We start from the raw sequence: 72089 nt of genomic DNA on the forward strand, positions 1-72089 counted from the left end.
ATTCCAGGCTTTGGCGGCCAGAAGGGACAAAGAGCATGCCCCTAATCTGGCCCTAAAGACCCAGGGAACTAGTACTAAATTGGCCGTTGAGGATCAAAGATTGTGCGGTGGTGATTAAGGCTGTATCATAGTGCGCAAATATTTGGGGCCTTTCTGGAAGAGGGTTCTATGGCAGAAGCACATGGCTTTAAAACTGATTCTTTTCTCCAGCAGGAGCCAGTGGATGGCAGCAAGGGCCACCGATGCCCTTCTGGGGAGATTGAGGAACAGGTGGGCTGCCCCATTTTGGAGTATTTGGACTTTTTGTCAGACTATCTTTGGTTGCTCCCAGTTACAAAACGCTACAGTAATCTAACTGTGACGCTACCAGAGCATAAACAGTGGTTTTCCGTGACTCTATCGGGAGAACATCCAGGATTTTTCTTAAAGTTTTAATAATTGCAAAGCATTTCCCTGCTATGCTGCCAATCAGGTTTTCAAAGGTTAGTTTGGAATCAACCACACCCCTAAGTTCTCGACTTAGGGCTTGGGTTCAGAACTCTGGCCTACGGCATCAGGCAACCAGGCCCATGACCAGATGGATGGAGCGTTACCCACAATAAAGATCTCTGTTTTATTGGCGTTGAGTGCGAACAGCTGTTAGCCATCCATGAGGCCAGATCCACCAAGCAAGATTTAAATTTTTTCGCGGGCTCGTCCTCTGCCTGGGAGAGGGTCAGAATCAATTAAGTGAGTAACACCTCTTTTGTTCTAGTGTGGGTTAGACACTCTCGGGAGTGCTCATTTGTTTTTACTCAATGTACACAACTCTTTGGGGACACATTGGAGAGTCATTGGGAAGACATTGGAGATAGTGGATTGCTGTTGTTGGCACATTGCTGTTTTTGGAACATGCAGCAAAGCTCCCCTGAGCATGAAATAGGTCCTTAGGTCTTATGTACAAAGCCTTTGGAGGTTGCAAACAACCCGATTGCCAGAATAGGGGCCTTTGCAACCGCAAAACCACATTCTCCAATGTACAAAAGTTGAAATGCGATTCGGTAACTTGTTACCAAATAGCAATTTGGATTCGCGATTCTGTATTTAGATATGGTGTGTTTAGGGCATCCCTTCCAAATACTGACTTGCATTATTATGTATTAATCTTTTTTTACCAAATTACGGTTGCAAAACATACAGTTTTTACTGACTATTGAAACGTAGTGGTAATCAATCGCAAATGGAAAGGGTTGCCTATGGGACCCACTTCTCCTTTAAGAATGTAAAAACAAATATTTTTGGAGAGCAGGCAGTGGCCCCACAGACCAATGCCTACTTTACAAAAATTATATTTAAAGCCTATTTTTTTTTCTTTTGAAGACAGCCCGTTTTTTTGCATTTCAAATAAAACAGTCACAGTGATGGTGGGCTGCTGACCCCAGAATGACACAATCCCTGTGATGGCTATTATTCCTAGTTGGTCAGAAACTGTCACCTACCTCATTAATATTCATGGGGTAGGCCGATTTGCAACCAACTAGGGATCGCTAAATATAATTTAAAACGTTCATACATTAGGAATAGCAATTTCTTAATTGCGATTCACAAAAAACTGGAATTAGTTAATCACTATTCTTAATGTTAGTACATTTGGCCCCAGGTCTTTCCTTAATGCCAACTCTGTAAGATTTATGTGGCCGTAACAGTGAAGATGGCCACAGCTGAGCTATAGAGGGGCATAGCCTCTTCGCCTCCAAAGATGTGCCAAGGATCATGCAGGCCAGTCAGCTACATTTCGAAATTGCTCGGGATACCCAGCTGCAGCTAATAGCACTGTCAACATACAAGTTACTGCTCAAAAGTCAATGAAGCCAGAGCGCCTTGAGGACCCCACCTACTGATTTAGTGCCTAAATGGAGTTCCCCAACACTACGCCTGTCTTCCATTGTCAAAGTAGATGAGTGTCACCATCATGGCCACTTCTGCATGAGATCAACTGCTGCTTTACGGTCTGGAGACAAGCAGCTGAGCAAGCTCCCATGCGGGCTCCGGAAGACGTGTCCGAGGAAGAGGCATAGCAGCAAGCGTAGCAGTGCATAGCAGTAGGAATAGACTTGCACAGTAAGGCCTTCTAATCAAGAATTTGCCTAGTTGCATTGTGCCAGCCGTGGACATCATGCAACTGCACACAGGATCAAGTTGCAGAATTAGTTGCTTGTCTGATACTGTTTCTTCTAACTCCTCTTACCAGAATTTCAAAACCCGACTGCGATTTAATTAGAAAAATGTATTTTGATTTTTTATTCTTTAAACATTTTAACGCGATTATTTACAGTTTCCTTGCTTTTTTGAGATTCAAATTTTGCGTTGTGAAAACGTGCACTGATTAATGCTGATGCTATGAACACAAAAGTTGTTTTTATTAATAATTTGGTGATTGCAGCGGGGAGGGGGGCAATATTTATTAGGAGCACCAGAGTTCGATTTTAACTCTCAAGTGCTGTGAATTACAAAACATGTTGTAATGTTTTCATTGCGTATTTTCACAGCACGTCATGCATTGTGATGTCACTGAGGTCAACGCGAATGTGACATCAGTTCCTGCGATCACCTCCTGTCTTATCGTCATGGATGTCAAAGGTCACATGATAACACTTCCGTTCCCTCCGGCATTTTGCAGAACTAACGTCCATGACAAGAGCTTTATTGTACAAAGCGAGGAACACGATACAAACAGCGTTGTTTATTTTCTCATGAAGATGATGCCTTTTGAAAAGAGCAATTAAAATTACCGAATCTGTGATAGATTATATCACAAACAAATGTCTTCGGGTTCAGGAAACAGTCATTAGCCAGAGACATTAAAAACGAGACAATTCCTAAACACGAAATCCGGCTACTTAGGCAAAGAATATTCATGAGGCGTCTGGGCAAAGCAGGACTCATAGCTAGAACACGTAGATGTGTGCTTCCTCACAAAACCTGTGTCTGAATAATTATGGGCGAACACCTGGGCTGCGTTTAACGATGAATATTCATGCCGAAGCAATTTGTCTGAAATTTTTTAATGACGCGGAATGGCGTCCGCGGGTCACCCGGGCATGTTGCATAAGGCTACGATAAGCGATTGGTTTACTTTTCTTAATTCTCTGTAAAATTATCACATCAATTTGTTTCTGTATCTCAGAGCACCTGCACAAACAGCGTCATGATGGAATTACATGAACGCGGTTCATTTCGTCTCAGATTCCAACTGTTGGCAAATCTATCCTCGGTAATGAGTCAGGCCCATTTGCTATGAAAGGACCGATTGTATTACCACAAATGACAGGCCGTAGTCCACGGAACCAGGTTTAAGGGGTATTTGTGGTCCCCGATGGAACCTAGGGCTGTCGGTTAGAGCTGTATGATTCCATTGTAGCTGGGATGATCTTTGTATTCCCATGGTAATGATTTATGACCATGGCCAAAATTATGCCCAGGGGATTGCAAAATGAGTATGCATAATGGTAATAAAACTGCAACCAACAAGGACCACAAAAACTACAACTCGTGTTGGCTGTCTTTTGGTAATACATCTGTAAGAAAGTCTGCATGTCATCCTGGAGGGGGCACAGTGTGGGTGTTGTACTTATGTTAATTCTCAGCAAAATTATCACATCAATTTATTTCTGTATCTCAGAGCACCAGCACAAACAGCGTCATGATGGAATTACATGGACTCACTTCATTTCGTCTCAGATTCCAACTGTTGGCAAATCTATCCTCAGTAATGTAGCAGGACCATTTGCTATCACAGGTCTAAGGGATATTTGTAGTCACTAATGGAACCTAGGGCTGTTGGTTAGAGTCGAATAATTCCATTGTAGTTGGGATTTCATTGGTTGTGAGATTAGGAAAGGAGTGACAAAATGGGACCTGCGTGAAGATTCAAAAGTTTAAACTTTTAGCTAAAGCTTATTTTTAAAATAAGATTGTTATACAAGTGTATTTAAAGCGGAAATCTGTATCAAACAATTGCATATGTTCATGGTTTATAGGGAAAATGGAAATTTCTACATAAAAAATGATCTTTGTATTAATAAGCGCCGCTCGATGGAAATATTGAATCATATTACTTGGTCATCTTGATTGTACCCTCTCTCCCACTCTTTTGGGACAATCCAGTTGCAGATAGAACTCCAGACCAGCGACGTGCTTCATGCTGTGGTTGAAGAGACTGAAGAATAAATAACAACTTCAGAGAAACTACGGATTCTGAAGCATTTATTTAACTTGCTACATTTGGCGACGAGGATGGGATCTTCTTCTTCACCCACAGCTGACGATCCCATGCAGTCTGCTCTTCACGTCACAGCGTTGGAACTAGGTCTGGTACCACAAGGCTGACGGCTTGTGGACACACTGACACGGAAACATCAAGGCTGGGACTATACAGGGACCATCGGTGGGTTCCCGAATATACTCCATGTCCATGGAGGCTGATGGGAGTCCAAGGCTTCAAGCTACAGGTATCAAGAGTTCAAGATTCAGGCGTGATAGGCCTATGAGGGCCGTGCAATGAGTGGAGTCCTCGCACACTCTAGGTTAAGCCTCGCGCTTCTGTGCATGCTTTAGCTTAAGCAGCCCATTCAGGCGTTCACTTCACGTTCCGTGAACGCTCCAAGCGACAAGCACTGGCGCTGACTGGATGGTTCACACGCAGGCACGCGACTAGCCTGCAGGACCCTGGAGGCGCACATGCCCAGTCAATCATTGATTTGAGGGATTTGGGCACATGTAGAAGAGCGCACAGTCAAGACGCGTTCTCTCGCATTGTGCATCGGCGTGCTGGAAGCAACAACAGATAAGGTTATCGACTGTCAGAGGAGCAACAAAGTGGCACTCATCAACGGACAGGCTGCTGGCAATAAGTAAGGGACTTTGTTTTGCTTTGTCTTCTGCCAATTTTTATTGGATCTCTGCATTAGTGCTGACATTTTGTGGGGGTTGAGAAGAATTTTTGTTTTTGTGGCACGTGGATTATCATCTACTGGAATTAGTTTGTCAATATATAAAAGAAAAGAAATTCAACCCCGCATTAGATCACACAAATACCTCTGTTTCTGGGGAAACCTGGAAAACCTACAATGTTGCAGTCTTCCCCCGACACCTCCACCTGCGGGGCACTCAGGAGACAGACAGTGGAATATCTATATAGAAGCGATATCCAGTCCATTATCGCCTCAAACCGCAGGGGAGCCACAGGGGAGACAGCGGAGCCCGTGCGCTCGTCCCCTTCATGCCTCCGTTCTTGCCACTACCGACACTGCTGAGAGGTAGGTGACTGCATTTCCCAGCAAGCCCAGCGCCAGGAATTCCGCGCTGCAACCGGGATGCGCTAGGAGGCGCTTAAAGCCAGCTCAGGGCTCCAGAAGCGTGGGAGTCCATCATCGCCTCATACCGCACGGGAGCCACAGGGGAGACAGCGGAGCCCGTGTGCTCGTCCCCTTCACGCCGCAGTTCTTGCCACTACCGACGCTGCTGGGAGGTAGGTGACTACATCTCCCAGCAAGCCCAGCGCCAGGCACGCTACTCTGCAACCGGGACGCCCCAGGAGGCGCTTAAAGCCAGCTCAGGACTCCCGCAGCACGGGACGCGCGTGGGCATGCCCGGGCAAATCCCAGGCCAAGGGCGGGCCCATCTGCGCCCGTCTGCGCCAGACCGTGGCAGGGCAGGGCCACCCCATTTGGTTTTTCAAAATTGTGACTTGGCGGCCTAGGAATTGGATATTGGCTGGAACACTTAACAATCGTAGAGTGGACTGAACTCCTGCTGCACAATTTCTCCCAATAACTTTGAAGAGCAAATAGGCGGTGAGATAATTAGTGAAGGAGCATATCCCTCTTAATCTGGCAGTGCCACTCCTCCCTCTATAGACTATGTGATACTTAATGATTTTAATTTAAAACAAATCTGTAAGTAAGACAGCTAAAAGGTTTAGCTAGGGTTTGTGTAGTATATTATATATTCTATTTTTGTGTATCGAATGTTTACAAATATTTTTTTTTTCCAGCGATCAGCATCAATTAATGGGTCTTTTAACCTGATTTTATTGATTCTATCTTTTTTAGCTAACCTCCCTTGGTATATTGTTGTATTGTGCCTAGCCCTTTTTATTATACCCAGTTCTGTGTTACTTGTTGTTGGACTTGGCCCTTCTGGCAGGTTCACCCCTGAACTTTTTTGCTTTTTACCGATGACTTGGTGTGGTGATTTTTTGGTTTCCTGCGCACTTTCCCTGTGTCCCAGGGTAAAGTGCGTGCGTGCTCTGAGTGCATGTGGTGAGATAGGCCTGCCCTCCCATAGGAATGCATGGGGAATGTATGTGTCCCTAGTAGTTCCTGATGCGTGGGGTGTGCAGGCCCGAGTTTGGTATGTGCGGACTCGTGGGAGTGAATGCTGCGCGATGATGTGTGCGGCGTGCATGTACCTAGTGTGGAAGTGCCACTTCTAGAAGTGGGCACTTCTGTGTGCAGTGTGTCTGTCGCGTGATTGGCTGGTCATGTCATGTGACGGGCTAGGGATTCCCCCGAGTCAGGATGAGTCACCCAGTGGTGAATGGGGGGATCAGCAGCTAGATGGGTGGGAGGAGTACACCTGGGTCCTGAATAGGACAGGGTTTTCCACACACAATGCTGGCCCCGCCCCCTGTGGTGCGACTGACGACCCTAGCCCTGCCAATGAATAGAGTGAGGGGCTGAGCACATCAAGGGTGCTCCCCAACCAGCTGCGACTGGTTTTCCCCCTCACCCTGAACCCAGAACAAAGGGGTTTGCTGTATAAAAATGGGGCTGTGTCCCCACAGAAACTGTTCTCTTCCAGGATCCTACCTGAGGGGGCTGCTGCTGTCGCTGGGCCAGAGGACCGCCACTTGGACTACCTCCCTGCCTGGAGGCCCAGTGAGCTGGCTCTGGGCCCAGCCTGGCCCCTTGCCCACCTTCCTAAAACTTTGCTGGACTCTATTTCGCCCCTAGAGCGCCTGGAAGCGCTCTTGTTTCACTTATAGCGCTAGGAGCGCTTGGGTTGTGGCCCCAGCATTGAGAGGCGCTTTCCCTGAAAGAGCGCCGTCGTTTTGGCCCGTAGCGCGGCGCTACGATCAGCTGCGAGGGAACCCCGACATAGGGATTCCCCTGCTTTTGCCGGTTTTAAGGCGGGAGCCCACCCCGCATTATGTGCTCGTTGGCGGGTGCCTACCCCGCTTATTTGTTTGTTTAGCCGGCGGGTGCCCACCCCGCTTAGTGGTGGTGATTACGAGGGAGCCTACCCCTCTCACGGCCAGGGAATCACCGCCGCGGCCCCAGCAGCGCGTAGGATTCCCTCCGGGCCGCTGCCCAGCTCGACCCGGAAGGCAGGGACTCCGTGGGCGGGACTTCCGGATCGAGGGAAGCCCCGCGCCGAGTAGAGAAACGCCGCCGCCACCGGAGACGTCCAAGCAGCGTCAGTGCTGCCGGTCCCTGAACAGAGAGCGGAGAGCGGGCACGACGCGGGAGCCCCCAGAGCCACAGCCGGTGAGTTGAGCAGAGCTGGGGGGGGGCTCCATGCGCGTGCTAGAAGTGCCGGTCCGCTCCCACGACGGGGCACACTGGTACCGAGTCCCGAGGGATTCCCCCCACGAGGGCACCATTCTGGTGCTACGAGCGGCCCCGGCAGGCAGCGGGCCGCTCCAACGCGAGGGGGAGCATATTGGATCTAGAGCCGGAAGGCTCCACAAGAAAGGCACTGTGTTTTGAGCCACGAAGGCTCAGGGGGCATGAATGTTCAGAGCGCTCAGGGCGCTCCAACGACGGGGGCATTTCTCTCGTGATTGAGTGGCCCCAGATGGCAGCGGGCCACTCCCACCTTGCCCCACAGAGTTGTTTGGAGCCTGCGAGGCTCTAGGGGGCATTTTGCGTGGTTAGAGCCCAGGAGAGGCTCCAACCCCCCACCAGATTTGTTTAACAAGGCACAGTGGTGCCACCGCATCTCTCCAGTTGCCCAGCACTTAGTGGGCAACTGCAACGTTTAGGTTGTGGCCTCGGTGTTCTGGCTTGCGCAGCCTGCGCCGGCGCGCCCTGACTTTGTTGGACGCCGGGCGTCCTTGCCCCTTCAAGGCCAGTTGGCCCAGGGACTGCCACAGTAGTGGCTAATGTGAGTTTTGGCGCCATTGTACCTTTTCTGCACCTCTGAATGTGTTTATGCGTCATGTGCTTTGCTTTACACCTCTAAATGTATTTTATGCATCCTGTGTTTATGTGCTTAGACCCCTACAGGTAGAGTGATAATTAGGTGGTTGTTTTCTCCTTAGTACAGGTGGTACTAGTAAGGTCCTAGTTCCCTGCGTAATATTCCTAAAGGTGGTTAGGGTTGCGTAGGTGGTACTTTCTGGTTACCAGTAGTTACTGGTTGTGTGCTATATGTTCTATTTTTAGTGCTACAGTGATTTTATTCCTATGTTCTAAAGTATTATTCCTACGTTCTAAGTGCTATTTCTGCAAAGTGCTAATTCCTGACAGTGGTCCATGTGGCCCTGTCCCCTGTATATATAATCCCTTGTAAATTCTGCCCGTGCCTGTCGGCACATTGTAAAGTGTGTATTTTTATCTAATGTGTTGTGTATAATACAAAGGTTATTTTTATATAATACCTTGTGTGGAGTTTCCTTTGTGGTGGGCCTTGGGTGTTGTTGCTGGGTGCGCGCGCAAACGCTTTACACATCGCCTCAGGGATAAGCCTGTCTGCTCGTGCCAAGCTACCAAGGGGGTGAGCAGGGGTTATCTTTGGCGTGTAACTTCCTTGCCCTGACTAGAGTGGTGGTTTCTGCCTGACTTTGGCGCAAGCCTTAGCCAACCAGAAATCCCATTTCTAACATTGGTGATCAGCGGTGGGATTTGGACTTGCGTTTGCGCTGTACCGCAGCGGCAACTGGCCGCACTACAAAACTCTGCATTTAGATAAATCACATGGTATAGGGATTATTGTTTTAAAATTGTTTTTAAATTGTCATTTCTTTGGAAATGTGTTTTTGTGCACTGTGAGTTAGGTGTCCCTAGCTCGGGAGGGTAGATCATCCCCCTTAGTGCATTGTGTTTTCTGGATTCACCAGAGGGTGGGATCCAGTGGTGGCAGCGTAATAGTGTCCTGTACATTTGTCCCCCGCCCTGCGCCCAGAGTTGGTACCTGTGTCACGTGGTGGTCAGGTTGAGGAATCAGGGGTGGTAGAAACTGCCTTACCAGTCCGAGGGGAGGGTTGTGTGTGGATGAGTGGTGAGTGGCACTAGGCAAGTGAGTGTGAGTTCTCTGGGTTAGAGAGCTTGCTGAATCTTTTTGTGAATTGTGTACTCCTGTTAAACTCAGACCCCTAGGTTCCCTGTGTGATCTTTTCTCTAGAACGTCTGCCAGAATGGAGCCTGCTTTTGATCTCAGTGATCTAGTTTATTACAGTATGCAGGAGTTGGAAAGGTTCTGTAGAGAAAGAAACATAGGGGTGAGAGAGTCAGACACTGTGTACGAATTGAGGAACTACATGATTGGATGGCAAGCAGATGAATGGAAACGTGAGCGCAGTGAGGAAGAAAGGGCCCGGGCCTCACACCTGGAGGGTGGTGGGTCTGTGGGGAGCCCTGAAGACTCAGAAGAAGATGACAGTACCTGGACGCCAGTAGAGAGTGAGGACCCCGTAGGTAGGGAGTCCCTTGCTGGGTCCAGCGTAGAAGATAGCGCCTCACCCCTTTCCCTGTCCCCTGAGCGCAGTGGTAGTTTTCTGGATTCCCCAGTGAGGGTGGAGTCCAGGGGGGGCAGCAATATAAAGTGCAGTATAGAGAGTCCCAGTCCCAGTTCCCCGAGTGTGGTACCTTGTTCCCGAGAGGAGGAATGTAGGTTGAAGTTCAGGGGCAGTAAGAAGCTGTCTCACCAGTCTTGGGAGGAGGCTGTGGAGGAATGTCATGATGCCCTGGTGGACTGGTTGGTGTTTAACCCGGAGCAGGATTTGGATGGAGTACTAAATATGATTATCAAGGAGCAGATGCTCAGTAGTTGTTCTCCAGGGTTGCGCCAACACCTGTTGAGGTATAACTCTTTTTGTCCATTTGAACTTGCAGAGGAAGCAGACCGCTGGGAAAGGGCCAGAGGTTCTCTAGTGTCATTAGTGAGTGATTCCAACAATAGTGGGTCAGAGATCCTCCAGCCCAGCGTGGTGGAGGAGGCTCAGTGTAGCCCAGTTAGGTCCCAGGATAGCGAGGAGGTCCCACCTTGCCCCACAGAGTTGTTTGGAGCCTGCGAGGCTCTAGGGGGCATTTTGCGTGGTTAGAGCCCAGGAGAGGCTCCAACCCCCCACCAGATTTGTTTAACAAGGCACAGTGGTGCCACCGCATCTCTCCAGTTGCCCAGCACTTAGTGGGCAACTGCAACGTTTAGGTTGTGGCCTCGGTGTTCTGGCTTGCGCAGCCGGCGCGCCCTGACTTTGTTGGACGCCGGGCGTCCTTGCCCCTTCAAGGCCAGTTGGCCCAGGGACTGCCACAGTAGTGGCTAATGTGAGTTTTGGCGCCATTGTACCTTTTCTGCACCTCTGAATGTGTTTATGCGTCATGTGCTTTGCTTTACACCTCTAAATGTATTTTATGCATCCTGTGTTTATGTGCTTAGACCCCTACAGGTAGAGTGATAATTAGGTGGTTGTTTTCTCCTTAGTACAGGTGGTACTAGTAAGGTCCTAGTTCCCTGCGTGATATTCCTAAAGGTGGTTAGGGTTGCGTAGGTGGTACTTTCTGGTTACCAGTAGTTACTGGTTGTGTGCTATATGTTCTATTTTTAGTGCTACAGTGATTTTATTCCTATGTTCTAAAGTATTATTCCTACGTTCTAAGTGCTATTTCTACAAAGTGCTAATTCCTGACAGTGGTCCATGTGGCCCTGTCCCCTGTATATATAATCCCTTGTAAATTCTGCCCGTGCCTGTCGGCACATTGTAAAGTGTGTATTTTTATCTAATGTGTTGTGTATAATACAAAGGTTATTTTTATATAATACCTTGTGTGGAGTTTCCTTTGTGGTGGGCCTTGGGTGTTGTTGCTGGGTGCGCGCGCAAACGCTTTACACATCGCCTCAGGGATAAGCCTGTCTGCTCGTGCCAAGCTACCAAGGGGGTGAGCAGGGGTTATCTTTGGCGTGTAACTTCCTTGCCCTGACTAGAGTGGTGGTTTCTGCCTGACTTTGGCGCAAGCCTTAGCCAACCAGAAATCCCATTTCTAACACGTGTACTTTGCACCCTGCAGTTTTTGGGCACTTTTTGGGCTTTACATCTCTTGCACTTTGCAGTTTTGCACACTGCACGTCTTGTACTGCGCATCTTTTGCATCTTGTCCTGTGCACCTTTTATTCTAAGGACACGGTGACACTGTAGAAATTATTAGGATGTTGAAACGCAAACCACAAAAAACCCATAAACTTGCAGTTGACCCCTCATGCACCACCATGGATTCCTACTTAGTACGGGCGGCCAGCGCAATTAATGTTTCACTAGGTGCAGGCACGGTGATGGAAGAAATAGCTGGGATGGAATGTAGGATTCAACAGCATGAAGCAGAAATTGTTCCTTGTAATGAGCAAGAAGGTACCCCCCTGATAGTAGTGAGGACTGGGATCCTTGATACAGATTCACTTACATTATCTTCTGGCTTCAGTAATGCTGCATTATGCCGGCTATCCGTTTTAAAATTGCTTTTGTCTAATCGTATGTTAAATTGAGGGAAACTGTGGGGGCTGAATTTTTATTGTGTGAATTTGCTTTTGTGTAAATTTTGTGAAACGAGCCTCGTACATCAGGCTTTCGTCTGGGGGACGTTTTTTCTATCCTGCGGCCATCTTGAGGGCGACGCGCGTTTTTCGCGGTCATCTCTCTAGTTGTTGCACGCTGTTCCCCGGGCCCAGGCTAATCCTTTTAAGCTGGTCAGTCCGGCGGCGCGGCGCTTCAGTAAGGCTGCGTTATGCCGGCTATCCATTTTAAAATTGCTTTTGTCTAATCGTATGCTAAATTGAGGGAAACTGTGGGGGCTGAATTTTTATTGTGTGAATTTGCTTTTGTGTAAATTTTGTGAAACGAGCCTCGTACATCAGGCTTTCGTCTGGGGGACGTTTTTTCTATCCTGCGGCCATCTTGAGGGCGACGCGCATTTTTCGCGGTCAGCTCTCTAGTTGTTGCACGCTGTTCCCCAGGCCCAGCCACGCCCTTTAACTAGGATGCCTGACAGGAAGCGCAGCGGACGAGCGCAGCGGGCGTGCCGACAGCGCGCCGAAGGCGCGCCTAAGGCAAGCCCGTCTGCGCCCGTTAGCGCACTGTTAGGGCATAGGGCATGTCATTCTGCCCGTCCTACCTCTGTGCCCTTCGCCCCACTTATCCTGTCGGCTGAGCGGCTCAAATCTCTGCAGCCACCTCGGTGCCCTATCGATAAAGTCTGCCCCAACCTCCCTTTCTCAGACTTTGTTTGTGGTAGCTGTGCATTTCGTTTTTCGCCAGAGCTTACACCACGTGGCTCAGCTGATGTCTCTTTAAGATCTGTCACCATCAGCGCCTGTCTCATTACTGCGCGTTCCGTGAAAAAGCACTATGTGGATGTATTTGACTTGATCTTAGATAACAAACTGGAAATCTTGTTTGTGACTGAGACCTGGCTTGATGCTTCTTCTAATCCCTTAGTGACCATGGCTACACCCATGGGATTTAAAGTTCATTGGGTGGATCGCTCCTCAGGCAGAGGTGGTGGCTTGGCCATCTGGTGTAGGGACAAGTGGACTTTTTCGGAGTGAAATTTCTACCCTCTGGGGCGACTGTGAGGCCTTGCATTTTAACCTGCAACTGTCGGCCCAATTCACTCTTGGTGGCTCTCTAATTTATCGCCCCCCAGGTACAGCTGCGAACTTTTTAGCATCCTGTGGCGAAGCTTTAGCAGAGCGAGCTTTGAGATTTTCGAAGTGTGTTCTCCTTGGGGATGCTAACATCCACCTTGATTGCAGCGAGGAGACAGATTCGGTTGCCTTCCTAGACTCTTTACATCTTGTAAACCTATCTCAAATGGTCTTGTTCCCAACTCATCAGGGTGGTCATACCTTTGATGTGATTTGTTCTAATTTTCCTACCTCAGTTATGAAGCCGCGCCCTGTGGCATGGTCGGATCATTTTCCTATCTTTTTTTCTTGGGCGTTACAAGACTCTTGGAGTCCGTCCAACAGTAAACGCCAGCCCCTCTCCAAGAAGGTGGTTCCTACTCAGCTCAGCCTTGCGCTTGATGTCTCTCGGCCCACCTTTGGTACAGATATGGAGGTTAATGTCAACCAATTTGATGAGTGGATCACAGGCGCAGTGGCTTCCGTGTCAGCTGCTGGGCTGCCCAGGCTGAGAAGAGAGGCCCCCTCTAAGCCATGGTTTACTCCCTCGCTGCGAAGTCTTAAGCACATCTGCAAAGCCGCAGAGAGGTCCTGGCGTTCCGGTGGATACCAGCACTATGACAAAGTGCTTCTCAGATCTAAACAAAAACTCTATTATAGAGCGATTAGGGAGGCCAAGGGCCTGTACTATGCTGCCCATATTGAACGAGCAAATAACAACGCTAAAGAGATCTTCGCCATAGTGCAGAGCTTCCTAGCTCCTAGTGCTCAAGTAGCTGTGGCCCCTGTCTCGGACACCTGGTGTAATACGTTGGCATCTTTCTTTAAGGATAAGATTATTAGCATCCAACAGACATTTCGGCCTTCAATGAAGTCGGCCAGTCCTGAGCAGGTTCCCCCCTTATCTAGGGCTTTTCCGTTCTCCAGTTTCTCGGAGTTCTATCCGATTGACCTGCCCGGCACCCTTAGAATTCTTAAAGCCCTCAAGTCTGGCTCGCCAAACGATCCATGCGCTGCCAGATTACTCTCGGATGTGGCAGATACCATCAATTCTGAGGTCAATTACTTGGTTAACCATTCACTAAGGGAAGCACATGTGCCCATGGCATGGAAACATGCTTTAATTTTGCCACTTCTTAAAAAGCCATCCCTTGATCCTCTGCTCCCTGAAAATTATCGACCTATCTCGCTTCTACCTAGTTTGGCTAAAGTTTGCGAGAAGGCGGTCACGATCAAACTGACTAATTTTGTCGAGGATGCTGGGGTTCTCCATCAGGCGCAGTCTGGATTCCGTGCCTCCTACAGTACCGAGTCTGCCCTGTTGGAGGTTTCGGAGTCGATTCGGGAGTGTCTGGACGCCGGCGGGAAAGCGGCACTAATATTGCTTGATCTCTCGGCGGCGTGCGACACGGTGCCTCACGCCATGCTCCTTGACCGCCTCTCGGATATTGGAGTGTCGGGGAAAGCTTTGCTTTGGATCAGCTCCTTTCTTGAGGGAAGGATGCAGCAGGTTTGGCTTCCTCCTTGCGCCTCGGTCCCCTTGAGGGTTACTACAGGGGTACCGCAGGGGTCGTCACTTAGCCCTCTGCTTTTTAACATCTATGTGACTCCGCTGTTTTTTCTGGCGGAGTCTTTGGGGGCTAAAGTGATGGCCTACGCGGATGACACCCAACTGCTGTTCACTTGGAATAAAGAAGACGACTCGGTGGCCAGACCTCATCAGTGTTTGTCCTCCGTCTTTCAGTGGTTGGCCAATGCACAGCTGAAATGCAATGAGGCAAAGTCGGAAGTCCTGTTGTTCGGCTCTTTTTCCTCTGATTTTAGAACAAGACTTTGGCCTTCGGGCTTTCCCTGCCCCCCAGCGATAACTGGAGCCGTTAAAAATCTCGGCGTATGGTTTGATGAAAACCTGAACTTTGCTTCACATATAAAAAAACTTGCTGGCACATGCTTTGGGCTGTTGAGGAGTCTCAAGAAGTTTCTATCCCTGCTGCCAGACAGGGACAGAGAGACGGTGGTGTGTGCTCTGCTTCTCTCCCGATTAGACTACGCTAATGCCCTCTTGGTAGGATGCTCGGGCCACCTTGTAAGGAAATTGCAGGTGGTCCAAAATTCGGCTGCCAGACTTCTGGGCGGCTTGTCCACCTGGCATAGTGCTCGGGCTCAACTTCGGTCTCTTCATTGGCTTCCCGTGGAATCACGCCTTAAATTTAAAATGTTGTCTATCGTCCAGCGGGCCCTTTATGGTCTCGGCCCCAAGTATTTGCAGGACAGATTTTCCTTCTACATTCCCAGGAGACAGTTGTGGTCATCATCACTGCTGCTTATGCAGACCCCCAAATTCAAGCGTGAACGATTGGGGGTAACTCGTTCGCCCGCAGAGCCTGCCTTGCCTGGAACTCTCTTCCCCTGACTCTGAGGGCCATCTGTGATCCGCACCTGTTCAGAAAGTCCCTGAAGACATTGCTGTTTTGATGGATATCTGTGGCCTGGCCGCCTTTTCTGTTGTTAGCGCCGGGACACTTCCGAGTAGCTGTGCGCTTAATAAATTAAAATAACATAACATAACATAACATTATCTGATGCGCCACGACTGCATTCACCTAGTGGTTCACCTACACCAAAAACGGAAAAGGGGCTGTAAAAAAGTCAGGTGAAAATGGACCATTAGTTAAAGTAAAAAAGGCCCACTACCGAATACTATTGTCAACGCACCGGAAAAAACCCCTGACATAGGGCCTCTGCCGGATGTGCAAATTAATCATATCGTAGCCCTTTTAATCCAAAAGCTAGAAGCATCAATAAAACCACTCCACGATCAATTAGACAAACTTAACGGAGAAGTTGTTAAACGTATTGGTATATTAAAACTTATTAGTGAAAACCCAAGGGAGAATGTGAATGGGCCACTGGGGGGACCATATGAACAACTACAACAAGGAACAACTGCTGCTAACTCAGTAACTAGTACCCTAAGCACTAATAGTAGGGATAATAGGGACTGGGGGCCAAGGAAGCAAACTGGAAGCATCCAAAACAGGTGCCAACATGATTTCAACAGGCTCTAAACAGAAAGAGACCATGAGCAATCAATCCTGTCCCAGTAGAGGGGATAGTATTGAAAGGGCAGAGTTGATCCAGGCCCCTAACAAACTAAGGGAGAAGGGGGTACCTGAGGGAAGAACTGGTATGTCAATAAACCTACCTCCAGAATGCTGCCCATATGTCGCAGTTTTGGTTAATGCACCCCAACTTGACTCTGGCCAAAAGGAAATGGATTATACTCTAAAAAACAAAGTGATGCACTGGTTAAATAAGAACTGTGGCTATCCAGTGGGTCACGCTGACCAGATACTCTTAACCAGAAGAGTAAACTGGATTGGGCCCTTAAAAAAGACATTGCAAGGTGATTGTGTAATTATTAACTTTAGGAACACTAAATGAGCCAGGACCTCCCTGGAAAGAGTGGTTGCACCATCACACAATGATTCCAATGTATCACTACTACCTTTAAGCTTTTTCTATAGACACCTAAGGCCTACACCTAATAGTGAAGGAGATCAGGAGATATGTAGAACTAAACCGGCAGTGCTAGCACAGCCATATTATGCATTACCTACATCTAATAGATTTCAATCACTCAATCAATCAATCAATCAGAACATTTGTAAAGCGCACTACTCACCCGTGCGGGTCTCAAGGTGCGGGGGGGAGGGATGGTGCTACTGCTCGAATAGCCAGGTCTTGAGTAGTCTCCCGAAGATTAGTAGGTCCTGGGTCTGCCGTAGGAGGGTGGGGAGGGTGTTCCAAGTCTTGGCGGCGAGGTGGGAGAATGATCTGCCACCGGAGGTCGCTCTTCGGATGCGGGGGATGGTGGCAAGGGTGACGTGGGCGGAGCGGAGCTGGTGTTTGAGGGTGTAGAAGGTGAGTCGTCTGTTGAGGTATGCTGGTCCAGTGTTGTGGAGTGCCTTGTGTACGTGGGTGAGGAGCTTGAAGGTGATCCTTTTGTTGACGGGAAGCCAGTGCAGGTCTCTCAGGTGGGGTGTGATTTGGCTGCGGCGAGGGATGTCGAGGATCAAGCGTGCAGAGGCATTCTGTATGCGTTGTAGTCGTTTCAGGAGTTTGGCTGAGGCTCCTACATAGAGGGCGTTTCCGTAGTCCAACCTGCTGCTGACGAGGGCCTGGTTGACCGTTCTTCTTGTTTCGGTGGGGATCCACATGTAGATCTTGCGGAGCATGCGGAGGGTGTTGAAGCAGGATGACGAGACGGCGTTGACTTGCCTAGTCATGGAGAGTGTTGAGTCGAGGATAAACCCCAGGTTGCGTGCGTGGTCGGTGGGTGTTGGTGCTGCTCCTAGTGTGGACGGCCACCAGGAGTCGTCCCAGGCCGAGGGGGTGGAGCCGAGGATGGGGACTTCCGTCTTGTCCGAGTTCAGTTTCAGATGGCTGTTCTTCATCCATTCAGCGATGGCTTTCATTCCTTCGTGGAGGTTGGTTTTGGCGGTGAGGGGGTCCTTGGTGAGGGAGAGGATAAGCTGGGTGTCGTCGGCGTAAGAGATGATGTTGAGGTTGTGAAGTCGGGCGACATGGGCGAGCGGCGCCATGTAGATGTTGAACAGTGCCGGGCTGATGGATGATCCTTGGGGTATGCCGCAGATGATCTCGGTGGCTTCGGATCGGAAAGGAGGGAGGCGGATGCTCTGGGTTCTGCCGGAGAGGAAGGAGGTGGTCCATTCCAGCACCTTTTCTCAGATCCCTGTATCGTGGAGGTGTGTGTGTAGGGTACAGTGGCAGACCGTGTCGAAGGCGGCTAATAGGTCCAGAAGGATGAGGGCCGCGGTTTCACCGTTGTCAAGCAGGGCCCTGATGTCATCGGTGGCAGTGATGAGGGCAGTTTCGGTACTGTGGTTTCTGCGGAACCCAGACTGGGAAGGGTCCAGGATGCTGTTCTCCTCAAGGTACCAGGTCAGCTGTCTGTTGACGGTCTTTTCGATGACCTTCACCGGGAACGGGAACAGGGAGATGGGTCGAAAGTTCTTGAGGTCCTTCGGGTCAGCCTCGTCGTCGTTTAAGTTGGTCCAGGTGAGCAGGGGATCGATCTGGGTGGTGGTCGTGAGGTCGGAGGTCTCGGTGGCTGTCGGGGTGGTCAGGTTGTTGAAGCTTTCGTGGATGTCTGTGATCTTGCGATGGAAGAAGGTGGCAAGGGAGTCGCACAGGTCTTGCGATGGTGGGATGTCGTTGCTGTTGGAGCTGGGGTCGGAGAGTTCCTTCACGATGTTTAAGAGCTCTTTGCTGTTGTGTGCGTTATTGTCTAGGTAGTCTTTGAAGGAGGCCCTTTTGGCGGATCTGATGAGGTGATGGTGTCTGCGGATGTTCGCGGTGCCATTTCTTCTCTAGTTTTCTGAGGTTGCGGGCGGCATTGTTGGCGTCGGTGGGGTCGACGGGTGGGCTTCGGGCGAGGGTGGTGTTTAGCTGATTATTCGGTGACTTTGCTCCAGCAGCAGCGAGGGATCTTTTGTGGTGGGTTTCCGGAAGGTGAAGTGGATGCAGCGATGGTCGGTCCATTGGAGTTCGGTGGTGTGGCTGAAGGAGACGTGGGGGCTTGCCGAGAAGATGGGGTCAAGCGTGTGGCCGGCAGAGTGGATGGGTGTTGTGATGAGCTGAGTCCGAGGTTGGCGAGGTTGTCAATCAGGGTAGTGGAGTTGGTGTCGTTGTTGTTCTCGAGGTGGAAGTTCAGGTCCCCGAGGAGGATGCAGTCTGTGGAGGCAAGCGCGTGCGTACTGACTAAGTCGGCGATGGAGTCGCTGAACTGTGGCCGTGATCTGGGGGGTCTGTAGACGAGAGTTCCTCTGAATCACTCAGCACTCTTGAAGATAATGATTGACAGAGCACTGCCCGTCTACCCATGGGAGAGGTGGAATTCTATGGAGTCAGGTTGACGGGAGTAGGGCTAATAGGAGAAATTGTACTTAACATCGTTGAGCCTAATTTAATCACGCCTAAATTTCTACCTAAGGTTATAAATTCATTTGTTTCACACTCATTAAATAGGGAGAAAGACGTCAGTTCAGGGGTTCATTCAGACGGAAACAAAGGGAAATCTACGGAAATTGTTATAAACTCGCCTGTATTGAAACCCCGTATTAGCAAGGGAGACATTAGCATGAGTATAAGTGAAGAATTTGTTGATAATACAGGGAATTTCCCAGTTAACGGCTATACCATAGCTACTTGGAATATAGCCGGACTGTCAAGCAAAAAGGACACATTGGACTGGGCGGATTTTATTAATAAACATGACATAATTTGTCTACAAGAAACCTGGGGTACTGATCATGTCTATTTTGAAGGGTTTACCTCCTATGATTTATTAGCTTCAACCTCTACCGCTGGCAGAGCGAAGGGTGGGTTGTTAATCCTTCTGTCAAACAAATTGCCTTTGGTAGTCAAAAGGGTGATTAAAATAGGTAACCATTCTCAGATATTGTGGTTGCATCATAAAGACGGCTGGGATGTTTTATTGATTAATTTTTACAATAATATTTTTGACTCAACTCGCCACAATGTAGTTATTGAACTAGAGAAGGAAATAGGTAATCTGGTTTCAGCAGTGAATACAAACCTTGGTATTGGATGGGTCAGGGATTTTAACACTCCAATATGTACACTGTCTGTGACTAAAGTTTGTGGGTTTAGGAGTGATGAAGGGGATGCTTGTATACACTTCCCGCACAACATCTATGGAGATACCTTAAATACAGTTTTGGCGAAATATGACCTCGATTTAATGCAATTTGCACAGGATGGGTATGGTAGGGAGATACCAACTTTCACTGGAAGAAATGCCAATACCACGATTGACCATGTTTTAGTATCCGCAAATATTGTACATCTATGTTCAACCCCGTGGATTGCCGAAACAATTGTATTGTCATGCCAATGGTTGTATGGGGCAAGAAATCTGTAATACAACAAACGATTACTGGTAATATTGTCCCATGTAGACCAAACGGTTCCAGAATTAGGTGGAAAGGCACTAACTCAGTTAAAATGTTAAATAATATTGTTTAAGAATGTGGTAAGGAGATATATGATAGTCTTGAAGTGGAAGTTGAACCGGCTACGATATTAACTAATTCTAGTAAAATTAATGATACCATTGATAAGTTATTAACCGCACCACCATACACAAAATAGGGGTTGGTTTAACCGTAACTGTACCAACTCGCTGAACCAGTTAAAACAGGCACTCTGCAGCAGACCCAGGAATAAGGCATTAGTTCTAAATCTAAGATTAGATTACAAACTAGCCCTATAACAGAGGAAAAGGGAGCTTCAAGAGGAGGCGTGGGATAAACTTTCATTGGCTGCTGGTACGTCTAAAAACAAGTTGTTCTGGGAAACTGTTAACTCGACATTTCTTAAAAATTAATCTTATCCAGAATTTTTGTGCCATGTTAGCTGTGAGGAATGGGTGTTATATTTTTCTAACATTTTTAACCCGCATTATGAAGATATTGAGGTTTTTATAAATCCCAGCAAATGGCCCATTATCCCCCTAAATATCACCCTTGATGAGGTTGAGCTTGGAACTAGAGGTAATAAAGGGGGAAAAGCGCCGGGCCCCGATGGTGTACCCATTGATGTCTATAAAACGGTGCCAGATCTATGGTTGCCGATACTCACTAGAGTCTTTAACACTGCAGTTACAGAGGGAGTTCCCCTGACTTGGGGCCGATCAGTTATAATCCCCATTTATAAAAAGGGGAATAAATCAGAAGCCAAGAATTATCGGCCGATTTCCCTTTTAGACCCATCAGTAAAGGTGATGAGTAGAGTTTTATTAGTAAGGTTGGAAGAGTGGGCAGCAGAGAATGGGATTTTATCACAGGTTCAATATGGTTTTAGGAAGGGGCTGGGTACATTAGAACAGTGCATTAATTTAGAGCTTTTAATTGGAAAATATGCATGTGCTAAACAAGGGGGCATCTTTTTACGCTTTGCTGATCTTAGTAGCGCCTTTGATTTAGTGGACCATGCTATACTCTGGCCAGTTTTACTTAACCTTGGTGCCCCGTAACCCATTATTTACTTTCTTGCAAGGTTATACGAGAAATTATCAACAAGAGTCCGGTATGGTCAATGGGGCGAATGCACTCCCAATTTTAAGGTTAAATGTGGCATCCATCTAGGTGGCATCTTGGCACCATTGCTTTTCACTTTATTTATTAATGAAGTTGACGCAGTTCTTAAGCTGATACAGGCGGATGCTCCCCTAGCTGAGGGCCAGACTGTACCGGTTCTGCTTTATGCAGATGATGCTGTGCTTTTATCTAGAACATCGGTAGACCTATGGCGATTAATAGATGGGTTCGCAGATTTTATCAAAGGAAGGAAGTTGCTGATAAATAAGGCCAAAACATATACAATGGTTTGTGGTATAAAACCCAGGAAATGTAAACCTTTTTTTATAGACGGGGCAAGAGTGGAAACTGTCGACAACTTCTGTTACATGGGGCTAACCTTCTCTGGTAACGGTAAATGGTCACGCGAAATGTCTAATGTCCAGGTTAAGATGTCGAAAAGTGTGCATGGTGTTTTCCAGTTTGCTTCCAATCTAGGGGACCGCCGTATTAAGGACATGACATACATCTCTAAAGCTAGATGTACCTCTATTGCATTATATGGTGCAGGGGTATGGGGCTTCCATACCAGTCAGGAACTGCAATTAGAGAAAAAAATATATTTTTTAAAAGCTTCTATGCCTGCCTGCATCAGCATCCTCTGAGCTAATCCATTGTGAAGTGGGGCTAAACTACCTGTCAGATGTGACCGTACTGAGACCCCTAATGCTCTGGAGATCAATCTGGTCTAAAGAGGAGACAATATTCACTCAATCAATTATCAAGGATTGCCTGCGATTGGACAATTGTTTTAGGATCCCTTGGCTAAAATATATAGCAGATGTTAATAGAGATTTATTTAAGCTCATGATCCAAGAAAATCCAATTGACGTGATAGGCCTGTCAAAACAGGAGATAAAGAACACTTTTTTGTCCTTTTAGAAGGAGTGCAGGATGAGAATTGTGGGGAAACAAACCACATACCAGCTTTCCCAATCGTTTATAGATATCGATGTCTTTCAAAGCTATCTGTTACTAGTTACAAGACCCTCTCATCGTTTTGTATTAACAAGGTTGAGATTGGGTTTTGTTCATCATTTAGTTGCGCTCCCCGAAATGAAAAAGCTGCCAGTCACCCCATGCTGTTGTGATGAGCATTCTAAGCAGAGCACTATGCACTTTCTACTTTTATGTCATCTGTATCTGAACTATAGAGTTGTCTATCTAAAACCTTTGTTCAAGAAATATAATGTTATAACTACCAATGCTGCTATGAGCCTATTGTTTACACGAAGAGAGCCCGAGATATGTTTTTATGCTGCGACATTTATTTTAAAATCAATTAATGCGAGAAAAAGTATGTTTTTTTAAATCTTAACGTACTTATCAATTGAGATTATATTTTTTATAATTTTATTCAATTCACTGTATATGTATATTTGTTGCTTTTATGAATCTGTAATTGGATTTATTTGTCTGTATATGTATATTTGTTGCTTTTATGGTTGCTACACAATCCGAATAAAGCTTACTGAACCTGAAAACTTGAAGCGATATCCAGATTTAAAAAACAATTTTCCGACACACCAAACATAATGTTGGAGAGACCTAATTTTCACAAACGTAAACAGTTGGAGGAAGATAAAGTAGAAGAATACATTTTGGCTTTGAGGGTATTGGCAACCTCCTGTGGTTTTGGTCCATTATTGGATGACTATATGAGAGACCAGTTTGTTTTCAATTGCGCATCTCATGAAATCAAAGAAAGGTTACTAAGTTGTAAAAAATCCATCACTAGCGGAGGTATTCGACATAGCACTAAGTATTGAGAGGTCTGCCATTTCAACGAAGGCAATGCAATTGGGCTTGACATCCCAAATTAATTTGGTCTCTACTCAGGAGGAGGTTTTTGATGAGGGATTGTATGCGGTAGGCACTAAAGACAAGTTTCAAAAGCCGTTGCAAAAAAGGGGATAATTTTTTTTATAGGTGTGGCTCTAAATTTCATTTCAGTAACTCTCCAGGGTGTCCCGCTTTGGGTAAACATTGTACCAATTGCAAAAAGATTGGTCATTTCCAAAAAGTATGGAGAGATCAGAAAAAAACGACAAAAGTAGGCAGCGTGGACATGGAAGTGGATCTATGTTCAGATTCTTTAAAGAACGTGTTGTTAACTTTGCACTATGAGGTAAAGGCTATTGAGATAAAAGGTCCTTTGTGCTCAGCTGTCATTGATGGAGTTGAGCAGCAGGTTATGGTGGATTCGGGATGACCCATAACTATCCTATGGTATTCCACATTCTTCGAAATGTGGGGCAAATACATTCCCTTGTCCAAAACTGATGTAAACCCCAAAACCTTCGGAGAGAAGGACATTGACATAGTGAGGTTCTTTATGGGCAAGGTTCAAGTTATGGGGCAGAAATTTGCACTAAGGTGTATGTGGCCGTCAAAGGAAAGAACATAGTGAGATGTAAGCATTTAGCAAGAATGGGTCTGTATTTGGTACCAGGAGATGACAATCCAGTCAGGGTGAAGGAAATGTCAATGTGCAACGTGAATGAGTCTGGTATAGACAGTAAGGAGCTTTTATTTGAGTTCCATTTAGTGTTTAGTGATCAGGTGGGTCTGGTGAACGGAGTGAAACACAAAATTCAGTTGTTGTCAGGAGCACAACCGGTTGTACACAATGTAAGTCCTGTACCTTTGAGTGTGAGAGAGGAGTTGAGAACCATGTTGGAGGATTTATGTTCTCAGGGTATTATACAACCCACTGAGTCATCTCTATGGCTCACAACCATCGTGGTAGCTCGCAAGAAAACAGGAGAGATCAGGTTGTGTGCAGACCACAGGGGTCTAAACGTGATCATAGAAGTGGACTGCCATCCTCTTCCCAGGATTCACAAACTTTTGGCAAATTTGGGGGGGGGGGGCAGATGGTTCTCCTTAATCGATCTGAAATCAGCCTACCATCAGGTATCCTTGGCAAAGAAGTCTCAGGAACTTATGACATTTGAAACTGCTTTTGCGGTGTATACGTTCTTGGGACTTCCGTTTGGCCTGGCGTCGGCAGCCAGCATCTTTCAGAGGCTGATGGACATGTTATATAACAACACAAGGGGAGTGCAAGCTTACTTGTATGATATTTTGATTATTACAAAGAGATTTGAGGAGCATAATCAGCTATTGAGGAAGGTCTTGTCCATTTTGGGTGAAAGAGGTTTTATAGTGAGGGAGGATAAATGCAAGTTTGGAGTGAGAGCTGGAAACCTGGGTCACACAGTGTCGGAGGCTAGCATTAAACCCACATTAGACCAAAAAGAACCCAAATTTGTCAAGAAGAACCCTGCTACCTACAAATCATCAAATGAATATCTCACAAACTCCTTGAATCTAGCCGGAACTCTTCTAACCAGACCACCAAACTCAGCATTAGATAAGAACAAAGTCAAGGACCCCCGAACCTTCTCACTAACAGAGCATCCTGCCCCTTCCAAAATTGCAGCGTCTCCAGATTCTCCCTTTAACCAATGAGTCAACCGTGATCCTGCTCACTTATTGCATTTTTCTTGTATTTGATGATCCTAGCTTGCTCTTCTGTGAGCTTCACCAAGTACCTCTTGCTCCACTATCCTTTCCTATCCAATAAAGCTGCACCCTTACTTACACTGCTAGCTTGCACCGGGTCTGAAAATACAGAGTCCCCTTTTTTAACTTTGATAGTTTTTTTTTATCATCACCCAATCACCTATTGTTATGTCATGTTATGGTAAAATAGATTTATAGAGCGCACAGCTACTCAATAGAGTATCCCGGCGCTGAGACAGAAAAAATAGATGCAGGGAGAGTAAGAGAGAGAGAACCCGAAAAGAATACGCAGTTATATTGCTTGTTGGAACAGCCAGGTTTTCAATTGTTTCCTAAATGCAAGCAGGTTAGCGACTTGCCTAAGTGGAAGAGGCAGCTTGTTCCAAAGTCCAGCCACTTGCACTTGGAAAGAGCGACCGCCTTTGCGAGATCTGAGATACTTAGGGGTGACCATAAGATGTTGATGAGCAGATCTAAGGGATCTGCCAGGTACGTAAAAAGAGACTCTTCTGCGGATGTACTTCACTCCCATACCATTCAGAGCCTTGAAAGCCAGAACCAGAGCTTTGAAGCGAATTCTGCTGTGGACAGTTAGCCAGTGCAGATTCTTTAGATGGTGGGAGGTCCGGTCTCTGGGCCCGAGAGTCAGAACAGCCCTGGCTGCGGCGTTCTGCACCACCTGCAGTCTGTTGAGTAGAAACTCCGGGAGGCCCAGATAAAGGACGTTGGCATAGTCCAATCTGGAGATGATTAGGGCCTGAATGACTGTTCTTCTATGCAGGTTTATAGTAAAAATAAAAACCTCCGGAGCATCTTCAGGAGACTGAAACAAGTCCCAGCTACCGACTGAACCTGAGGTACCATAGAGAGGGCATCGTCCATTTTTACTCTTTTTTTCTATTTTTCTATTGTTATATCCTTACTCTCTGGATAACTCTTTCTATCAAAATTCTCCTTCATCCTTAACTGTTTTGCCCTGACTCTGTCCATGACCTCGTTAGCACTGACCTTTTTTTCTGACATATGAACTCTTTCCCCCAATGTTTTAAAGAATATTTTGTGCATGGAGTGCATGTCTGTGCTGTGTTCGATGTACAACAACAGTTGCAGATCAAACTCCAGACCAGTGATGCACTTTATGCTGTAGTTGAAGAGACTGAAGAATAAAGAACAACTTTAAAGAAACAACCGATTCTGAATCATTTATTTAACTTACCACATAAGTGCCGCTCGATGGAAATATTGAATCATATTAGTTGGTCATCTTGATTGTATCCTCTCTCTCACTCTTTTGGGACAATCCAATAACATATTTGCGTGGGCTCCCTTCACACATTGGCATGAATGGTTGTCCATCACATTTTGGTACCAGCCAACAGCATTGCAAAGATGTCTACATTTGTCTGATTGACATTTTACTTTGGTGAACAGGCTGAAAGTAGTTTGTTAGAGCAATGTGAATAAAGTGCCAGCACTCCTGCCCGCAGTGTACTTACAAGTCTTGCCACTACCCAGCCCCTCCTATTCCCCCTTTCCTACTCCATATCAGTGCTTAGATTTAATAGGGCTCCAGAGCCATAGACAATTGGTGATGCCCTGTCACAATTTTTCGTTTTGCATAACATTTATATCAATCAGTCAGTCATTTGTAAAGCGCAACACTGTCACCTCTAAGAGTATCTGGGTGCTGAGCTTGCTGTGTCTCAGTCGAAAAGCCAGGTCTTGAGTTTCTTCCTGTAGTCCACCAGAGAGGGTGTTGTCCAGAGGTGAAGGGGCAGGTTGTTCCAGGCCTTGCAGGCGATGTAGGCGAAGGAGTGGCCACCGGTGCTGCTGCTGTGTGTGTGTGTGTGTGTGTGCAAGGGAGTGTTAGGTGGAGTGCAGGTTCCTTGAGGACTGATGGAAGTTCAGTCAGTGGTTGAAGTAGGATGGTCCTTGGTCGTGCAGAGCTTTGTAGGCATGTGTGAGGATCTTGAACTGGCATCTCTTCTGGATGGGGAGCCAGTAGAGGTTACTGAGGTGTGGAGTAATGTGGGTCCATTTGGGGAGTTCTAGGATGAGTCTGGGTGTGGTGTTCTAAATGGTCTGGAGTCTTCTGAGGAGCTGACTTGGTATTCAGGCATAGAGAGCGTTGCCGTAGTTGAAGTGGCTGGTGAAGAGGGCTTGTGTGAACATTTTTCTGGTGTTGATTGGGATCCATCTCAAGATTCTGTGGAGCATACAGAGGGTTTGGAAGCAAGAGGAAGTGACTGCGTTGACTCGTTGTTTCATTGGCTGTCCAGGATGATGCTGAGGTTGCGTGCATGGTTGGTCAGGGTGGGGCCTAATCTTGCTGGCCACGAGTGCCACAAGATGAGTACTTCTGTTTTGTCAGAGGTGAGTTTGAGGCTGTCTCTCAATTGGATACGCTGGTCATGGCGTTGCAGAAGTTGATTTTGGCGTTGAAGGGGTCCTTGGTGAGTGACAGGATTAGCTGAGTGCAGTCTGCGTTATGTTGAGTCCATGGGCTTTGATGACGTCTGCGAAGGGGGTTGTTGAATAGGGTAGGGCTACAGGATGATCCTTGTGGCATGCCGTATATGATGTCCTTGGATGCGGAGGTGAAAGGGGGCAGTCGGATGCACTGTGTGCAACCTATAAGGAAGGATAAAATCCACTTGAGGGCTTTTTGCTGTATTATGATGTTTTAGAGTCTGTCAATGAAGGTGTGGTAGAAGACAGAGTTGAATGCCTCAGAGAGGTTGAGGAGTATCAGGGCCACAGTTTCTTCACAGTCGAGAAGAGTTTTGATGTCATCTGTGGCAGCGATCAGCATGGTCTTGGTGCTGTAGTTGGCATGGAATCCTGATTGTGAGGCATTGAGGAGGTGGTTGTGTTCAAGGTATTCAGTTAGCTGTTGATTGATGGCTTCCTTGAGTACTTTGGCTGGGTAGGGCGGCAGGGAGATGGGTCAGTACTTTTTGAGGTTGCTGGGGTCAGCAGAGAGCTTCTTCAGTAGGGGTCTGACCTCTGCGTGTTTCAATTTTTCTAGGAAGGTTGCTGTGGTAATGGAGGTGTTGATGCTGGTGCTCAGCAAGCTGATCAGGTTGGTTCCGAAGTTGAAAAGATGATGGGGGCAGAGGTCAGTGGTTGCCCCGGAGTGGATGGATGACATGAGGGCTGTGGTGGCCTGAGTGGTGAGTGGAGACTAGGTGGCGAAAATTTGTCTGATGTCTGTTGGGTGGTTGAGGTTGCTGTAGCTGAGAGAGGTGGGTAGGAAGTTGAAGTTGTTGTAGATGGTGACGATATTGCAGTGGAATTAGTCGGAGAGGGCGTTGCAGAGTTCTTGTATTACTGTATAGAAATTTGCACCACATACATGCATGTATGAAATGTGATGTTCACGTTTAGTTAGCCATAGTTAATGTAGGCCTCACTTTGAGTAATTGAGAGAAACTGAGTTGTTGGTTTGAGGGAATGAAACCCTAATCAAGCAACAGCCACAATCCTGGTCAGGTGAACCACAAATAGTAACTAAAGGAACTGGTTCTTAACCCTCTGGTAGCTTGGCACAAAATATCAGGCAGGCTTAACTTGACAATATGTGAAGTATTTATGCAGCAGTCATTAAGTAATAAAGCGAAAATACAACACAAGAAACATCCCACACCAATTTATAAAATTAGAATAATATTTAATAAATATTTGACACCTAAATGATACAAATCCAATCAGTAGAACCAGAGATATGCACTTTCAGATTTCAGGTGAGCGTAGCCCCTAAAAGCACAAAGCACCACTCGCAGTTATCTAATCGTGGGAGACTCGGTGAAAGTCAAAAGTTCATGCCAATCGTGATGGAGTGCGGGCCAGATATAGGGATAAATTTAGCTGTCACTGGCAGTTGCTGTAATTCGAAGAGATGGGTTCACAGGAGTTTTGCTATGGTGATCAGTCTCGGCAGCAAGATTTTGCCACACACTGGCTCGTTCCTGGTCATGAAGACCTCTGATGTTCAGGATTTCTTCTTTTGAGTCAGGGAAGTGCACTCTAATGTTGGCCAAGGGTCCAAGAGCTGGGGTAGCACCTCTTGAAGATCAGACACTCACTTTTGCAGAGGCAGCAGGCCTCAGATTGTTCCAGTTGCAGGTCCAGGCAGCAGGTCAGCTGGGTAGATGCAAGGAGGACTCTAGAGCTTGTTATATCCCTATAACTCTGAACAGGAGATCAGTCTGAGCACGTCCAGTGTCAGCAAGCAGGACAGGCTTCAGTCAGCAGGGCATCCTTCTTCTGTGGTATCCGCATGTTTGGGAGTGTGCAGGAGAATGGGTCTGATAGTCCCCTTTTTATATCTGGTGCCCACTTTGAAGTGGTGAAGCTTCTGGAGTTTCCCCCTACAGTGGAGTCTGGGATTTCTGCTTTCCCTGCCCTGGTCCCAGTTTGTCCGGGAGCACAATAGGCAAGTGTGAATTCCTTTGTGTATGTGCTGAAGCAACCCCTTTGAACTGCAAGTCTGGAATAGGACAGCTCCAACCCCATATCCTGCCAGAGATGGTTTATCCTGCCCACACCTAGCCTCCTTTGTAATACTGTCTGGGAGTAAATACACAAAGGCCAACTGCACCCAGTCATGTGACCCAGGAACAGGCTGCAGGCACCAAATAGTTAGGATGAGACAATGTCAACCTTCTATAAGTGGCATTTCAGAATTGTGACTTAGAATCTGACTTTAACATTAAAGAGGGGTTTAGTTTACACAATTCCTCAGACACCAAACATGACCTTCCTACTTGCTCCCAGACAAACGTTATCACATATTAAACATAATAGGATAACCCAGTATTCTCCTATGGCAGAGGTAGACAGCAATGTTGAAAAACACATTTTTGCACTACCAGGACATGTAAAGCTTAAATGCACATGTCTAATTTTTAAATACAATGCAACATCTCCTATGGGCTGTTTAGGGCCTACCCTAGGGGTGACTTATATTTATTAAAAAGTAAGGTTTAGGCCTGACAAAGATTTGTTTTCCCGGGACAAAATGGCAGTTAAAAACTGCACACACAGGCTGAAATGGCAGACCTGAGACATGAATAAAAAGACTACTTAGGTGGGTGGCACAACAAGTGCATTTAATTTACTGAGCCCTGGGTACATGTAGTACCACTTTACTAAGGACTTGAACGTAAATTAAATGTGCCAGTTGGGTGCAAGCCAACTGTACCATGTTTAAAGGAGAGAGCACAAACATGTGACACTAGTTAAAGGCCAGCAAAAACAGCTTCAGAAAATTTGTGAGGTGATGGCAAAACGTTTGGGGGTGACCCTGCAAAGAAGGCCAGTTCCAAAAACATTGCTAGTTTTAGGTAGGATTGAGGGACTTTCTGTATGTGAAGGGGCAATTACATCCTAAATCATACAAAAGATATGTACCTTTACTCCCACAAAAAAGAGTGGATCCAGGTTAGACACACACCATGCATGACGTGCCATTTTAACACTTCCTTCCTCCTTTGCTCCGTGCCACCACATCCATCCGGATCTTCAAAGCGGACCTCAAATCTCTTCTATTCCAAAGACACTTTCAGAACTAATTCCTTCATTCTCAGACCCCGCCAGGAAGTTCATTAGTCATTGTAAATTTGTTATATTTATTTATTTTTGTACATTCCTTGCTTGCTGTGTTTGATATTGTGTTCCTCTTGCCTGTTGTGTTTGATTCTGTGTTCTGCGATTTTTTGTACGTTCTGTTTTGCAACATTTCTCTCATGTAACGTAACTGCTTCTATTGTACAGCGCTCTGACACCTTCGGGTAAAGCCCGCGCTTTATAAAAATGCATAAATAATAATAATAATAATCCTCTCTAGTTTACTTCATCACCTGGCTGCTGTCCCGGTATCACGGTTTAGAGATGCATCTGTTGCCCTAGTACACGAGCATGAGACTCACCTGCAGCCACTGGCTTGCTGCAATCACCTGGCATCTGACACTCTAGTTGCAGTTTTGCAAGCATCTTATGGATTGTAGGGCCCCTGACAAGATATATTTTGGGGTTCCCAATTGGAATAACTTTGAATTTATTAACCCATTTTTACTTAGTCAAGTCCTCATGATGCCAGGCAAATAATGATGTGTTAAACATTCAGAAACAAGGGACCGCAAAAACATTTGAAAGCTTGAGCTGCCTGGTGTCTGCCAGCCACAAAGTACCAAAATAATGCTTGAACAAGCATTAATAAAGCCATTTCTTTTTGAGTTTGGATTTATATGTTTTTTACTTGCAACAAAAGAGAATATTATAGCGGTAGTGGGAAGTAGAAAGAGATGGTGGTAGATATATAAATGATAAAGAAAGATATGCGAGGAATGGAAGTGGGGTAGCCAGAAGGAAAGATAAAGAGAGGTAGCAAGAGGAAATTGTAGGTAGAGAGATAGAGAAAAATGAAAAGTTTTAGAGTGAGGTAGAGACGTAGAGAAAGATGAAGGTAGGGAGAAAGAAATGTAGAGAAAACTAGAGGAGTACAGTACTGCAAGTGGTGAGGTAGAGAGGTTATGTAGGAAAATAGGTGAAATAAAGAGAAGTAAAGGCAGTAAAAGGAAGAGGTAGCCGGATGGAGAGGCTTGAGTAAAAAACATATACAATGTAGAGAAATACCAAAATGAGCAGAGGCATAGAAAAATAGGTCAGGTAAAGAGTAGAGGGAAGCAAGAGAAATGGAGAAAGTGGAGAAAGGGGTGAAGGGAAACAAGACAAATGTAAATAGAAAGTTGAGAGACACCAGTAAAATAGAGGTGTTGTAGTTGTGATGAGATTGATGAAGAGATAGACAGAGTTGTGTGACAGAGTAAGAAGGGGAGACAGTGAGATCGAGATAGCTATAAAGAAGTATGTAGAGAAAGATAGTAGAGGCAATGAGTTGAAATGGAAAAATAGGTCCAGAGAGAGATATGTGTTAGTGTGTGTGTGTGAGAGACAGCAATGAGTTGATGATAGAGAAAAGGTAGATGTAAAGGAATAGAGGTAGCCAGAAAGATAACAAGTTCTGTAAATTCACCGAGAAGGGTGTCTTTGTGCTGAATGACAGAGGGTTGTTGTTACCCAATGGTACTCATTTTGTTGACCTCAGAAGGTTGAAAGGCTAAGTGGACCCGCCAGGATTTTAACCTGTGACCATGACAAATGCATTAGTCCACTGAGCCACCAGACTCAGCTTTATTTAAAGATGCTAAGGAAAGGGAACAGAGGAAATATTAGATGAAGGAATGTGAAGGTATTGAGAAGTTACGTAGTCAGAGATAGTGCTCTTGGGTGATAAACGTGTGGTAGTGAGGAAGGTGTGAGGTTGAGAGAGAAGATACATAGAGAGGTGAAGGGGGAGTACTGAGGTAGATTAAGAGCTGAGAAAGATGCAGAGAGAGGAATGGTAGTAGAAATATGGAGAGAATGAGACAGAGAGGTGAGGCAAAGATAGAGATGGGGTTGTGTGAAAAGTGAACTAGACAGAGGAGAGATACAAGGAGATCAGATGGAAAATGAGCAGTGAGGTACAGAGGAACGGATGAGGTGCAGCGAGAGTTGAGGTCAAGAGAAGGGATGAAGAGTGATAGCTAGAGAGATTGGCATAGGGACTTAGTGAGAGGCAAAGTTGCGAGTGAGTGGTGAAGAGAGATTAAATTGAGTGAGGTATAGTAGATGTATTGAGAGAGAAGTGAGGTAGAAAAATGTGATTTAAAGACAGCTGAGATCGAGAAAGAGGGTGTAGGTACATAGAGCTGTAGATAAAGAGAGAGTGCTTAAGAGAAAGGGGTATGGAAGAAGAGGTGAGGTGAAATAAGGCGAGAGAGAAATTACACAGACAAATCATTTTCAGTGTATTTACTAACAAATTCCTGACGGTGTGAGGGTTAAGGGTGAGCAGGCCAGGCAAGCATGCTAAGGGACAGATTTATCAACACTTTGCAGGTGAAAAGTAATCAAAAGTGATGCTAAGTGGTGCACAGTGACGACTTTTTACTTGCTTTCCAGAGTAAAACCTGTTTTGCACTCAAAAATTGCCTAAAGTAGCATAATGCACTGCTTTGCATTACTTTGTGTCAAGACGGCGTCCGATGGTTGGGTGCATGCTTATTCTTATGCTGCCACCCTTTTTCACCCAAACCCAATATAGCAACATTTGGGAACAGGGCTTATTGCTAAAATTGAATCCTAAAGGCAGGCACAAACTAGAAGAAAATGTTTTTATATCAAATTTCATGTGACCTCCACAGTACAGCACACATATAAAGTGGGTAAAGTTTTAAAGTTAGTCTAACATAGTGTTTTGTCCTGGAAGGCTGCCCTTCCAGATCAAAACCTATACCAGACACTCACACATTTTTGCACAATGGTACGTACACAGGTGTGTTCATCATGCAAGGTAACCACATTATGTGATAGCGCTTGGGAAGAGAGTATCAGCATCATATCTTAGTATATGGCCCTGTCCTGCTATCTCCCTTTCATTTAGCACAGTAACCAAAGGTACGTAAAATAAATAGTAATTTGGCCCCATGTTTCTGATAAGAATGTTCAACTGAACAAGAGGTTTTATCAGCACTGGTATTATGGTAGGATTTTTGACTCTCCAACTCCATTTACCAGTGGGGCCTTAGAAGATGGGGTTCTGGGCAATTGCCCACTTTGCCCGTGCCTTAAAATGTCTCTGTGCGCAAGGATTCTCTTGGTCTCTCTCATCTAGGAATGCTGCTAACACTCATTGATGACATGCTCTTCTTTTGGGTATTGTTGGGGTGGGATGCCTGATTGCGCTCCACTCCAAGGACCTGCAGCTAGAGGTTCTGATGTTGCTTAATAACATGCCTTAAAAAAGAAGTCTGATAGCTAAAGACAATTTCGGTCCGAGTGGAAGCTGGTGTCTCACTCTATCTTAGGGCTATGGTACATGTGGTTACATCGTCTAGGATGGCTCTTGGCTTGCAGAACTATCTCTCACAGAAACACACTCATGTCTTCCTTTGTCCTTCTGCTGGTCCTGTTGCTGGTCATTAATGGGTTTGTTCTTCCATTTGTACAATTTTTCTAAGAAGTGGACCCACTCTTGTCACCTGTGCTAGGGTTCTCGTCAGGAGGCCACTGCAGCTTGCATCACATGTTGTCCCTGGCAGCGCTGCCAATGATAGTAACAAAAGAGAATGGACAGGGGAACCCTACTCACTAACAGAACCAGGGTAATGGTTATATAAGGGGAAACAACGGTCCCTGTGCACTCATAAAAAATGATTCAAGCAATATAATTTGCACAATCGCAATAAAAAGAGAGTAGAATAATGTCAGAGGGCAAGGAAACACCAACACATTTGTACAATTATGATTTGTTTTATAAACACAACAGACTTATTATATACATTGTTTACATGTTCAATAGAACAGATATTTGTGCACTGTGTCCCAAAGTGAAAAATGGAACCTAATCGTAAGTGACAGGGTGTATATTTATATACAAGGTTTCCATAAATCTTAAAAGGTGACAATTCTTGTATAATTTCTTTGTAAACAGCAACTGTATATAATAATACGCGCTGGGCAATGGTTCGCTCTTTCAGCTTGTCGACGGCGTTTCGACCCTCTATCAATACGGGGTCTCCTCAGGACTAGTGATGCAGGGACATCTGGATTGCTTAATGCGCAGCCTTGTAAACTAGTGATGTGCCACAAGTGAGAAGTGAAAGGGTAGTACTCACAAGAGGACCCGTCCGGGTACTCAGTGTGAGGAAAGGCTGGCAGTCAGGGGTATGGTTTGGCCGACCGGCTTCTTTTCTTTTGATATTCTGTGAGTCAGCTTCAAGGACGGTACAATGACCACCAGGTCATTGTACCGTCCTTGAAGCTGACTCACGCAGCTTGGGAATACAGATGCTGTGATTCTTTGCGCACAGAATATCATCCAGACCTACACAGTGCATTGTCACTGTTTCCAGAACTTACCAGGTATTAACCATACCGCTATGGCTAAAGCGAGTTGATGAAAAGAGCCGGTCGGCCAAACCGTACCCCTGACTGCCAGCCTTTCCTCACACTGAGTACCCGGACGAAAGAATCCAAAGTACACTAATAGTGAGTTGGAAGTGATGGTCGAGCCCCAGTTATTTGGTGCATTAGTCAAACAGATCCCCCTGTCCCAGAAAATTAAGATGTGGGAGAGGGACAAGGTGAACGCACAAGCAGCTTGCCTGCGCACAATGGACGACATCAGGAATAGGTGGTACGACATACGCAGGAGGGTCAAGAAGCTCATTGGCAAAGACCATGCCCTGAGCCAGCGTACTGGCGGTGACCCTCCTGCCAAACTTGTGCATTTCACTTCCTGGGAGGAGAAGGTGCTGGCCATCCTCCCACCGGTGGGCATTCATGGATTATCCGGAATACCAGAGCCTGGTGAGTACACAAGCAACTAATCTAAATTGTGAGGCAATATCAATCCACATCCACAGACATTAATGTCCAGGGGACAGTGAAACCGTTCACTGTCATCAAGCCACATCAACCCAAAGCAAAATATCCTGTGATGTGTATGCCAGTTAGATCAACACAATAGCTGCAATGTCTCAGTAACATGTAACTATGCCAATACATGTACAAACGTACTTACAAACACAGCAAGGATTTGGCTCTAAACAGCAACACACACTGTCAGCCATTTTCCTAGCACAGTTACACTCACTCCCAGGGAAGCAGAGTCCCAGGAACTAAGTTTGTTTTTTCTGTGAAGGTGGGTGTAGCCAAAAGCATGATGGGAGTCATAGTCGCAGCCAAGAGTCCTCATTCCACATGGTCCAGGAATACCCCCATGCACCATGCTCATCTCACAGGGAGTGCAAAAGTATTGGCATGATGGCTGACACTGGCCTCTGGTGTAGGGAGCACAAGGCCCTGCTAGGGCTTGGGCTCCAACAAACAACAGGACACCATTGTCAGACAACTTGAACATGAACTTTGACTCACTGTCATGGAAGCAGGGAGGAGGAGTGTTACCTCAGACTACATCTACCAGCAGGCCCTGTCACACACACCCCTCCCACCAACCCCAAACACCACAACTGGGACTAAGCCCAACCTGAGAGTCAACGTAAATCGACTTCTAAAATGCCTGACGCTGGACCCTGGGGTGAGGAGCACCAATCCATGGTGGTATCTGGGGTTAAAATAAGACCGTGAGCACTCCAGTGAAAGCCTAGCATCTCACCTCCGCTGCACAAGCTTACACCCGCGGCATAAACGCTTCCACGCACGTTGTTCCGTTGTTTATTCATTTTCGCTGGCGCTTTCTTAGAGAGCGCTTTAACTGCACGCGTTTCACATCCTTACGCGGTTGGCACTCCCACGGTTTATTTCCCCCACTAATTTTGGCCACACATACCTCTTGGTTTTCCTAAACGGCACCTCACGTTTTCCCTCATCTTTTTTCGAGCTTCGCCGAAAGTCAGTCATAATTGTGACTGAACACCCCTAATGGGGATTCAATACACTGCTGTACACAGAGATTAACCTCTCTCTACTCACCTCATTGAAAACTGCTTGTCACCATGGAATTAAGTGTAGTGATTAATTTTTCTCTGGCATTTTTCCTTACACCTCGTTCTCACTTTGGATACCACCGTATTAACCCACTAGTCACACCATACAATGTTTTTCATTGACGTGCTCCCTCATTTTTCACACCAGTTCATTTTCATTTTTTAGATTCCCCTGATGAAGGCCCCCCAGTGAGCCCGAAATGCATTGGGATCTCATTGAAAAGAAACTCAACTACATCAGGATGATGCTACGCATTGTTTAACTGGATGAATTCAATAAAGTTTTTTTTACAAACTATGGATCAAGATTGATCTTACCTTCATTGAATCTCGCACAAAACCCAAATCTCGCTAATGCGACAAATGCACGTAGCGCCCAGAGGGACGTTGCCTAATGGTAGACAACGCTGGATCGATTGTAAAATCAGATTGTAAAGTAACAGGAAATCTCACCATTCACAAATGTCACGAAACTCAGCACAAACTCACAGCAAGGCAATGGGATCCAAACAACAGTCACATGCAGCAGGCATCTTGTTTGCCCAAATTCACTACCAGGAAAGCTGAGTCACAGAAAGGCAGCTTGGGTTTGATGGGAAGGTGGGTGTAGCCAAAAGCATGATGGGAGTCGTAGTCAGCTAACAATGCTGATGATACACAGCTGATGGTGACTATGAACGAAGGGCCTGAGATAACTTAAAAAAAAGCTACATGACTGCCTCTCCGAGATGGCCCAATGGATGCACAACCATTGTTTAAAATTAAACGCCGGCAAATCTGAGATCCTCCTGTTCGGTGGAGCCAAACGTGTGTGGGATGCCACATGGTGGCCACCTTCACTGGGATTGGCCCCCATTCCCAAACAACACGCCAGAAATCTGGGAATCATTATGGACGATGCCCTGTCCAAACTCCTCGCAAGGATGTTTCCTCGGATACCCCTGGACTGTAGACGCTCAGTCACACAGGCACTATAGGTCAGCCGCCTGGACTAAGGCAACGCACTATTCGAAGGGATGAATGAACAACTATTCTCCCGTCTACAGGTCTTGCAAAATCAAGCTGCCAAACTGGTCTGTAATAAAGGCAAACGAGACTCGGCACCGGAATGCCTAAAGAAACTCCACTGGCTTCCGATGCGTCAGAGGTCTGCCTTTAAACTGCTTAGCCATGCGCATAGAGCTTTATATAAAACTGGCCCTACAATTCTTCAAGGGAAAATCGAGTTCTATGTTCCCAATAGGAATCTACGGTCGAGCCATTCAGCCCTGGCCAAACCCAAACGAATCTATAAAGTCAGAACAGGCGGTCGCGCTTTTTCCTACCTGGCGGCCAAAAGGTGGAATGATCTACCTACCGACCTAAGACACACCATAAACTACTTCCAGTTCCGGAACAAACTGAAAACACATCTTTTCCCCAAAACGTAACCTTCCAGCATATGCCTTCAGTAGTCTCTCTTTGTTCACAGCGCCGTGATATCCCTTGGGATGAGTGTCGCGCTCTACAAATACCGCAAATAAATAAATAAACAATCCTCCACCCACATGGTCCATCAAGCACACCTTAAACTATGCCCATCTCACAGGGATTGGAAAAGTACTGGCAAAATGGCTGTCACTGGGCTCTGCTGTGGGGAACACAAGGCCATGTTGGGACTTGTGTACATACAAACACCAGGACACCATTGTCAGCCATCTTGCCAGCACTGCATCACTCACTCCCAGGGAAGCAGAGTCCCAGGAAGGAAGCTTGGGTTTGATGGGAAGGTGGGTGTAGCCTAAAGCATGATGGGAGTTTAAGTCACAGCCAATAGTCCTCATCCGACATGGCCCAGAAATACCCCCATGCACCATGCTCACCTCACAGGGATTGGAAAAGTACTGGCAAGATGGCTGACACTGGGCTGTGCTGTTGGGAGCACAAGGCCCTGTTGGGACTTGTGTGCACACAAACACCAGGACACCACTGTCAGCCATCTTGCCAGCACTGCATCACTCACTCCCAGGGAAGCAGAGTCACAGGAAGGAAGCTTGGGTTTGCTGGGAAGGTGGGTGTAGCCTAAACATGATGGGAGTTGAAGTTACAGCCAATAGTCCTCATCCGCCATGGCCCAGGAATACCCCATGCACCATGCTCACATCACAGTTATTGGAAAATTACTAGCATGATGGCTGACACTGGGCTCTGCTGTGGGGAGCACAAGGCCCTGTTGGGACTTGAGTGCACACAAACACCAGGATACCACTGTCAGCCATCTTGCCAGCACTGCATCACTCACTCCCAGGGAAGCAGAGTCACAGGAAGGAAGCTTGGGTTTGCTTGGAATGTGGGTGTAGCCTAAAGCATGATGGGAGTTAAAGTCACAGCCAATAGTCCTCATCCCACATGGCCCAGGAATACCCCCATGCACCATGCTCACCTCACAGGGAGTGGAAAAGTACTGGCAAGATGACTGACAGTGGCCTCTGCTGTGGGGAGCACAAGGCCCTCCTCGGGCTTGGGCTCCAACAAACAACAGGACACCACTGTCAAACAACTTTAACACGAACTTTGACTCACTGTCATGGAAGCATGGGCCATGGTGGCCTATCTGGTCCAGGGGGGAGGAAGAGTGCTACCTTAGACTACATCTACCAGGAGGCCCTGTCACACACACCCCTCCCACCAACACCAAACAGCACAGCTGTGTCAGGCACGGGAGTGCACTTGTGTCGCAATGGCCATGTAAAACAAGTAAGCAATACATGAGTCGTTCATGCACACCGCTCTAGGTGCACACAAAAACATCTCAGGCTTTAATGACAATGTTCTAAACCAACATTGGCATCAGTCTGTGACAATTGAGGACAATGCAATGCACATACATTCATCATGAAGCACAGTAGCAACTTTAATGTGTGTGATCTGTTGATGTGTGCTGAACCACAACATACCTAGTGTGTCTCTTCCACCCACAGGGGCAGCAGGTGAAACTGCAGGTACAGAAGAAGAAGAATCCCAGTCCCAGACTCTGGTTGACCCCGAGCTTTCCGGTGTGTTTGCCTCTCAGTCCTCTTCGGATGACGACGAACGAACTGGCCACTCTGGTGTGGATCAGTGTGCAGCACCAGCAGTTGTTACATCAGCACCCCCTGCCACCACTCCTGCTACATCTGTGAACAGCCAGATGACCCCTACCAACATGGACACACCAACTCAACATAACACCGAGGGCACAGCATCACAGGGCACCCTGGAGGTGGTGGACAATACCACCAGGGCCAACACAGAAGGAGGCCCAGTGTCATCTTAGCCTACAACGGCAGATCGTGGTCATGTGGGTAGGGGTGGTGGGAGTGGGGGCAGGCTGAGGCCACGGCCTGAACATGGTGCTGCACCGCAAGATGATCCACAGTTGGGACACATCATACAAGCCTATCAGGAAAGCACCGGAGACTTTGGCCAGGTAGTGGGGATCCTCAGGGACATTAAACAACAGCAGGCTGAACATCATGCCAGATTAGACTCCCACATGTCCCGGCTGGAGACACACATGTCCCGCATGGAGTCCAAAATGGACAAATTGGATGAAGTCACGGAGGTGCATAGGGACATACTGACATGCCTCCACCACATTGCAACCAACATGTCCACACCTCCCAGTGTGCCCACTACATCTCTTGCCACAACATCTGCAACTGCCACAGGGAGGGATCAGGACTCTGGCGGAGAGTCCACAGAACCGCCGCAGCCTGCACCTGAGTGTCCCCCTAAAAAGAAGAAAAGGGGTCGTCCAAAGAAGGACAAGTGAGAGCCAGCTGGCCATGCACATCCCCCAGGAAGTGAACACCAGCTCCTGATATCACCCATTGTGTGCAAACCTTTCACCCTGTTGACTGTCACCCAACTCTCCCACATGTGATGGAGGGGCTAAGTTAGAACAATGAATCAAATAACTGTGGACTGCACTCAGGATAAATCATCTACCAACACTGCCAACTCCTCTGTGAACTTTGGATTTCCATTGCAGTGTACAGCACTTTCTACCACGTATACCATTCATTCACATGTATATAAATACATTTTTAATCACAGAATACTTGCCTCTGTTGTAAACTAAACTGGGTTTGTCACATAGTGATGACGCAATGCTAAAGAAAGACTGTGCATGGAAACTACTACAGCAATGTGAACACAATCATGTGAGTCATGTTGATGTGAGACATATGAGAGATAGACACTAATAGGTCAACACAACACTAATTCACTATGCCCATCATACTCATCGCCTCCAACATTGTGATCTGAAAATACACAGAAATACAGAGTGTGTGGAAATCAGGCCACAGGTATAGTATGCCAAAGATTGTCAGATGTGTGGATACAGAAGAAGCACATCACAAAGTGGTGCACACCTTTATTACACATACACAAGTGAACTGAGTAACAGATGCAAGGTATCCTCACATGACAGTGAGCACAAAGTAACCCAGAGGGCCAGACATGCCAGTACAGGGGTGTGTGGAACGATGCATCTGGGTTCCAGGAAAGGTTGAACTCTGTAACCGGATTGTGTTTTTTGGAGGTCACATGTCACCAGACAAGAGCCAAAGGACCCTGTGAAGGACAGTCATACAACAGTATTGAAATCACAAAATAACTGCATACATCTACAATACACATTACATACACAATTCCCAAGAGTTGTGAAAACAACCTGTGAATCATGTCTACACTGTTTGGGAGAACATACTAACTCGAAGGACATATTAATGCCATGATAATGGCAATTAGCATCCAGCCACAGGTATGCACCCACATTGCACAACAAAAACACATATCAGGGAAGGGGAAAACGTACACAACTCATCACTGCATTCTCACAATCATGAGAAAAAGTTGTTGATGAGCTGAGTCCGGACATCTCGCTCACCCTCATCGTCACTCGCAAAATGACCCAGGCCTGGATCCTCCCCTGCTGGCGGTTGATGGCCGTCATCTTCGATGAGCGGCAACCCCTCTCTCACTGCCATGTTGTGTAGCATGCAACACACAATAAATATCTTGCACACCTTTTCAGGTGCATATTGGAGGGCCCCTCCTGTCCGATCCAGGCATAGGAATCAGCTTTTCAGGAGCCCAAATGTCCGCTCTATCACTCGCCTGGTCTGCCCATGTGCTTCATTGTAATGTAGCTGCGCTGGTGTGACTGGGATTCTAAGAGGTGTCAGCAACCACGGCATGTTGGGGTATCCAAAGTCACCTACAGACAAACACACAAACAAACATGTCATGGTTCAGGAAAGAGCGTCAAATGACAAAATACAACAAAATCACAAGGTAAACTGAGATTACACACCGACAAGTCAGGCACGCTGGCTCTGCAGCTGTGACATCATCTGTGGGATCCTGCTATTCCTCATGATGTAGGCGTCGTGTGCAGAACCAGGGGAAACTGGCCCTGACATGTGATATTGTCATGTCCGGAAAACATACCACCAGGGCATTAATGGAGTGGAAATGTTTCCTGTTTCTGTATGTCGGCTCATGTGCGTGTGGTGCTACCAAAGCCACATGTGTACCATCAATTGAGCCTATGACATTTGGCATCCTTCCCAGTGTATATAAGTCACCCTTTATGGCAGGCATTTGTTGTGGATTTGGAAACTTGACGTATCTGTTCAGATGACACAACATCGCCTTCAAAACATCACTTAGCACACGGCTGAACATGGTCTGTGAGATCCCACCAGCACCAGCCACAGTGTATTGGAAGGTTCCCGTGGCAAAGAAATGTAAGGCTGCCATCACCTTCACCTTGGGGGTCGGCGCAGTAGGATACGCCCGTCCAGGTTGTAAATGTGGGGCCAACAGCTCTGCCAAATCCTCAATCAGGGGCCCTGTGAAGCGGTAACGTCGGATGCAGTCACGTTCAGCCATGGTTGCAAGGTGTGGGAAGGGTCTGTGGACATTTACCCTCCTGCAGTATATAGGGAATCAAAGAAAGATTGTCAGTTCCCGTACATATGTGGTAATGACCATGCTAAATGGCACATGCTACATCATATCAAGACACAGCTGAGTAAGGTGTGTGCTATTCAGCATGGACATATATGCCAGCTATGTGTCCCTCACCTAACATTTCAGCTCCACATGGTGATAAAACAAGTGCTATGCTATGTTGCCCGCAATCTATGGGCTCTGTCACAGCACATCTGAACTAATGTCACATACCAAACACACACCTCAGTGACTTGTGAGGAAAATGTGTTGTCAAAATGACAGGTGTTTGTAAGTCACACACACAGGGATCATGTATTGCCACATGGACACAGTCATTAAGTAACATCTGATGTACATGTACCAACACAACCATTAAACACCCATGATTTGCTAACAGGCTTGTTTGCAGGGCAGACATGGATGTCTGTGACACACAGACACAACAGCAATTCACATGCCCAAATCAGATGGATGTTGGAGAGGATTCAAATCTCCCAAATACAATTAGGTCCATGTGCGTAGCACTATACACAAATACTCAGGATGTACCTCACACTGCTAGCTCAGGAACACCCTGTAACACACAGTACATATCATGTGCTAGTTAGGGTGTATGTAACATGTTATGAGACTATGAGCTCCTGTAACTGTGCCAGGCCACGTATGTTGATCAGCAAAGTACTTACTGACAGTAGTGAGGTGCATCAGACAGAATGCCTTTTTGTCACCATGTAACATGGCACCACCTGCTAGTGTGTGCTACAATGTGCAACATAACATATGACATGTTTAGACATGTACCCACACATGTAATGAATCCTGAAATGTGATTACATGTACAGTGTGACAGGCGGTCAGTGTGTTGTAGAGCACCAGAGTCCCGGCCAAAATATTTTGGTTGGCATCCTTTGGCCATTGACTGGAATGGTGACATACGCGGGTGTGATTTTAAAAGACACCTCGGACACTGAGGGACCAAGGCGTATGCACGCATTGTACATTGAATGTAATGGAGACATACGCGGGTGTGATTTCAAAAGACGCGCCGGACACTTAGGGACCAAGGCATATGCATGCATTGTACATTGAATGTAATGGAGACATACTCGAGGTGATTTCAAACGATGCGTCGGACACTTAGAAACCAAGGCGTTTGCACGCATTGTACATTGAATGTAATGGTGACATACGTGGGTATGATTTCAAAAGACGCGTCGGACACTTAGGGACCAAGGTGTAAGCACGCATTGTACATTGAATGTAATGGTGACATACTCGAGTGTGAGTTCAAAAGACGCGTTGGACACTTAGGGACCAAGGCGTATGCACGCATTATACATTGAATGTAATGGTGACATACGCGGGTGTGATTTTAAAAGACGCGTCGGACACTTAGGGACCAAGGTGTAAGCACGCATTGAATGTAATGGTGACATACTCGGTGTGATTTCAAAAGATGCGGACAGACTTAAAAACCAAGGCGTATGCATGCATTGTACATTGAATGTAATGGTGACATATGTGGGTGTGATTTCAAACGACGCGTCGGACACTTAGGGACCCAGCCGTACAAACGCATTGTACATTGAATGTAATGGAGACATACTCGAGTGTGATTTCAAACGATGCGTCGGACATATAGGGACCAAGGCGTAAGCACCCATTGGCAATTGACTGTCAATGAGACGGACACATGTTTGGTACGTTTACGACTCATGTGCACACAGATTCCGTTGGCTCACTGCAAGAATGTTTCAAAGTCAAAGGTGTCATGATGCAGAATATTTGAACAACGTGGAAGGCGTGTCCGATGCGTTCAAAGGCATGGATTGGGCTATTTCGGATAATGCGAACAACTCTGAACTATCTCTTTGGCCGCATCTAACAGATTCTGCCTCAGCAGCACAGATATAAGGTTGTCTGTCCCCCAGAGACTTCACTTGCCCGCACTATATGCTACAGGATTTGATCTCAAAACACCAATGCTGCTGTCTCTGCATCCTCTGTGTCCTGCAATGGCACGTACTGTGGAGATAGCACCATCATTCAAAGAGGAGGAGAACCAGGCCCTGCTGTACAGCCTCCTGCCACAGTACTGCAAGCTGTATGGGAAGCCAGGGGAGCAGGTGAGTGTAGAGTCCAGTGCCTTTTCAATTGTACATGTTATCTGACTGGCACTACTAGCATTGTTTGTGATCACCAAGGGCAAGCATGCACACTGAGTAAGTTTAAGTCTCCGAGTGTGTAGATGCATGTACTGTACAGTGAAGATAATGTATATTTTTGCATGCTTGGGTTTTCCAGTCACTGTTTTATGTTGTTAATGCAGATTTGCACATAGGACAACTGACCATGACCATAGTTTCACTACCTGTATAAATCATATGCGCTGCTAATTACAACATGTATGTCCAACTGTCTGTTTGAGAAGCCTGGTGCATGTGTAGTAATGGTGTCTCACTTTGTCATCACAGGTTTTTGCCCATCAGAAAAATTTAATTTGTCAGCCCATCGTCCGGGCAGTAAGATAGGTGGGGGTCTTCAAACGCCGCATCTGCCACTGCCAGAAGAGGTAGTAGGACCTTCGTGGCTGGACCCGGAGGATTGCAAGAGTCCAGCTGAAGTTGTCGCCTCCTCGCAGGAGGGGGGGGAACGTTGGACCCTGACTCCCCACATGCTCTAGATTCTGGCGGTGGTCTTCCCAGACCTGGATTGGCAGTTGAAGGCCAGACAGCAGCAAGGAGGGGGTAAGTCCATGCCTTTTTGGTGTATTGTGTATAACCTAAAGTTTGCACTCCTTCAGCCTGGTTACACTCCCACAGTTTGTCTGTCTGCTCAGACAAGTACCATGTGGCTAAATTTTGTGATGCCCCTTTCTCATCTGATGACCAGGTGTGTCCCTTCCCCTCTTTGACATGTGTCACCTGGGTTGTGTGTATTTGCTGTTGTCCAAGGTAATGTTGAGAGCCACATCTGCAACAGGGGCATTGAATTGAGCATCATGGGTAAGGCTACTGTTTTACATGTGTCAGTACATTCACTGATAAATGACCTGTGCTCTGTGTGTGATCCACATATATGCACTAATTGCTGTTATGGGTCAGCATAGGAGTGTGTGGTATTGACTACACACCCATGCAGCAGGCATGACCAATGTTGAGGATGTGTATGAGTGTAACAAATGCATAGTCACCTGCACAGTGCTCCTGGTAATCCCATGTATCACATGGCCCATGGACAGGTATGCCTACTCCATCATCTGAGACACTCTGGCCTCCTAATCTTGGGTGTGAGCCAACACTTTGCCCACTGTGAACGTATTTATCATGTGTCTGACTCTGTGTCATGGTGGACTGGCATAGCTTTATTTAGTTCAGAAGTCTGCTATATGTTTGTCATGGACAGACATCTAACATGTGGCTAGTGGATCTGCACACAGGGCAAAACATATGTGTGTAGACACTCGACTGTGCAAAATGGTTGGTTGAACAGATATGTTTAAGCAGCCTTACTATGTTCCTGTGAGGCCCTTATGTGTTCAGGTATCTAGAGTTGTTGACTTGCATACTGAAATGTGTCATTTTTATTACGTGGCATTATCAGATTCCCTCAAATATGTGTAGCATGTGGTGACCATGTATACATGACCACTACCAAAGTTCCATTCACAGTGCGAACATGAGTGTGGCACAGTGCTGACTGTGGAGTCGGCATGCACTGCCCCTGGGACAGGAGTCAGTACTGACTGATCAGACAGGCCTGTGGCCTTGTGTTTCACACTAAAATCTGGAGCATGTAATATTGTAACTTGTCTGTTGTCCTGCAGCCACACTGTTGTAGCTTTGTGATTCAAGACATGAGGCCATCATGGTGTCTGGAAACTGAAGTATGTTCATCATTTCAACAATGAGTTCGACCACACAAATGCTGTCCAAAATGCAGAGTCAGTGGCCTGAGATAAGACATGTGTAAAAACATGACAGTAACGATCATTGCAGATCAGACAACTGGGTAATCAGGGAATGCCTGCCCATGTGATGACTGACATCATACATACTATGGAGTGATGGGTCCATTGCCAGCATGTGTATGCGAAGCATGGTTTACTGGCAGACTGATAAGTGCCAGGTTCACATATGTGTTGTCAATTTAGCGGTGGCTTTTAAATGATGCCAGGGCTTGCACAGTGATGTTTTGCATTTAAGGTCATGTCATGTGTCCAGTGAATACAGGTGACTGATGTGATTCTATTTCTCCTCCTTGTTCACAGCATCATCGACAGATACTGTAGGGGACAGCTCCACGGACCGAGAGGAGGAGCAGAGCCAGACTGGTTCCAATGTGGAGGAGTCAGAGGGACCCAGTGGCACGGAGGGTGAGGGGAGCCACGCTGAGGGCCAGTCAGCATCAAGTACCTCAGCTGAAGACCACTCCAGATCCAGTGAGGACTCCCTTGTGGAGACGGGTGTGACAACACCACAGAGCACAGATAGCGAGTCTGTCCCTGCCACCACCACCATCTCTACCCTCCGAGTTGCTCCCATCCCTTATGTCTGTGGAGCCTCCCGTGTTAGGGAGCATGTCTCCTTCAGTCCAGGCACTGCACCCCCTGCCCCTGTCTCCCCTGCTGCACGGAAGGTGGAGTCTGTCGACTTGCTGAAGCAAATCCATGTGGGGCTGACATCTATGCTCAGTGTCCTCTGTTGTGGAAATATACCTTTTTAGGGGTGCACTGGTACAGGTTCACCCTTTTGTCCACAGGTTCAAAAACCAACAAAGTAGAGATCAGCACTTGAGTAGGAATAATTAATAAGTTTAATAATCACTCATGAGTGGGACCACGTCCACACAGCCCTCTCAAGTGCTGCAGGAGGTAGCACACTAGCCTCACAAACTAGTGCCCTTTTATACAGGTTTTGTGCAGTGTACGCACGTGAACAGAAATAGAAGGACCACGTTTTGGAAATAGTTTTCAGCAAACAAGGGCAGATGAATAACCAGTTGGTCAGCAAAGTGGGAGGGGGAGCAGGAGTGCTTATGGCAGCAGTAAATGATTGACAGTTAACAGGTGTACTGGCAACTACAAACTGTCAGCACGTACATTGCTTTTAGCTGAGTCAGGAAGTCAACAAAAATAGATAACACAAGCAGAGTGAAAAGACGAAAGAATTACGAAGGGAACTTAAATGGACACCACAGCCAAAATGGCTGCAGCTTATGCCAAGTAAAATATTACACGTTTTCCACAGCATGCTCACACTGGTCTATTGACACAATTGGTGTCATTCATGGAGCACATCTCAGCAACCATGTCTGCCCAACAGCAGATCAGTCAGTCCATGGCCTCCTCACTGATGGCAGCAGTGTCCCTCCTCCAACAATCCCTCACCCCACCTACCTCGGCCCCATCCACAATCCCCACTACCCTACCGGACCAACGCACACTCACACAGGCACTTGCACGCACAACAATGGACACAAGCAGCACATGGCAAGGTCAACCAAAGCAAAAATGCACAAGCACGCACACTCAGGGGACTGATGGCACACACAAGGGGGTAAGGTACAGACACACAGACAGGCATCCACAACCACTCCGCAGTCCTCAGATACTTCTCTCTCCAAAACCCCTTCCCTTGACTCACCTGCAACCCCCACTTCACAGAAGCTCTTCCTCTGTGAGCTTGGCCTCTTCCCCACAGATATATCAGGTCCAACTCACAAGGGGAAGAGGAAGCCAACACAGCCAGAGGGTAGACCCACTCGCCCCCGTACACCCTCTCCCAAGAGCCGGAACACAGAGGCCCCCACCCACAAATCCCCCAGGAAAAGCAAGACCCCACCACAATCCTGCAATCCCACCACACAGTCTCCGTCATCTAGCACCCAGGCCACCACTCCTTGGGTTCCCACGCCACACCCTGCCCCAGGTTCACCCACACACAGGTACAACATCCCCAAATTGAGTAGGCCACCCCACCTCAACCCCACCCCCTCAGCCTGTTCCTATGACTGCTGTGGAGACCATGTTCCCCCATTTGACCCTCACACTTCATCTGAGACCCTGAAAACACCTATGGACATTGGCACTGCAGTGAGAACACGTCCACTCCGTCTGACTTGGGCACTGCAGTGGTGACGGTGCCCACTGTATCACACACATCCACTGCAGTTGCCACTGACACTCCTACACCCACCACACCTACCCTGCCCCCTACTGCAATCCCCTGATCCTGTCCCTGTGGCGCCTGGACTGCCCCTATGTATGCCCCTCCAGGGGAGATCTCCCCTGGCTGTAGCAGTGCAGGCAAGCAATGTGTGACGAGTGTCACACAAAACCAGACAATTGCAATGGACTGGCCATTGGCCTTTAGATTGATCATCGTATCAAACTTAATTTTTTGACAGCTGAATAAAGCTACAGTTTGTTTTTTGCTAGTTTTGAATTTCATGTACATTGTGTGGCTGATGAGTGTCATTAAGTTGCTGTTGCTATTGTGTTTTTTGAAAATAAGTGATTTGGTGATGGGATGGACTGCATGTGGTCCATGGTATATGTGTCCCATTACAATATGTAGCCATGTGATCCTTTGCTGCAAATTGAGATAGTCATTGTGAGAAGTTGGCCTGGCATATGCTGGTCACTAGTTATAGTGGCCACCTTGCACCAGTCCAATTCGACTCTTATGGTAGATAGGTTTAAGACAACCTTTTAAAGAAAGCTATCCTAGTGGTAGCTGTGGAGAGCAGCCTTCAGGCTAAGTCTCAGAGGAATGTAAAGCAGCTTGTTTTACCTTATCATCTCTTGAATTTCCAAATGAAAGGACACCACACAGGTATATATATCAAATATATATGTATTTATTACTAGACACACTCTACTAATCTCTTTATGAGATTAGAAGTCAGGAACATATGCAAATATCAACGTTTCACAATAAGTTAAGCACAATTATGGCTGGGGCCCTAGGGGCGCACCAGACCATATACTAAAAAAGAGGTTAAGGAATGTCGACTTGCAAGGGGACAAGGCCTAGGGCATGTAGAATTGCCGGGGCCTCCCTAATCTACCCAAGGCAGGTAAGTAAAGGACCCACGGGAGACGCGTGCAGTGTGAGAACACAGCCGCCGGTTCCCTATTGATTTCAATGGAGCAAGTCGCGGTTGGATTTTTAAAGTTTAAGGGTACTTCTAGAGTGTCTACAAGCAAGCCACTTACAAGGTAAGTAGTTCGTGGGCCAACACCCACAGGAGCACCGGAGTGCACGAGTTACCTCACCCAGGGAAGCCGGGTGCATAGGTGTCTTTTGGTGTCGGGTCGCCTCGTCATTTTCAATGGAAGCCAAAGACGTTTTGCTGCTTGTGAAGACTGGAGAAGTGTCTGGTGTAATCCAAGGCTGGATTCAGGATGAAGAAGACCTGAAAGCATAAGGGACAGTGTTCACAGTCACTTGCCAGTGACCCGGGCCAGGAAGATGGATGTCCACGGAAGTCGGGTGATTTCAGGTGATCAAGGGTGTTTTGACTCTTCAGCCACGAGGTCCAGGAGGTGTCGACGATAAACAGGAGCTGGATTCGGAGTGTCCCACAAAGTTTGCAGCTTACTGAGGTGTTGGCAAAGGTAGTGGAACATCGAAGGGCCAGGATTCTTCTTGTAGAGCGTCGTCCAGGGATATCTGATTTGCAATGGCAAGGTTTCCCTATCTTATACTAAAGGAAAGGGAGGGACTAGATCTATAACCACTCCTATGGGAGGGTCAGGGGAGTGGGTGCTTACACCCACTTCCCTTTGTCCAGTTTCACACCAGAGCAGGGGCAGGTAGCCCCTGAACCGGTTTGAGCTGGCATATACACAGAGGAGCCTACTGCTCCCCCAGTGCAGGACTTCAAAGCACTCCAGGAGTGCACCTACCCAGCCCCAATACACTAAATCCTGTCTGGAAGGTGGTTACACCTCCCTGTGACAGGATGCCTATTGTTGGGACTTCTCCACTGCGAGTTTCAGTCAGCAGCAGGAGGGCAGCCCAGTGTCTGTGCTGGTGGCATCCATTTTGTGATGCAAGGACTCTTTCCGATTTCTACCGTGTTTCCACAGTAGGTACATGTCTTCCCCTCTAGAAGGGTGGGATCATACTCCCACACCAGTTACTGGTGTGGGGGTATGATTCCAAGTTGTTTGACACCAAACACAACATGTTTTGATGCAGTCTTTCCAAAGTTAGCATTTACCGGTAGGTTATAATGCACTTAAGAGTATATGGTTTAACCGCATCCACAAACAGCCACAGAGAATAGACTCTGCCAGCTGCAGAGGAGCCCTGCTCAGGCAGAGGGACCCCCTCACATTGTAAACCAAGCACCCTGCCCTCAGGATTGATTGGGCCTGCCTTAGGGGTGACTGATAGGTTTATATGTGTGTGTATGGTGAGATATAGGGAACCTATACCTCAGTGAGGAGTGCTAACACTACCTCGCCCAGGCTGCAGTAGCAACCTGTGGTGTCAGATTTAGTCTGCTTCCCAGGGGTGGCATAATACATGCTTCAGCCCCTGGTAGGCCTGTTAAGTACGTATGCCCTTGGTACCTAAGGTACCATATACTGGGGGCTCATAAGGTACCACAGTATCCAATCACTAGTGCATCTAATATGCACTCCAAGTTATTTAGAGATCAGGGGCCCTAATTAGCAAGGACTCAGCCAGACTATAGCCAGAAACCAGTGTTAACATCAGAAAAAAAGTGGGGGCAACATAAGTGCAGATCCTACTCAACCCCCCCCCCAAACGCAGGGACACTAAACTAACCTTGACCAGTTGAGTCTTTGTGTTCTAAGTGGAAATACCTTGAGAGTCCATCTGCTTTGGCATGTTGGGTCCCAGGTCTATGTTCCACTGTATAGTTCATCCCCTGTAGAGCAGTTTTGGGTTTTCACCTTTCATCTGTTTAAGCCATAGGAGGGGCTTGTGGTCAGTCTGAACTATGAAGTGAGTGCCAAACAAGTATGGCCTCAGCTTCTTCAGGACCCACACCACAGCAAAGGCCTCCCTCTCTATAGCTGACCAATGTTTCTATCTAGGGGTCACATTCTGCTTTTAAAAGCTACTGGCTGGTCTTGACCTTCATAATTCAGTTGAAACATTACAGCTCCCACACCTAGCTCAGGAGCATCTGTTTGAACAATGAACTTTTTTGTGTAGTCTGGACTCTGTAAGATGGGGCAGTGCACATTGCCTGCTTTAGGTCTTCAAATGCCTTTTGACAGCTAGCTGTCTACTGAACCTTTTTGGCATCTTCTTTGAGGTAAGATCATTTAAGGGGGTAACTATAGATCCATATCCCTTAACAAACCTCCTATAGTACCCAGTCAGGCCTAAAAAGGCTCTCACCTGTGTCTGGGTGGTTGGAGCTACCCATTCCATTATGGTCTGGATTTTGCTCTGCAATGGTTGAACCTGGCCTCCACCTACAAGGTGGCCCAGGTACACAACCTGACTCTGCCCTATCTGGCACTTAGTGGCCTTGATAGTGAGGCCTGCTTTTTGCAGGACCTCCAAAACATTTCTGAGGTGGACCAGGTGATCCTGCCAGGTGGAACTAAAGACAGCAATATCATCTAGATAAGCTGAGCAATACGTTTCCATACCTGTCAGAACTTTGTTCACCAACCTCTGAAAAGTGGCAGGTGCATTTTTCAAACCAAAGGACATCACCACAAAGTGGTAGTGCCCACCAGGGGTTGAAAATGCTGTTTTGGCCTTGACATCATCAGCTAACTTGATTTGCCAGTAGCCAGCTGTTAGGTCAAATGTACTCAGATATTTGGCTGAGGCCAACGTATCAATGAGCTCATCTGCCCTGGGAATTGGATAGGCATCAGTCCTGGTGACTGCATTGAGGCATCTGTAGTCTACACAAAACCTCATTTCTTTCTTACCACCCTGGGTATGAGGTTTAGGCACAAGGACTACTGGAGTAGCCCAAGGGCTATCTGAAGGCTCAATTACACCTAGTTCCAACATTTTCTGAACTTCAGTCCTGATACAGTCCCTGACATGGTCAGGTTGCCTGTAGATTTTACTCTTGACAGGCAGACTTTCTCCAGTGTCCCTCCTCATGGGTGCACCAGGAAGTCTGACTAGGGGTCAGGCTAAACATATGTCTGAACTGCTGCAGAACTTGTCTGCATTCAGTTTGCTGATGGTCAGTGAGGCTGCTTGCCAAAGCAACACCATCTACTAACCCATCATCGGGTTCTGTGAGAGCAGGTCAGGGAGAGGGTCACTCTCCTCCTCCTGTTCCTCATCAGTTGCCATGAGCAAGCCCATGTCAGCCTTGTCAACATACGGTTTAAATCTGTTGACATGGAGCACCCTAAGGGGGCTCCGGGGAGTTCCAAGATTCACCAAGTCGGTGACCGCTCCATTTTGCTCAACAATTGTATGGGGGCCACTCCACTTGTCTTGGAGAGCTGCTGGGGCCACAGGCTCCAACACCCACACCTTCTGTCCTGGCTGGTATACAGTCAGCACACCCTTTTGGTCATGCCAAGTTTTTTTTAGCTCTTGGCTTGCCTCCAGGTTTTTAGTTGCCTTCTTCGTGCATTCAGCCATCCTGGAGCGGAGACCAAGTACATAGTCCATCACATCCCGTTTGAGAGGTTTGAGAGGTAACTCCCAGCCCTCCTTCACCAAACATAATTGACCTCTTACAGGATACACAAACAGAAGTTCAAAAGGGCTGTAGCCAACCCCCTTCTGTGGGACCTCACTGTATGCAAACAGAAGGCTGGGAAGTAAAAGGTCCCATTTTCGCCTAAGCTTTTCTGGGAGGCCTTTAATCATTCCCTTTAGTGTTTTATTGAACCTTTTAACTAACCCATTGCATTGTGAGTATTGAACTTGTAGTTTACACCACACTCCTTCCACAGATATAACCTCCTTAGGGAAACCCACTCTGGAGAAAACTCCAATGAGGGCTCTTGCCACCACAGGGGCTGTGGTGGTCCTGAGGGGAATTGCTTTTGGGTACCTGGTGGCATGATCCACTACCACCAGGATAAACCTGTGCCCAGATGCTGTTGGAGGCTCAAGGGGACCAACAATGTCAATCCCTACCCTTTCAAAGGGTACCCCCACCACAGATAGTGGTATCAGGGGGACCTCTGTTGTGCCACCTGACTTGCCACTGGCTTGGCAAGTGACACAGGAGCGACAAAACTCCTTGGTGTCCTCTGACATGTGTGGCCAATGGAAATGTGGAACAAGCCTGTCCCAGGTCTTGTTTTGGCCCAAGTGTCCTGCTAAAGGGATGTCATGTGCTAGGGTCAAGAGGAACCCCCTAAACGTCTGAGGTATTACCAACCTCCTGGTGGCTCCAGGGGTAGGATCTCTAGCCTCAGAATATAGGAGTCCCTCATCCCAATAAACTTTATGGGACCCACCAGCACTCCCAGAAGCCTCAGCAGCAGCCTGCTGTCTGAGGGGTGCAAGAGAGGGGCAGCACTGTTGCACCTTACTCAGATCTTCCTTGGAAGTTCCCCTGCCCCCAAGAACTCAACCTGATCAGGCTTAAGTCCCTCTGGGGCAGTTCCTTCTTCAGGATCTGCTTCTCCTCCCTCAGGAGGGGAATCTGAGATCTGAGACAGAGGGTAAGGCACTGCCTTAACCCTACTGCTCCTCCTCTTGGGTAGCACCTGGTCCATACTTTCAGGATCCAGAGCTGGTTCAGTTTGATGCATTTTGGCTTGTGACCTGGTCACAGCAAATACCTCTGCAGGTATGCCCAACATCTCAGCATGAGTCCATAACTCTACTTCAGACCAGGCTGAAGTCTCTAGATCATTGCCCAATAGACATTTGACAGGGAGGTCTGCACTGACTACTACCTTCTTGAGGCCAGTTACCCCTCCCCAGGAGAAATTCACAACTGCCAGACTATGGTTGCCAGACTATGGTTGGTCCTGACATTGCTTGCATTGGTAACCTGGTACATTTCACCCAGGATGATCTGCCCAGGGTCCACAAGATCCTCTGCCACCATGGTGACACTAGCACCTGTGTCCCTGAATGCCAAAGCCTGTTTGATATTTATTACAGGCTGCTGTTTGTATTTGCCCAGATTACTGGGGCTCACTAGGAAGGACATATCAATGTCTCCATCACAAATCAGCAATGCCTGAGTGGGTACTCTGACTAGGCCAGAGTCCATTACAGAACCCAGGGTCAACCCTACTACACCCTTATTCTGATTACTACCTCCACCAGTAGCTGCACTAGGGGGAACAGTTGCCTTAGGGGCAGGAGTGGTGGTGGTTTGGTCTTTGGACTTTGGTACAATCAGAAGCCCAGTGCCCTTTCTGTTTACAGAATTTGCACCAGGGCTTCTTTTGGCCTTTTCCCTTTGTAGGCTGTGACTCCCCACCAGATGCAGATGTTTGGGGCCCTTGTGAAGACTTCTGGTCTTTTTACTTATCCCCACCTTTCTCATAGCCTTTAGGATCCTGCTTCTTAGTGTCACCCCCTTGGTTCTGGGTTTTCTGCCTCACCCTGGTTCTGATCCATTTGTGTGCCTTCTTTCCCAATTCTTGGAGAGAGGTCAGATCAGGGTCCACCAAGTATTGATGCAACAACTGGTTTTGGCAATTATTAAGGATCTGTTCTCTCATCATAAGATTATACAATCCCTTAAAATCAGTAACTTTACTACCAACCAGCCAACCCTCCAGAGCCTTGGTTGCACAATCTACAAAGTATGTCCAGTCCTGATTCTGTGCCTTCTGGGTGTCTCTGAACTTCAACCTGTCCTGCTCAGTGGTTAAGCCAAACCCATCTATTAATGCACTTTTCAGGACTTCATAGTCATCAGCATCCTCTTCTCTAACAGTGAGGAGCTTCTCTCTACCTTTATCTGAAAAGGAGAGCCACAAGATTGCTGCCCACTGTTTCTGGGGGACCTGTTGCACTCTACAGGCCCTCTCCATAGCAGTTATCCATTTGTGGATATCATCCCCACTCTGGTAGGGAGGAACAACCTTGGACAGGTTCCTATGGTCTGGAATGTAATCTCTGACTCTAGGGACACTGTTGCTGCCACCAGGGGGTTATAACACCTCTTTTCTAGAAGCTCTCTGGAACTCAAAGGCTTTGTTATCTAATGCCAACAGCTTGGCCTTAAGGGCAAACCTTGCGTCCTCATACTGCAGCAGTTTGTACATTCTTTCAGTGGAGGTCTCTCTTCTATTAAAGTATGAGCTCCTCTGATGGACAGATTCTCTGCCAGAGTGATATGAGTGGTTAGAGTCCCTAGAAAGGGACCTAGGCCTCTCCTCCACTCTGTCAGTTCTCTTAGGGAGAATTCCTCTGTCCTTTTCAGACCCATGTGGGTCTGGCCCTTCAACCACAGAGTCCTGGTCATCTTGATTTTCATCATCTGACCCAGACACTGTAATTGACCCACTCCTGATTCAGATCTGTTAGCTCCTAGAGCCAACCTTAGATCATCTGCTGTCAGCAGATCTATCAGGCCTAGTGTGGAGGGAATCTGTCCTAGCTTCAGGTGTCTTGCAACACACATGGCCTGCAAGTCAAAGAAGGTCATGTCCTTATACTGAGGCTGGGTGGACCCACTGGCTCCATCCCTTGAGGACATTCTAGTGTTGTGCAATGTTGTACTACCTACACTCGTTTGTGGCCTACTGATGCTAGCTTGAGCTGTAGCAAGGGTGTGCTATCCCTTCACAAACAGCTCTAAGTTCAGTACAACTTATTGATACTAAGCTTGACTTTATATGTACCTTGAGTACCTTTAGTGGTTTTCAGTTAGTAATTCAAACAGAGCTTTTCTGGTAAAACAATGGCAAGCTGGAATCCCACACGCTGCCCACCAATGTGAGAAGTTGGCCAGGCATATGTTGGTCACAAGTTATAGTGGCCACCTTGCACCAGTCCAATTCGACTCTTATGGTAGATAGGTTTAAGACAACCTTTTATAGAAAGATATCCTAGTGGTAGCTGTGGAGATCAGCCTTCAGGCTAAGTCTCAGACAAATGTAAAGCTGCTTGTTTTACCTTATAATCTCTTGAATTACCAAATGAAAGGACACCACACAAGTATATATATCAAATATATATGTATTTATTACTAGACACACTCTACTAATCTCTTTATGAGATTAGAAGTCAGGAAGATATGCAAATATCAACATTTCACAATAAGTTAAGCACAATTATGACTGGGGCCCTAGGGGCGTACCAGAAAATATACTAAAAAAGAGGTTTAGGAATGTCAACTTGCAAGGGGCCAAGGCCTGTAGAATCGATAGAGCCTCACTAATCCACCCTAGGAAGGTAAGTGAAGGACCCACGGGAGACGCGTGCAGTGTGAGAACACAGCCGCCGGTTCCCTATTGATTTCAATGGAGCAAGTCGCGGTTGGATTTTTAAAGTTTAAGGGTACTTCTAGAAAGTCTACAAGCAAGCCACTTACAAGGTAAGAACTTCGAGGGCCAACACCCACAGGAGCACTGGAGTGCATGAATTACCTCACCCAGGGAAGCCGGGTGCATAGGTGTCTTTTGGTGTTGGGTCGCGTCGTCGTTCTCGATGGAAGCCGAAGAAGTTTTGCTGCTTGTGAAGACTTGAGAAGTGTCCGGTGGAATCCAAGGCTGGATTCAGGATGAAGAAGACCTGAAAGCAGAAGGGACAGTGTTCACAGTCACTTGCCAGTGACCCGGGGCCAGGAAGATGGATGCCCACGGAAGTCAGTGATTTCCGGTGATCAAGGGTGTTTTGACTCTTCAACCACGAGGTCCAGGAGGCGTTGACGACAACCAGGAGCTGGATTCGGAGTATCCTACAAAGTCTGCAGCTTACTGAGGTGTTGGCAACCAGATTGGAGCCAACAAGCCTTGGCAACAGCAAGTCTCATGGAAAGTGAAGAAAGTCAGCGGTGCAGACCAGCAAGGTCTGTGGGACTCCCCCAGCAAAGGTAAGTCAGGGCAGGCCTGGAGCAACCAGGGGAACTCTTTGGTTTGATGAGAAAGTCTTCAGGGGACCCACAAGCCAGCCGGTTAGGGATCGCAAAGATGCCTCATGAGGATTCGCTTCACAGGAGCCCACGGTCACTTGGGATGAGGTAGGCCTCTGATTTTCAAAGTAAATCCTGCTGGAGGCTTGGACCACATGTGGTCCAATGCACAAGGTTGTAGAACGTCGTGAAGGGGTTGCACTTGACAATAGTGAACTGTAGCCGGGTATTGCTGTTTCTCATCGCTCGTGGGGTCCACTTGCCTCAGGTTTGCTGGGGACTCACAATGGCCGTCGAAAAGTCAAGAAATCTACTTCTGGGGCTGAAGGGACTTTGGACTCCGGTGGGAGCAGGAAAGTTTGCGACTGTTGGTTCAAGTTTTTGGTGCCTGCCAAGCAGGGAGTCACTCCTTGATTCCAAGGGAGATTCTTCAGTCTTCCAAAGGTAGTGGAACATCGAAGGGCCAGGATTCTTCTTGTAGAGCATCGTCCAGGGATATCTGATTTGCAATGGTAAGGTTTCCCTATCTTATACTAAAGGAAAGAGAGGGACTAGCTCTATGACCACTCCTACGGGAGGGTCAGGGGAGTGGGTGGGTACACCCACTTCCCTTTGTCCAGTTTCGCGCCAGAGCAAGGGCAGGTAGCCCTTGAACCGGTTTGAGCTGGCATATGCACAGAGGAGCCTACTGCTCCCCCAGTGCAGGACTTCAAAGCACTCTAGGAGTGCACCCACCCAACCCCAATACACTAAATCCTGTCTGGAAGGTGGTTACACCTCCCTGTGACAGGATGCCTATTGTTGGGCCTCCTCCACTGCGAGTTTCAGTCAGCAGCAGGAGGGCAGTCCAGTGTCTGTGCTGGTGGCATCCATTTTGTGATGCCAGGGCTCTTTCAGATTTCTACTGTGTTTCCACAGTAGGTACATGTCTTCCCCTCTAGAAGGGTGGGATCATACTCCCACACCATTTACTGGTGTGGGGGTATGATTCCAAGTTGTTTGACACCAAACACGACATTTTGTGATGCAGTCATTCCAAAGATAGCATTTACCGGTAGGTTATAATGCACTTAAGAGTATATGGTTTAAACGCATCCACAAACAGCCACAGAGAATAGACTCTGCCAGCTGCAGAGGGGCCCTGCTCAGGCAGAGGCACCCCCCTCACATTGTAAACCAAGCACCCTGCCCTCAGGGTTGATCGGGCCTGCCTTAGGGGTGACTGATAGATTTATATGTGTGTGTATAGTGAGATATAGGGAACCTATACCTCAGTGAGGAGTGCTAACACTACCTCACCCAGGCTGCAGTAGCAGGCCTGTGGTGTCAGATTTAGTCTGCTTCCCAGGGGTGGCATAATACATGCTTCAGCCCCTGGTAGTCCTGTGAAGTACCTATGCCCTTGGTACCTAAGGTACCATATACTAGGGGCTCATAAGGTACCACAGTATCCAATCACTAGTGCATCTAATATGCACTCCAAATTGTTTAGAGAGAACAGAGAGACTGGTGCCCTGATTAGCAGGGACCCAGCCAGACTATAGCCAGAAACCAGTGTTAACATCAGAAAAAAAGTGGGGGCAACATAAGTGCAGATCCTACTCTCCTACACACATGATCCCAATTACTTGGCACCGTGAGTATCACCTTCTTTTCACAACTTCACATCTTTGGATTACACTGTTGCACATATGTTGGAGTCCGATTTGTGCACATTGTACTTTTTCCAGACTGTTGGACCATCTACACTGGACATGCAGATTGTCACATCAATGCTGTACAAGTGATGTGTGTCTTCAGTGTAACTTGCTAGACATGTGTTTTGATGTTGTGCAGATGACGAGAGTCCCTCCTGTACACAGGTTGATGTGACCAGTGCTTTCAGGGTGTCGTAATTGGTGTCTAAGTGACCAAGTTTTATGCTGACATGACTTAGCCCTGCACAGACAACGTTTGACACAGCTGACCTTACACATGAGTTGAGTCAGCTCATGACTAGGCCTGGGCGGTAAATCCTGTTTCACTTGCAGAATTTGCAGAATTTGGGTAATTTTGCGTTCCGCGGAGAACGCGGAATTGCCAAAAATTCCGCGATCCACGGCTTTGCGGAATTTTATGCTTGTTTGCGCTTTCAAAATGCGTGTTCACAAGATATTTCCCCCGAGCACGCAAACAGCATTCGCGAACAGGAAAAAAGCATTATGAACGGGTGGAACAAGCAATTCCGCGTGTTTGGGGAACTCTGCATGCTCGCGGAGATTTTTTACTGTTTTGCTGAGCTTTGCGTAGTGCGACTACGCAAATTCCGCCCAGCCCTACTCATGACAGTGTGTTCTTCCGTGACATTGACTGGGGCCATGTCGTGTGTTATGTGAGCATGTGTCTGTGGGTAACCTTCCCTGTTCCTACACAGCCTATATTCCCTGCAGATGTTCCGGTTTGTGATGCTTGCTGATTTGTCCTGTGTTTATCCAACGTCTTTAAAGTAGGTTTTCTGTGACGTATGTGCATGGTAGACTACTGGTCCTTCTGATGTAATCCGTGGGTCTGTTTGATGTGAGGCCCTGGAATGTGGGCAAACGCACATGGGACATATTCAGGCTTCACCACAGCACATTTGTGTTTCAGACATCATGTTGTTTTCACTTTGTGGTGTCTTTCTGTGACTAGGTCACTTGTATGTGTGAGTGACTGCTCACACTCATCAGATCCTAGACTTCAATGTCGTGTGTTGTCAACATGTGTTCTTTGTGGGTCTCCTAGGGATCTTCATTGGTCTGGGACTGTGACAGGGATCCCGATGTGTCTGATACGTTTCACGTCATGCACATGTAACTCATACTATGCATTGTGGAAAACATTCACAAGGGTTGTTGACTGTCCATGTGTGATGTGTTTGTATACCTTGGATCCTCTCTCCACCCCTGGGATTGTCATAGGTGCATGTGCAATGTCACCAGTCCATGTGGGCTTAGCTGATGCACATAGTTGCAGATCAAGGTGTGTGGTGTTGAGAGTGGGTATATATGAGTCGTCTCCTGTCTAGGCCCCTCTCTACATAATGACCTTAAATTACAGGCCATGCCCAGTGAGTTTTCTGTGTGATTGTGATGGAACTTTGTGTGTCACAACATGACAAGGAGCGCACATGTGACTGTGCTCCACAGTATGGGTTACATCCAAATTAGTAATCACAGAGGAATTATCATACAGGCTATTGTCACCACAATGTAGGTTCCCTGTGGGTACTGAAGGAGTGGGTCTGTCTCTTGCTGTGTTGGTTAGTCTTCCAGCCAGCTTATGTCACATGAGTCTGTTGTGAACCCACTCATCTGACAATGCCTGATTGCAAATGTAAAAATGTAAAAAAAATTAATTTGATTCTTGTATAGCGCACTACTCACCCGCAAGGGTCTCAAGGCGCTTGTACGAATACCGCTGTGGAACCCATCCTGGCTTTCCCTGTGAGGCATCCACTCCTGGGCACCCCCAAGGTGGAGGCCAGGCCTTCTTAGCATTGTGGGGGCCGTTGTGGAGATTAAGCAAGCTATTGCCCAGAGTGGGACTCCATGATTGGAATAGGCACCGAGGAGAGAATTATCAGGTCTGTGGATTTTTAGAGCCCAAGACCCGCCGAGGCGGGGAATTGAACCCTGGTCCCGGGCTAGACCTCTGCATCAGGGTCTGCCGCTCTAATCATTGAGCCACACTTCTCCACAATCATTGAGCCCACAAAGAGGTACCCAATTCCTGTGAAACTTAAGAATTGCACTGTGTACACATATTTATCATTGGAGATCAGCCACACATCATGTGTATCATACTTGCCTGGGTACAGTAAGACACACACACACAAGTTGTTTTCCATGTGCAATGTGAGGCTGACTGGTTGTGTTTGTGCATCTGCACCCATGCATTGGTATAGCTTCTGTGGCACTCTGCACATTCATCATGGTTAGTGTGTCCCATTGCTGCCATGGTATGGGTCTTGATCATCAAAAAGCTGCAGTCTACATAGGATTCATTAGTATGTGTGTCTGTTTGTGTGCATATGTGTGTATGCGTTTTGATGGTCACTACTTACATTGTGTAATTGTCCGTTGAAGGCATTGACAGCCCGCATGTGCGATGCTTCTCTGCACATGGCAGAGGATGTTTAGTCGACACAGAAATCTTTCAGTCAGCAGCTCAATGTTTGTTAGCAATACAACCACTACTTTGCCACTCCATTGCTTGTGGTGTTACAACCATAAATCATATATGGTGGTTTAAAGATGCAGGTGATTTTGGACCCCACACTCACCTTTTGGTCACTGTAGTGAAGGGGGTTAAACACTATTACCACAATGTACCATATTAGCTGGGGTCTTTGACCCCACATTCACCTTTTGGTCACTGCGGAGAGGGGGGGGTTAACCCCATTACCACAATATACATGTTGGGCTGGTGTTTTGCGCCCCAGACTCACATTTAAGTCACTGTAGTGCGGAGGGGTTGAACCCCATTGACACAATTTTAGTCAACATGCTTGGGGTTTGAGCCCCACATTCACCGTTTGGTCACAACTGTGATGGGAGTTACAGTATGTGTTCCCTTTCAGTGTCACTGTTACCGGCAGTTCCCACACAATACACAATTTTGCCATGATGGTAGGGGGGGGGGGTGTTTGGCCTACAACCCCTATGGGTTGAAATGCTAGTGGTGTTAAGCATCACTTCCTAGAAGTAGGGACTTATGGTAGTGATGGTACATCCTCCCTATAATTAGGGAGTGCTAGCAGTGATAGCTGTCAAACCCACAATGGGCTGGACAATGCTGTTAGTGTTAGCCATCCACCCCCTATGGGTTGAGTAATGCTGGTAGTGATAGGCATCCACCCCCCCCTATGGGTTGTGGCTGCTGGTAGTGATATGCATCCACCCCCTATACGTTGAGACTGCTGGCAGTGATGGCCATTCCCCCTATTTGGGCTGGACAATGCTGGTAGTGGTAGCCATCCACCCCAATGGGTTGAGTAATGCTGGTAGTGATAGGTATCCACCCCCTATTGGTTGAGACTGCTGGCAGTTATAGCTATCTCCCCCCTATGGGTGTCGTACTTACCATCTGCAGGGTAGGCATCAATTTTTGTTGTTGTTTCGGTCATAGACGTACAGTACAGGGATGACATGCGTGATCGGATACATGGTTTGTTCGTCTCATAGCCGTGGATCGTGTTGTAGCACAATTCGACGCGGAGAGACTGCTGTTCCGGATGCTGGAACGTCCTGTAAGTGGCGACCTGTTCGGCATGTAGGAAGTTCGCATTGTGTTTGCCTGGCCGGAAGCTGCGGTGTAAATACTTCCGGACTACTCCAATTCTGCGTTTCTGGTTCCGGCTCGTACGGAAAATGTTGCTTGTTTCGGTGCGTATGTGTCGTTCAGGATTTGGGCACATTTGTGCATCGTACTTCCTCGTCCGGACGGACCGGCTTCCGGAACGGGTAGGTCAGAAGCTAATGCTACGGACAGCTCTCAGAGGGCTGTCCGACCCGGATCGGAATCAACCCCTTAGTGTTTAATCTTTAGTCTCCTAAAATTCTGATGCAATATTAACATGTTGGTTGCAGGCTTCAGATTCACTCCTCATAGCTTTTATCATTAGCGATGCAAAATGTAGAACAAAAATAAGAAGTCATTGAAGACAAGTATTCACACTGATTGCCTGTTAGTAGTCAACATGCTGCTTGCAAAAAGCGAAACGTGGTTTAGAAGGCAGCTAAAGTATACCTACTTATAATTAATCTGTTTAACTTTCCTGTCTTCAGTTTCTACGGTTAATGTCATGGGAACATCACTGCTAATGCAAAGTGTGCCCTTCCTGATGATGCGTGATTTACGACCTGATTTGATATCAAGAACCACGAGGTAAAACACGATTCAATGTGCTTTACTCAAGAACCAAAAGATACTATGGGCATATGTATGACATATGCGGCACAAGCAAGCGCAGCAATTCACCTTGCTGTGTTACCATGATTCACAGCGAAAGGGCAGGAATGTGCTGTATTCATCCAATACCGTGCATTACTGGCCTTTTCCATTGCTCTGGCAACGTTTTGACAGCCTAGCGCCAATGAAAGCACACTTGCAGCATGGTGCAAGGGTGCCTATGTTGTAGGCAAGACTGTTTTTGTGTAGGAAAGAGCACCTTCCTGCACAAAAATAATCCTGAGATGAATTGTCCTCTTTCTATGTGTCCTGCAGAAAAAACAAGGAGAAATAAAGATATTTCTCCTCGTTACACTTCTCCTAGTGAGGCATATCTTTTTGGCGCATTCCCAGGTTTACAAGGTCTTGTCAATCTGGGAATGCGTCAAACACCATGGGAGTTGCATGGAAACACCCATGCAATGCCTATTCATTGCAAAGTAATGCAATGCAGCAATCTCTGCTCTGTATTGCATTACTCTATATTTTTGGCTTCAAAAATAGGACTTACGGTTTGCGTCGCTCTTGCACCACATTGTGTGGTGCAAGAGTGATACAAACCATGTCATGCAGGTGGCCCTGAGAGCCCTGCTGCAAACTAGCCTCAACAGTATTCAGCAAATTAAGGCATGAGTCGGAAAACAATGGCCATTCAACAAGACAAATTTGTTGGGGTTCACAGGAAATGGGACTCAATGTCAGCTATAAATGTTGTGAGTAAAAATGCACCTGAGACGTTGGCAATAACCGTGAGCCCAGAGTTACAAACCTTTCATGCAATTCAACGCAATAAGGCAACTTGCTGCATTGCAGTGTGTGAAAGGGAAAGAGCAGTAATGCAGCATATTTAGTATGATATGATGCACTTCTGCTCTCTCATAGTGCTGGTGCACTTCAGGCAGCCTAGTGCCAATGCAGACACTTTTGCACCATGGGCAATGGTCAATTTCCTGCACAAAAACAATCCTTAAGACTTATGCGAACATTCATGCTCCACCCATGGAATGTATCTGTGATGCAAAGCAATGCCTGCATTACTATCTTTTTAACTAAGCCCCACAAATCTGGCTTTGCATTGCATAGTAATTGCAGAAATATATTTTGGGTCACGGCTGCGTTAAAAAAGTGATGCAATCATGATGCAAAATGTTAGTAAATCTAGGCCACACTAACTAGCATGTACACAGTAAAATGATGTACATGAACAAGCATATTTTAAAAAGTGTTGTAATTAATAAACAGTTGCAATAATAGATCATTTTGTATTTACTACATATGTCTGTGTGGCTAAACATTTTGTAGTGCTGCTGCTTGTGCTCTGATTCACACTTGAACCCAAGACATCCACAGTGACTTCAAGGGCTAGTAATCCGGCCTCCTGTTCAGACCCACAGGGACATAACAGGCTCCCATTATTGTGAACCTGCACCCGGAGCCAGCCTGAATAAATCCTAACCAACCAAATGGTGCCCCTTCAGTCCTCGACCCCTTGGTGATGATGCTATAGCAGATAGCCAAAATCCAAAGCTGTTTTTATAAAATCTGCTCTGAGAACTGAGAGTAGACTGGTATGACCTGCTCGTCAATCTGCTCAAGTGCAACACAGGTCGCCCTGACTTTGCGGCAGCTCCCGCTATGTTATTCTCTGCGGTACAAAAGGGGGTGGTGATGGACGGAGCATCAGAACCAATCAAACACTCACACCCAGTCAACAGATCTGGGTTTGATCCATCACCGTTCTTTAGCCCACTCTGCCACCCCAGTTCAGACATGGCCATATGCAAATCAGTCTGACACTGTGCATCATGGGAACAGTCCAGCCCGAACTGCCAAGCCATGCCTTCCCTGGACCGGAAACAAGCTTCCTAGGACCAGTTTCTGGCATTTCAGCCGTCTTCAGCCAGGCTTGCTTGAATCCAGTGGCAAAGTGAGCAAGGGACTCACGTCTGAGCATACACTGCCAACTTATGGCGAACAAAGCGGTACAAAAGGGGGTGGTGATGGACAGAGCATCAGAACCAATCAAACACTCACACCCAGTCAACAGATCTGGGTTTGATCCATCACCGTTCTTTAGCCCACTCTGCCACCCCAGTTCAGACATGGCCATATGCAAATCAGTCTGACACTGTGCATCATGGGAACAGTCCAGCCCGAACTGCCAAGCCATGCCTTCCCTGGACTGAAAACAAGCTTCCTAGGACCGGTTTCTGGCATTTCAGCCGTCTTCAGCCAGGCTTGCTTGAATCCAGTGGCAAAGTGAGCAAGGGACTCACGTCTGAGCATACCCTGCCAACTCATGGCGAACAAAGCAGTACAAAAGGGGGTGGTGATGGACGGAGCATCAGAACCAATCAAACACTCACACCCAGTCAACAGATCTGGGTTTGATCCATCATCGTTCTTTAGCACACTCTGCCACCCCAGTTCAGACATGGCCATATGCAAATCAGTCTGACACTGTGCATCATGGGAACAGTCCAGCCCGAACTGCCAAGCCATGCCTTCCCTGGACTGGAAACAAGCTTCCTAGGACCGGTTTCTGGCATTTCAGCTGTCTTCAGCCAGGCTTGCTTGAATACAGTGGCAAAGTGAGCAAGGGACTCACGTCTGAGCATACCCTGCCAACTTATGGTGAACAAAGCGGTACAAAAGGGGGTGGTGATGGACGGAGCATCAGAACCAATCAAACACTCACACCCAGTCAACAGATCTGGGTTTGATCCATCACCGTTCTTTAGCCCACTCTGCCTCCCCAGTTCAGACATGGCCATATGCATATCAGTCTGACACTGAGCATCATGGGAACATTCCAGCCCGAACTGCCAAGCCATGCCTTCCCTGGACCGGAAACAAGCTTCCTAGGACCGGTTTCTGGCATTTCAGCCGTCTTCAGCCAGGCTTGCTTGAATCCAGTGGCAAAGTGAGCAAGGGACTCACGTCTGAGCATACCCTGCCAACTTATGGCGAACAAAGCGGTACAAAAGGGGGTGGTGATGGACGGAGCATCAGAACCAATCAAACACTCACACCCAGTCAACAGATCTGGGTTTGATCCATCACCGTTCTTTAGCCCACTCTGCCACCCCAGTTCAGACATGGCCATATGCAAATCAGTCTGACACTGTGCATCATGGGAACAGTCCAGCCCGAACTGCCAAGCCATGCCTTCCCTGGACCGGAAACAAGCTTCCTAGGACCGGTTTCTGGTATTTCAGCCGTCTTCAGCCAGGCTTGTTTGAATCCAGTGGCAAAGTGAGCAAGGGACTCACGTCTGAGCATACCCTGCCAACTTATGGCGAACAAAGCGGTACAAAAGGGGGTGGTGATGGACGGAGCATCAGAACCAATCAAACACTCACACCCAGTCAACAGATCTGGGTTTGATCCATCACTGTTCTTTAGCCCACTCTGCCACCCCAGTTCAGACATGGCCATATGCCATATCAGTCTGACACTGTGCATCATGGGAACAGTCCAGACCGAATTGCCAAGTCATGTCTTCCCTGGACCGGAAACAGCCAGGGAAGACATGACTTGGCAATTCGGTCTGGACTGTTCCCATGATGCACAGTGTCAGACTGATATGGCATATGGCCATGTCTGAACTGGGGTGGCAGAGTGGGCTAAAGAACAGTGATGGATCAAACCCAGATCTGTTGACTGGGTGTGAGTGTTTGATTGGTTCTGATGCTCCGTCCATCACCACCCCCTTTTGTACCGCTTTGTTCGCCATAAGTTGGCAGGGTATGCTCAGACGTGAGTCCCTTGCTCACTTTGCCACTGGATTCAAACAAGCCTGGCTGAAGACGGCTGAAATACCAGAAACCGGTCCTAGGAAGCTTGTTTCCGGTCCAGGGAAGGCATGGCTTGGCAGTTCGGGCTGGACTGTTCCCATGATGCACAGTGTCAGAATGATTTGCATATGGCCATGTCTGAACTGGGGTGGCAGAGTGGGCTAAAGAACGGTGACGGATTAAACCCAGATCTGTTGACTGGGGGTGAGTGCTTGCAATGTTCAACACTCCGTCCATCATTTCCTTTGGTTTTTGCTTTGTTCGCCGTAAGTTGGCAGGGTATGCTCAGACGTGAGTCCCTTGCTCACTTTGTCACTGGATTCAAGCAAGCCTGGCTGAAGACGGCTGAAATGCCAGAAACCAGTCCTAGGAAGCTTGTTTCCGGTCCAGGGAAGACAAGGCTTGGCAGTTCGGGCTGGACTGTTCCCATGAGGCACAGGGTCAGACTGATTTGCATCTGGCCATGTCTGAACTGGGGTGGCAGAGTGGGCCTAAGAACGGTGACGGATTAAACCCAGATCAGTTGACTGGGGGTGAGTGCTTGCAATGTTCAACACTCCGTCCATCATTTCCTTTGGTTTTTGCTTTGTTCGCCATAAGTTTGCAGGGTATGCTCAGACGTGAGTCCCTTGCTCACTTTGTCACTGGATTCAAGCAAGCCTGGCTGAAGACGGCTGAAATGCCAGAAACCGGTCCTAGGAAGCCTGTTTCCGGTCCAGGGAAGACATGGCTTGGCAGTTCGGGATGGACTGTTCCCATGAGGCACAGGGTCAGACTGATTTGCATATGGCCATGTCTGAACTGGGGTGGCAGAGTGGGCTAAAGAACGGTGACGGATTAAACCCAGATCAGTTGACTGGGGGTGAGTGCTTGCAATGTTCAACACTCCGTCCATCATTTCCTTTGGTTTTTGCTATGTTATTCTCTGCAGCAGCAAATCCTGTTTAGTGGTCTTTTACCAAAGGGGTATTTGGTCTCCTAAAGCTTCTGTCAGTGGGGGGGGCGTGGTCTGGACGCCAACATGGGAGCCACAAACTAAACAAGCTCCGTACCACCTACCAGTAATACTCCAAAATCTTGCCTCAGTACCCCTAGAGTCTGCCCGTCTTATAGTGGGATGCAGACCTTGACCTTAAGAGGGCTTGATTTGCCTGAGGGACCAGTGCTTGGTGAGCAGCTGAGGCACTGCAGAGGCAGAGACCAGAGGTGGCCTACATAGAGAACATGCATACCATTGAATGCTGCGCCTTGGATGACCCGGCATATAGCCTTACCCTGGGCATGGAGGGATGACGGCTGCCGACTAGTGCTGGGCGAGTTGGTCTGTATCGGGCACTGCTGATCTCCTGGTGACCCCTGACTGTGGCAGCATGGATCCGGGTGCCGGGAAAGCTGGGGGAGGTACGACCCATGATGTACGCTTACCTGGGCTGGGGAAGGTTGGCCTGCAACCGAGGATCGAGTGCAACGACAGCTGGAGGAGGTACTGCCTGGGACAGCACTGGGCCCCTTGACGGATTACTGACTTCATGTGGTATGCTGTGCTGCTGGGGCAGGCGGCGCCTGTGTGACATACTAACAAGGGTGGCCCAGAGATGAGCCAACAGCAGCCCTAGTACAAGAGAGGAGCCAGGGCCCAGAGAATCCCAATGCTGCTGACTGGAGGAGCCTTCATAAGAGGGAGGAACAGACTTCTACATGGGGGCCTAGTGGTGCGTGCTGAGCCCATGGTTGTGGTCTGAACCCTTGCATGCACCTTCCCATGGGGATCATCTGTTCGGGCGTGAGGGTGCTGAACAGGGCGTTTCCTTGCTGCAGACCCTACCTTGGTGCGGTGCAGCTGTGGATTGGAGACTTCTAGCAAACTTCCTTTGCTGAACTGCCCTGCTGTCGCTGCTAACACTGCCTTGATTCTCTCCAGGGGCTGGCGGGTCACAACAAATTGCAGAGTAATCGGCCACATAACTCAGTGTTAACCATGGCCACAGGTAAGGTGACCATACAGGGCAAACAAGGAATGCTGGACAAGAAACTCTCATCGGCTACATCTTCCTGCTTTGTCCCGCTGGAGATTTTCAATTTCCAAAAAAGTGAACAAAAGTGCAAACATAGAAATCTTCACAGTAACTTCGTCTAGCAGCTCCCTGACAGCTATAGAACTATGTTCCCTCCTTGGACACTGCCTGCAGCCTTTTCCCACTCAACTTTACCTTCTCAGAAGTGTACCTTCAAAATTTCTTCTAAGTTGAAACTTATGCGCCGATTGGGTGCAATTCACTTCTTGTAACTGACCCTCGCGCCATTGCGACTTTGACCCGGCCTCACGCGACTGCATGCCCATGGTTGACACTTTGATCTTTTAGGCAGTCATTTTCACCGAAAACAGAAAAATCATAACTCTGGTTGTACTGATTGAATTTTTGTCAGTTTGGTGTCAAATACTTCTAAATTGTGTGGTAGTGTACCTGTGTTGCATTTTTACTTTATTGCTGTTTGTGTGCTGCATAACTACTTTACACATTGCCTCTAAGTAAAGACTGACTGCTTTTTATACCAAGCTACCCAGGTTAAGCACAGGTTTATTTAGTGACTTTTTGTTGTTCACTCTGCAAGGGATTGTGGTTGCTGCTTAAATAGGGATAAACCCCCCGCCAAACGACAGCCCAATTTCTCACACCCTCTTTAGATGACCTCTCTTCCAACATGATATCAGATTTATGGATTGAGACAGTAATAACACTTGACACATTATGGGGGGGCTGGAGGACGTGAAAGATAGATCAATGGAAACAAAGAAGATCCGAATACAAGACTTTTACCCCCAGTCCCTCCAGTTAATCACCTGTGGGCTTTGAGGTCAGTGACAGGTCATCAGTTGCAGAGTCCTATACAAGACCTAAGGGAATCCATGCACCTTGCTTGTTAATGAGTTGCTGGTTGATTTGGCTTTTTGGATTATGTATTAGTTCACACCTGTGCTTTGTTCCTTCACCTTTATTATTGTCCTCCTGTTCAGTTCCCTCAGTATACCCACTCCCTTTCCTCTAGTTAGCCTTTAGTCTCTTCGTCTTTTTACCCGTAAGACAAGTGTGTGTCATAAGTTTCCTGAGGTGGTCAGCTAATTTCCTGGTGGGCTTATACTCAAAGCTAAAGTCGTTGTCTGTGTATTTGGCATTTATTTCAGACCAGTGCTACTTACACATTCACTTGTTATACAGCTGTGTCAATTTTGAACATTCCAAACTACCTGTGAAATGAGTTGCTTTGATGCCAGAGAGTGAGTCCAGGCCAGTGTTTACATCTCTCGCCTTCCCTGTTTTCCCTGCTTTTCTATAGCTGACAGTAAGTTTCACTTTGCTGTCAGCGTAGGGACTCAGAGGCACCAAATGTTTTGAGCAGTGTCACAAGTTTGGAATATGTCAGCTGACATGGTTCAAACTGGTTCTCCTTTGTACTGTGACAGGAGCCAGGTTGTCTAGGAGGGATCTCCAAATCTAAAGAGGTAGTGCTAAAGTTGCCCTTTGTTCTGCCAGTTTTCCTTGTTCACTCCCAAATAGATAATCCCTACTATCTCAGCAATCAGCGTGCGACAGTTACCACCATCTGCTCTTCCTTACCACTGAGGCAGGCTGCTGACCTCTGAGCCAGAGTCACAAACTCTTAACAGAAAGCAAACCTGTGGTAGGGAAATTCTGCGCAGAGAAGTGAAAATCCTAATAAGAAAATGTCCTTCTGAATGCCACTGCTCCAGGTTTACCCTCCATCGACCACCTCACGTTGTAAATGTGGGGAAGCCCACTAAAAGTAAAATTTGATAAAAGGTAGTCCGAGCCAGGCATATGAATCTAAGCAATAATTAGAGTCCAGATGTCAATCTTGAATATGATCTTCTTAATTTATTTCAAGCTTGTCAAATCTTATCCAGTGTTGTTCTTGCATTTCAAACAAATGTCTTCAAACCACAGAACTTGCCAACACGTGTTTTGTCCAACAGACAGTTAGTCATGGACTTCCTAAGGGCTAAAGACAAGATGAAATTACATCATTAAGTTAAACAATTCTGATGCCAAACCTGGCAATTAAGTAAAGGTTAATATACCATATTAACTAGAAAAAGAAGAAAAATTGAGAAAGAAAGATAGGGCAACCTTATAATAATGTACGTCCTTCAGGAAAAAATATATAGTCTTTCACCACCAGATATAGAAGACAAAAAATGTTTTAGATGAGTGAAGTTAAAATCAAAAGAAGTGCTTAGTGTAAAAGAAAAAAATAAATGAAATAAAATACTGAGAAGTACACCGATCTTGTGTAAAAGAAGCAGAACGATGACCATTCACTTGTCCTAAGTATGATCATAAGTGATAAGTGAAAAAAACACTAGCATACCCATGCGCCTCACAAAAGATGCTTCCTAAAAGGCCAACACTTACCAATAGGTCAAAATCATAGTCCAGATAGAATTCAAAGGAACATATTGGTCTGAGATCCTACAAAGTTAAAATTACACCAAGCTTAGTCTCAAAACCAAGAGATATAACTAATTCTACAAACACATAAAATCCAAATAGTGCAATAATCTTTTAATAGCTGCGTCAATATGCTAAAAGAATCAAATGTTATTATAGAGACACTCTAAATACCTCATACTGATATGGCAATCCCAAGGTCGTTGTCCAAAATAGTATGAGTATACAGTGCCTAACCTTAAATCTAAAATGGTACGGGTATCTAACAAGTATACTTGCACCATAATTTTGAAATGCAAAGAAGGACTTGAACCTGGTACATATTCAAGAAAGAATTTTATCACAAATTTTGAAATAAGTTGTAGCAAAAATGCGGTTACTGGTGTAACTCAAAGGCTATAGTGCATACCTGGAGTAGCAATTCAAAGGTCCTCATAATATTCGGTGGGATCAAATATACATAATGCAATGTTGCAAGTAATTATTCATCAGTGTCAGCCACATATCCTAAACTCGAAAGAAGGAGAGCGAAAGATATATATATGTATATATAGGTACTAAAGGTCACAAAGATCCTATTATCATCTGGTCAATCTCTATAGAGGGTAACAAACATGAGGTCTCTAGAATTCGAGTAGACGGAAGAGCAGGATTAATAAGCAGCAAACTTCAAATGGCCAAATAAATGCTGTCAAAGAA

The sequence above is a fragment of the Triturus cristatus genome, chromosome 6 (genome assembly GCF_964204655.1).
Source record: "Triturus cristatus chromosome 6, aTriCri1.1, whole genome shotgun sequence".
Taxonomy (NCBI): domain Eukaryota; kingdom Metazoa; phylum Chordata; class Amphibia; order Caudata; family Salamandridae; genus Triturus; species Triturus cristatus.